The sequence below is a fragment of the Ochotona curzoniae genome, unplaced genomic scaffold, assembly GCF_017591425.1.
Source record: "Ochotona curzoniae isolate NIBS_2020 unplaced genomic scaffold, NIBS_Ocur_1.0 scaffold_4505, whole genome shotgun sequence".
NCBI classification, from domain to species: Eukaryota; Metazoa; Chordata; class Mammalia; order Lagomorpha; family Ochotonidae; genus Ochotona; species Ochotona curzoniae.
In genome coordinates, this window is record NW_024467118.1 from 1,562,641 (window position 1) to 1,622,496 (window position 59,856).

At 64.4% G+C, this 59,856-nt stretch overlaps 2 protein-coding genes across 3 annotated transcripts; both read right to left on the bottom strand.

Annotated features, from left to right (window-relative positions):
* Positions 1-14,397: 14,397 nt before the first annotated feature.
* HTRA3 (HtrA serine peptidase 3) lies at positions 14,398-34,971 on the bottom strand. 2 transcript variants are annotated; one of them, XM_040966038.1, is made up of 9 exons: positions 34,583-34,971; positions 29,641-29,745; positions 27,285-27,507; positions 25,331-25,525; positions 24,874-24,906; positions 23,725-23,839; positions 16,585-16,633; positions 15,041-15,136; positions 14,398-14,591 (listed from the first exon to the last, which is right to left on the bottom strand). In XM_040966038.1, exons 1-9 carry the CDS (start codon positions 34,969-34,971, stop codon positions 14,426-14,428), a joined length of 1,371 nt encoding a protein of 456 aa, XP_040821972.1. In that variant the 3' UTR covers positions 14,398-14,425. The 2 variants fall into 2 exon arrangements, with proteins under 2 accessions (XP_040821972.1, XP_040821971.1); XM_040966037.1 differs by having other exon boundaries at positions 29,641-29,740; positions 34,578-34,971.
* A 5,741-nt stretch (positions 34,972-40,712) lies between these two features.
* Positions 40,713-58,499, bottom strand: SH3TC1 (SH3 domain and tetratricopeptide repeats 1). The gene is made up of 18 exons (XM_040966159.1): positions 58,275-58,499; positions 55,362-55,479; positions 54,601-54,699; positions 54,008-54,135; positions 53,356-53,461; positions 52,859-53,011; positions 52,424-52,634; positions 51,985-52,058; positions 51,463-51,661; positions 51,157-51,284; positions 50,658-50,699; positions 48,003-49,685; positions 44,611-44,791; positions 44,177-44,327; positions 42,764-42,886; positions 42,387-42,537; positions 41,829-42,025; positions 40,713-40,945 (listed from the first exon to the last, which is right to left on the bottom strand). Exons 2-18 carry the CDS (start codon positions 55,429-55,431, stop codon positions 40,736-40,738), a joined length of 3,906 nt encoding a protein of 1,301 aa, XP_040822093.1. The 5' UTR covers positions 55,432-55,479; positions 58,275-58,499; the 3' UTR covers positions 40,713-40,735.
* Positions 58,500-59,856: the final 1,357 nt, after the last annotated feature.

The window sequence follows — 59,856 nt, forward strand, 5'->3', positions numbered from 1 at the left end:
GCAGCAGGACAGCACGGGGGCCCCAGATGAGTGGCAGGTGTCCCATCTAGAGCAGAGGGCCAAGGGTGGCCATTGGTCTGTGGTTACAAGGGGGGTTGGGGCCAGGTCAGCTTTGGAACGGTCATTTGAAAGGCAGAGCCTCCAGGGCTATCTGCGTCCACTCTTCACACCCGAGGCCTGCAGCAGCCTGGGCTGGGCCAGGTCAGAGCCGGCAGCCAGGAGCTCCAGCCGCATGTCTTGCGTGGCAAGGTGGCGGCCCCAGCACTTGGGATAGCTTCTGCCCATTTTCCAGGTGCCTGAGCAGGTAGTTGGGTTGGCAGTGGTGCAGCTGGGGTGTGAACCGGCCCTGGTGTACTGGCTGCCCCCCAGCCCGTGTCCGTTTGCTGCAGACAACAGCGGCAAGCTCTGCTTTCCCCGCAATGTTAACAGTGTGGAGTCCTCCAGTGCGGGGGCGGGCGGGGGGATGTGCAGACTTAATTTCTTGCACACAAATAAGACTGGTAGAAACTCTACATTCCTCCACGCCTCTTGGGGTGAGTGGGCCAAGCTGTGGCCAGGACGGCTGCGTCGCACCTTGGGGTGCCTGGGGTGCAGCCAACTCCCTGCTCACGTGCACCCCAGAGGCAGCAGGAGGGACCAGGTTCCAGGTTCCTGGCACAGCCCCTTGGGCACTCTATTCTGCCTGCTGGGAAGGCGATGTGCTCTCACTGGGGAGGAGGCTGGGGCTCTGTGGGGGTCAGCGGGCGAGTGCAGCCTCCCGTGAGGTTACACCTACAGCTGTGGGCCCAGCGCCTCAGGCTGCCCCATCTTGTTCTGGGCTCTGCACTTCCCACCAGAGTCCCCTGAGAGAGAAAGCACGCATCTTCCGGGGGCTGAGCCCTGGGGGTGGAAAAACAAAGCCCAGGACTGCTCCACCCCAAGATCTGTGTCAGTGGCCTCCGTCCAATCTGCAGAAATTCCTCCACTCCTAGCCTGTTTCCGTCTGCAGGGAGCCAAGCCTGCACAAGCAGTGTCATCTTAGGAGGATCTGGCTGTTCATCACGCCACTGAGGGGGCCCGGACCCCAGGGCGGGGCGAGGGCAGGGCCTGGGGACCCCAGGGCGGGGCAAGGGCAGGGCCAGGGGACACCAGCCGGGGACGCTGCCCTCCTGTCCACACCCATGGCCAGCTGTGCTGAGGACCAGTGGCCCTGAGGACTGCGGCCATCTAAGCAGGACAGCCTTTGCCTGAGGGGCGGGGACGGGCTGCCTCTGCCTCCATGGGATGCAGGAAGGCCCCAGGCCAAGCTTCATTCAGCAGCCGCTGTGGGATTCCTGCTTGCAGTCTGTGCTCTCTGGCCAAACTCACCACGTGGAGCCCTGTAGCCACCCAGCTGCCCGCCCAGTTGCACGCTGGCTGCTGAGGCACCAGCCCTGGACATCCTCCCTGGCAATGCCTCCCTGGGGGTGGTCAGGGTGCATGCTCCATTGTGAAGGACAGAGTGGCACAGAACTCCCGTCTGCTGGTTCACTCCCCAGATGGCCACAACAGACAGGGCTGGGAGGCTGAAGCAGGAGGCCCAGCACTTGGACCCTCCTCCACTGCTTCCCAGGCGTGCTAGCAGAGGATGGCTGGGAAGATGAGCAGCCAGGACTCCAATGAGCACCTGAAATGGGATGCAAGCAAGGAAAGCCCTGGCCCCACCTGCTGTCCCCCCGCACCTGCCCCCACCAGAACCTGGTGGCCCACCGGGCACGACGGGCGTGGGACCCCATCACTTTCTCTGCCCGCCTGTGACTCATTTGCCGGAAGTGATTGCTGTGACGAGGTGGCCTCCCGTGACCAGCAGAGTCTCTGTCCTCGGCAGCCTTGACCAGTTTGTGGTCAGTTTTCCCACTGGAAACTCTGAGCTCAGGGACCAGGCTTGAATCACCCATGTCTCCAGGTCCCCACAAGGGCCACACGTGGAGACAGAAGCTTTCGGCTAGCACCAAAGAGGTAGCTGGAGGGAGGGAGGAAGAGGGATTGGCAAGTGCATGGACCAGTGGGCAGGTGGGTGGCTAGATGGGTGAAAGATGGGTGGGTGGATGAACCCATGGATGGGCAGGTGGGTGGCTAGATGGGTCGGTGGATGAACCCATGGATGGGCAGGTGGGCGGGTGGATGGTTACCACTGTCGTTACAGGTGAGCAGAGGGACGGTGGGTGGCTCCCCTACAGCAGGAAAGACTCCGGCCTGGCCACTCCCCACAGCCTGTACCGGGAGGCCTCCCCACTCCCACAGGTGGGTTTGCCCTCCCCACTCGAGCCAGGCATCCCTGCTCCTCGTTGCCCCAGCGTGCAGCTCTCCCACCTCCCTGTCTGTAGCAGGTGGGCCCCCAGCTGCAGCGCTGCTGCCACACCCTTGGCCTCCGTGGGCCAGGCTGGGGATGCATGGGGAGTTCTGGGGAGTTCTGAGGAAGTCCAGTTCAGTCCAGGGTCCTCATGACACGGCGGAGAGCACGAAGCCACGGGTGGCTGCACTCGCTGCAGGGACAGCCACCGGAAAAGGGACTGTGGGCAACTTGGAGTACCTGTGCACCCACGCGCGTACACACACACACACGGCTCACCTGCTCCCCCTCCTCACCCAGGGGCCTCCTTCCCTGCAGGGAACCCTGGTTGGATCACACAAGCAGGTTAAGCCACCACCGGTGACGCTGGCACTCCATTTCAACACCGGTTCGTGTCCCGGATGCTCCACTTCCCATCCAGCTCCCTGCCTGTGGCCTGGGAAAGCAGTGGAGGACGGCCCAAAGCCTTGGGACCTGCACCCGCGTGGGAGACCCGGAAGAAGCTCCTGGCTCCTGGCTTCGGATTGGCTCGGCACTGGCCACTGTGGGCCTTTGGTGAGTGAACCAGCAGATGGAAGAGTGCCTCTGTGTGTGTGTGTTTAACTGCCTTTCTGAGAAAAATCAATAGACACAGCCTTGTCTTGTCACGTGCTCCCTGGGGCTGTGTGTCCCCGTGGCCTCTGTGTGCAACGTCACTGAGCCACGTCACAGTGAAGCACCGATGGTGACCCCGACCCCAGCTGCCCAAGCCAGCAGGTCCCCTGGGCAGGGGCCGCTGTGCCCGCGTCCTCCAGGGTCAGCTACTGGGAGCCACTTTCCCACTCTGTTCCCGAGGCCAGGCAGGGTCAGCCACTTGCTCTGTTAGGGACGAGGAGCCCAAAGAGCAGAAAAAGGTGGGGGCTACACCCACCCTGGCCCCCAGCCCTTCCCACCTCCACCTGCCAGTCCTCTCCTCCGCTGCTGCCCTCTCAGCCATGCCTGCCATCCTGGGCTTGGCCAGAGCAGGGCTGGCTGGCGCTGCAGGTGCCTGTGGTCGAGCCGCCTGCTAGGAGGCCAAGCCATGACCCTCAGGGTGTGCAGGAAGCCAGGCCTGCGTGCTGCCGCCTCTTGCCCTCATCCTCACATTTGCTACCCTCATGGGCAGCACCCAATGGATGCCAGTACTGGCCTCCTGGGACCCCAGACTCGGGGCTGCCCAGCCATCCCTGTCCAGCCTGCTTCTGTGAGTGTGTGGTTGGTGGCCCTTGCCCATGCTGGCCGTCCCCAGGGGATGGCCTCCCCACAGCTCTGTCGTGGACTTGGGAAGTGTGTGGGCTGTCCTGTGATGTCACAGCCATACAAGGCATGTGTACTGGGCCCCGCCAGCTGCCTCCCCAGGCTGCCCACGGCGTGCTCTGTAAAGAGCCACTTGTCTGGTTGGGCACTGGCTGACCCAGGAGATCTGGCAGGGCTTGGCACTGAGACGTGTCCACTCCTCCCCACAAGGACTATGAGAGGGGCTCGAGGACCATGTAGGTAGGACGAGGCTGGGTCGTCCTTGGGGCCTTGGCTGGCCCACACCCCAGATGTCTGCAGCAGCCAGGGCTGGGCCAGGCTGAAGCAGGGAGCCAGGCCGGGCCCAGGTTCAAGGCTGCCGTGTGTGTGGCCTTCAGGATGCACACCACTCATGGGATACGGGTGTCTTAGCTGGTGTCTCAGGCATGGGCCAGCCAGACTTCCTGGGTCAGCTCTTCATGGATGGGCTGGATTTCACGTGAACCGAGCAGGGGTGACAGTGGGCTGCTGCCAGCCGGCCAGCACCATGCTGCTCACCTCTCCTCACGCCATCACCGGGATTCCGGACTCGGTAGCTGTCTTTCCCGTGCACCTGTGTCCTCTGCACTGCCTCCCACAGCACCGCCCACAGGTGCAGCATCAGCCCCTGCCCATCTCGGCTCCTCTGCACTCCCAGTGTAGCACGTGACAGGTACCCGGCAAGCACCGGCTGCATTGCACAAGCTCTGGCTGACTCAGGCCCCAGGAGACGCCGACCGGAATTTCCAAATCTGTTCCCTTGGCATAAACTGCCCCAGCCGCTGAAGCAGCTGATTTCCAGCCACTGCTGTTCACCACGTGACAGCAGAAGCCGCGGCCCGAGAGTGGGGGTCGCACAGCCTCCCAACAGATGAAGGGGCCAGCATGCTCACAGCTCCACAGGCAGGCGGTGCTCCGTGCTGCCACGGGAGGAGAGGAGTGAGCAAACAGCCCAATTCAACAGGGCACAGGACACAGGGAGAGGCCGTGTCTGCAGGCAGAGGACAATAGGCCAACGGGAGGTGGGGGCGGGGGGAGCTGGCCTAACTGGGTCCCAGGGCTCAGCCATCCCTGCTGGTGGAGCCCCCCCCCCCCCAACCCTCTGTGACTGCAGGCCTGGCAGACAAGAAACCTCTTGCTCCTTGGTCTGGGGCCTGGGAGGCACTCAGACTGACATGCTGGCTGGGCACTGCGGTCCCCCAAAGGCAGGACCAGGAACCCCATCTGCACCTGGCCCATCCTGTGCTGCTGCCTCAGGCATGTAAGCAGGGAGCAGGATCAGAAGTGGAACAGCCTGGACATGAACTTGGGCCCACATGGGATGTCAACACTGCAGGTAGCTATTGAATCCCCCTGCCCACCCACACCTGCGCCCTGCGCAGCTGAGCAGGTGTCAGCTCCTGGCTTCCCCGTCCCCGCCCCAGAACCCTGAGCTCACCGTGCTTCCCCCCAGGCCCAGGTGCTGTATGGCGGTAACAGGAAGCAGGCGAGGGCAGGTGACAGCGTGCATCCACAGCCCTTTGTCACACATAAACCCCTCTGATGCTGAGCCACTACTGGGGATGTCCTGGACATCCTCCCTTTGGAAATCAGTGTTGTCTCTCCCTGCCACGAGGGGGTAGCTTCTCCATGACTCAGTTTCTCACAGTCCACGCACCGGCAGCTGCACAGCCTCAGGCCAGAACCCTCCTACAGAGGTGGCGGAGGAACCCTGACCTGGGCTTGCCCTTCCAGCCCTTCTCCAGCCCCTCTCTCCTCACTCCTTCCCTGCTCCCTTCTTCAGGCCTGTGCTGGGTCTAGCTGGCATGGCCATGGGGCCGGGAGCAGGTGTTGTCCGTGGCTGGTTTCCTTGAAGGCTCCGTGGAGGCCGGCCACGCCCCATGCATGGTCGGGTAGCTGCTGCTGCAGGGGACCGCAAGCCCACATGGCAGGCCCCACTCCTGGTGGCAGCTTGGGGCACAGCTGCGGGCTGTCCTGGCAGGTGGCTGGCTGGCTGGCTCGAGGAGCTCAGCTGGCCTGTTGGCTGCTGCCTCTGCCCTCTGAGCGTGACCTCACACAGGGCAAGCAGCTGGCTCTACCACCTGCCCACTGGCCTGTGGGGTAGCTGGCGCTGGCCCGGCGGGAGGGGACAGCCAGTGACAGCCCTGAGTTGGTCAGTGGGACGGGGCTGCAAGGCTCTTTCTCAGCTTGCAGCTCCCTCTCTTTAACACACACACACACAGCCTCCCCCAGACAACAACAGTAGGCCCCACTGCTGGCTGCGCCTGCAACAGCAACAGCTGGCAAGGATCACTCGGGCCTGAGATGGCCCAGGCCTCCCCAGCACACATTCCCGTGAGAAGGCAGAGCTTGTGGCTCCCCGAATCCCACGGGGCCGTGCTGGGAGCCAGAAGCTGCGCCCACTTGTGCAGTCCCTGCTGTCCCCAGCACCCCCAGAGCAGCCCTCCTGTTCAGCCCAGCCCCACCTCCCACCACCACTGCACCAGGACAAGTCCCTGTGCACATGGCCGTGGCTCCGTGGCCTCTGGGTAGACCCGTGTCTTGGGAGGAGGGAAGAAGGGGATGGGTGCGGATTGTGCTGAAGACCAGGGGAGCAGGACCAGGAGACCCCAGGGAGGCGTGCACAGGGCAGCAGAGCTGAGGGGAAGGGTCTAGACCGCTGCGGACAGAGCCTGTGGAGGAAGCGGAGAGCTCAAAGTCCCCTATATGTGTGTGTGTACAAGTGCATGTAACGTGTATGTAAGTACATGCGCATGCTGAGCGCATGTACGTGTGTGTGAGGGCAGTGTGTGTGTGAGGGCAGTGTGTGTGAGGGCAGTGTGTGTGTGAGGGCAGTGTGTGTGAGGGCAGTGTGTGTGTGTGAGGGCAGTGTGTGTGAGGGCAGTATGTGTGAGGGCAGTGTGTGTGTGAGGGCAGTGTGTGTGTGAGGGCAGTGTGTGTGTGTGAGGATAGTGTGTGTGTGAGGGCAGTGTGTGTGTGAGGGCAGTGTGTGTGTGTGAGGGCAGTGTGTGTGAGGGCAGTGTGTGTGTGAGGGCAGTGTGTGTGAGGGCAGTGTGTGTGTGAGGGCAGTGTGTGTGAGGGCAGTGTGTGTGTGAGGGCAGTGTGTGTGTGAGGGCAGTGTGTGTGTGAGGGCAGTGTGTGTGTGAGGGCAGTGTGTGTGTGAGGGCAGTGTGTGTGAGGGCAGTGTGTGTGTGAGGGCAGTGTGTGTGTGAGGGCAGTGTGTGTGAGGCAGTGTGTGTGAGGGCAGTGTGTGTGAGGGCAGTGTGTGTGAGGGCAGTGTGTGTGAGGGCAGTGTGTGTGAGGGCAGTGTGTGAGTGCAGTGTGTGTGAGGGCAGTGTGTGTGAGGGCAGTGTGTGTGTGAGGGCAGTGTGTGTGAGGGCAGTGTGTGAGTGCAGTGTGTGTGAGGGCAGTGTGTGAGTGTAGTGTGTGTGAGGGCAGTGTGTGTGAGGGCAGTGTGTGTGTGAGGGCAGTGTGTGTGAGGGCAGTGTGTGTGAGGGCAGTGTGTGTGAGGGTAGTGTGTGTGTGAGGGCAGTGTGTGTGTGAGGGCAGTGTGTGTGAGGGCAGTGTGTGAGTGTAGTGTGTGTGAGGGCAGTGTGTGTGTGAGGGCAGTGTGTGTGAGGGCAGTGTGTGAGTGCAGTGTGTGTGAGGGCAGTGTGTGTGAGGGCAGTGTGTGTGTGAGGGCAGTGTGTGTGTGAGGGCAGTGTGTGTGTGTGTGTACTCAAGGTCTGAGGTGGTGGCCCTGAGCTGAGACCCCACCCCTCCTGTCTGCTCCAGGTTTGAGGGGGGCAATCACTGATGATCCGGGCCTCGAGCTGCCAACCTGTGAAATGGGAAAGCAAACTCGCGGGCGGCTGAAGGCCAGGAGCGACTGGCGCCTGCAGCCACGCCCGAGAGCCGCTGCTGTTACCCCACCGGCTGTCAGGCTCCTGGCCGACTTCCCAGCGGGGCTGCCGGGTCTTCATTCCCGCTCTGGGCTGCTTCCCAGGAAACTAGGGGCCCACCCAGAGCTGGGGCAGCCTGGGCTGCAGGCGGCCGGCCCCTCCCTCGGCCAGTGACTCCCTCCTTGTTTTCACTGCCAAGTCCAGCCTGCAGCACTGGTCCTTCAGCCCCTGGTTCTGTTCAGGCCATTTCCAGGCGGGATGGACGGGGCGTGAGGAGCAGGTAGCGAAAAGTCCAGGGTGTCTGCTGGGAGCTCTGGGGAGGGCTGCTGTGCCCACCAGGGGCTGTGCCTGGTCAGCCTCATCCCCTCCATCTTGTCCATCCTATCGGTCACCCTGCCTGGGTGCCCCTGAGGGCACAGTGGTCTGTGAGTCTGGCTCCACCAAGTGCCCGCGGGGTGCCCGCGAGTGGCAGTTTCCCTTGGCTGCCTCTGGGGTGCACTGCAGGGTGGCGAAGGTCCTGGAGTATATGTGGGGGTTGGGCAGAGGCTGGGAGCCCAAGGGTGTGAAGGAGCTGCCCTGTGGGACATGCCTAGGTCAGCACCATGGCCCATTTCCAGCACCCGTGGCCGCAGCACACGGTACACAGCTTCACCTCTCTGCACGCCCATGGCCGCGGACGCCGAAGACACACGCCGCGCCTAGCCTTGACCACAAGACCAAAGCAAACACCACTCACAGAAGTACCACAGGCAGAGGCCGTGGGGGGACGAGGTGGGGAACGGCGCTTCATGAGGCAGGTCAGGGCTCGGCCACACCTCTGCTCCCAGCAGCTCCAGGGGCCAGCAGCGGGCAACTAGGCCTCGCCAACGGGGCCCCAACCCTGGGTGGCTCGACATGACCCAGGCACAGGTGGGCACCCTGGCTGGAGGGCAGCCTCCTGAGAGCCGGCTTCATGCTGCCCGGAGCCAAGGCTGCTCCGGTACCCTACTGAAACAGATGCTCCCATCCCTGCTCTGACGTCACAGGCTAGGAGCTTGGGCACACTGCCAGCTGGCCACCTGTACCCACCCAGGATCCTGCTGCAGCAGCCGAAATACTGTGTGTGCACCTGTGTGTGCAGGTGGCCTGTGAGTGTGAATATGGTGGGTGTCCTTATGGGAATGTGGGGACACGGCAAACGTGGACATATGGGTCCCTCAATGTGGATGTGACTACAAATGTGTATGCATTTGCATATGCATATGTGTTTGCACATGTATGTGTATGTGTGTGCATATGTAGGCATGTTTGCCTATGTATGTGACGAGTGTGCATGTTCGTATGAGCGTGTGTGTCCACCTACATGCCCGCAAGGCTCCCAACAGGTGATGTGTCAGTGTCACCGCTGCCCCCATCCCGGCCTGGGGCCTCAGTATCTGTCCCTCCACGTCCTCTTTGGCTGCGGGTCGCCAGGCCTCCTGTCTCGCTGACCTCATCTCTCCACAGCTGTCTTCGATGGTCCTGCTGGCCAGGCCTCTGCCCGCTTGTGTCTCAGCGGCCTGGCCAGACTAGAAGGCACAGGTGGGGGCTGTAGTCTCATGTGGGGAGGGGCTGGGCAGGGTCCTCCTTGCACCCACCCTCCCTGGCCTCCTGCAACACGGCAGAGCACCTCCCAGCGGCTGCCCGGCGCCCAGCTTCCCCCTCTGTCCCTCACCGGTGGCGCCAGCACCGGGCCAGCACAGACACTACCTCATCCCCCTGGGCCTGCCAGGCCTTGGCCACGGCCAGCATGTCAGGGAGGTGGCGGAGGAGGGACAGAGGCGCCTCAGCCCTGACCGGCCTATTGGTCAGCAGGTGCGTGTGGTTGGCTTGGCCAGCGTCTCTCAGATCCGTCCGCTCGGGAACATGTTGACCCTAAGACTCATCATGTGGACCTGGGATGTGGGGGCTCCTGCAACCATTTCCTGGGGAGAAGACTGAGTCCTTAGAGAGCCAGCATGCCCAGCCTCACGGCTCCGGGGGCTGACAGGGCTCCAGGCCACACCTGCTCAGCTCCGCCCTCCTAAGTCCCTCAGAGGAGCCTCAGGCAGGACCTGGGACCTCCGTGAAGGTCAAGGTGACCCCAGCCTGTGCTCTGTGTCCAGAGGTGGCTGCTTGAGTCCCAGACTGGGCCTGAGGATGGGGGAGGCAGCCTTGTGTTCTTACTGGACAGCGAGGACCAGCTCTGCAACCGGGGATGCTCGGCACAGGCAGCGAGGACCAGCTCCGAGCCCAGGCCTGCTGGGCCAGCACGGAGGGAAGTCACCTCCAGGCAGCCCAGGGGGTGCTGCCTTCACTCCTGCTGTCCAGCGTGGCCCAGCTTGGAGTAGCCTTGGTAAGCTCTCCCTGCCACTGGACCGCACGCCAGCCAGGGCCCTGGCACAGCCCCTCCCCCACAAAGCCTCCCAGAGGTCACGTGGCTGAACACCATGGACACCCCGGCTGACCCTTCCCCTCGGCCCCGGGGCAGCCGGGCACCTGTGCTTTTGCAGCCTTGGGCACAGAGGCACCGTGCCTCTTTGCACAGGCAGGAAGCCAGGCAACAATTGGAAGGGCTCTGCACACCAGGTCACTGCACGATGATATGCTAGGCCAGCACTGTGGTACAGCAGGTGAAGCCTCTGCCTGTGACACCAGCATCCCATGGGGTGCTGGTTTGAGTCCCGGCTGCTCCACTTTCAATCCAGCTCCCTGCTAACACACCCAGGGAAAACAGTGGAAGAAGAGTGAACCAAGGAACAGAAGCTCTCTCTGTAACTCTGACTTAAAATAAAGAATTCTCTTTTTTTAAGATCTGTTCATTTTAATTGGAAAGGCAGATATACACAGAGGAGGAGAGACAGAGAAGATCTTCCGTCCATCAGTTCACTCCCCACGCAGCTGCCACGGCTGGAGCTGAGTCAGTCCAAAGCCAGGAGTCAGGAGCCTCTTCAGGGTCTCCCACATGGGTGCAGGGTCCCAAGGCTTTGGACCATCCTCAACTGCTTTCCCAGGCCACAAGCAGGGAGCTGGACGGGAAGCAGGGCTGCTGGGATTAGAACCAGCGCACATATGGGTTCCTGACGCGTGCAAGGCAGGACTTTAGCTGCTAGGCTACGAGAAATCTTTCCTTTAAAAAAAGAAAATACATCGTTGCAGATGCAGAACACAGCTGCAAGTGGAAATGAACAAGCGAGGTGGGCCTGCCAGCATGGGGGGCCAGGCGCCAGCTCCGTACACCCAGCAGAGACCCCCACAGAGACCGGCCCAGCAGAGACCCCCACAGGTTGTCTCAGACAGTAATGGGCAAGTCGGGGTGCCCAGGGCACAGCGGGGGTAGGAGGTGGCAAGACACGTGCAGCTTCTCGCCTTGGCAGGCAGCAGCCCAGGGAGGGGTGTGCACACAAACCCAGCAGCCTGCTCCTCTCGGGGCCAGGGCCCGCCGCTGGGGCACTGCCACAAGTCCCTATCCTGGGTCTGGGAGAGCCCTCCTCCACTTTGGACACCTGCGGGTGGGGGTCGCCACCTTCCCCAGCGGAGGCCTTGAGAGTCAGTGTACGGCAGGTGTCACAGCGGGGTGGCAGCTCTCCGCGGTCCCATCCCGCAGCCTTCCCCAGGGCGTCTCTTTCCCCTTGGAGACCTTGTGGCCCGGGGTGAGGTGGTCCCTCAGACTCCAGTGAGGTCCCAGGAGAGGGGCTGGGTGTGCAGGGGGCACACGACCTGCTCTGTCGCAGGATTGTCAGGGCGGACCTACCCAGGGCTCAACGGGCTGCTTCTGGGGGGAAGCTGGGGTGTCCACCCACTCTGTCACCCCTCCTCTCTGCACCTGCACAGCTCCGGGAATGTGTGCAAACAGGTCCTGGAGTTCTTGGAGTTGACCTTGGCAGCTGGGTCTGGATGGCAGGGATAAGCCAGTGAACGCCCAGGCTCAGGCATCTCTGACACTGGTGCCCTGCACCCCTGCCCTGCTCCAGGCACCGGGCAGCCCTGGCTTCTATAAAGCCTGTGGCACACATGTGGCCAGAGCCCGTGACAGCTCTGGAGAGTCCCCTGTCATGAGCAGGCCAGGACTCCCCAAGGGTGGGAGATTGGAGAGAGTGGCCGAGTGTCCTGTGACAAATGGGTACGTGTGTGGCTCAGAGCAGCACTGTGTGGAAGTGGGTTAGTCCTCTGCCTGCAGCATCAGCACCCCATGTTCAAGTCCCGGCTGCTCCACTTCCTGCACCTGAGGAGCGGTGGTAGATGGCCCCTGTGTACAGGTCCGCACCTCGTGGGCACTCGGGCCTGGCCCGGCCCCTAGTCCGCACCTCGTGGGCGCTCTGGCCTGGCCCGGCCCCTAGTCCGCACCTCGTGGGCGCTCGGGCCTGGCCCGGCCCCTAGTCCGCACCTCATGGGTGCTCTGGCCTAGCCCGGCCCCTGTGACCATTTGGAGAATCAACTAGATGGACATGCTCTCTGTTCTCTTTCTGTAACTGCCTTTAACATAAATACATTAATCTTCAGTTGAAAGGAACAGCACACACCATGCAGTTCTCGCTTGGAACCCTGAAGTTTAAAATCAGTGTTCAGGCCAAGGTCAAGGGTCCTGGCAGAGCTCTCAGGGTGAGGGGGAACCCACCCCTGGGCTTTCTCAGTTTCCGGAGTCAGCTGCGCGCTCGCCACCCCCAACCCACAGTCAAGTGCCTCGACCTGGCCCTCCCGTGCATCTGAGGACATGCGTCACAGCCGAGGGCCTCGGGGACAGCCCAGGGCGCCCCTGTGGGACCCAGGGCGCCCCTGTGGGATCCAGGGAACCCCTGTGGGACCCAGGGCACCCCTGTGGGATCCAGGGCACCCCTGTGGGATCCAGGGAACCCCTGTGGGATCCAGGGCGCCCCTGTGGGATCCAGGGCGCCCCCGTGGGACCCAGGGCGCCCCTGTGGGATCCAGGGCGCCCCTGTGGGATCCAGGGCGCCCCTGTGGGATCCAGGGCTTGAGCACCTTTTTCGAGATCCCTGGGCCATCTTAGGCAGCTTCCGGCCCCCTCCCCAACCCTCAGGGCTGGCCCGGCACTGCACGGAGCCAGCAGGGCGAGGGGAGCCTCCCAGGCCCTGAATGAATGAGTACAGCTAGGGAGGGTCCCAGCTGGAGTGGGGACTGGGCACAGCCGGGGCGCACAGCCGGGGCGCACCCCCACCCCGTGCACTGTGGCCCTCTTTGGTCACCGTCTCCTGAACCCTGCATCGTGGTGGCTCCAGCTCAGACTGGGGCCTCTGCCCCCACCCCGCCCCAGCTAGAGGAGGGGATGTTTTTTCCCATTGCAGCTGTGACCACAGCTGTTGGGCCCCGCCCAAGCCCCCTGGGGACCAGCCATGGGCCTGGAGTGACCTCAGGGCCTGTCCTTCCCCCTCCTCCCCCTCAGCACCAGGACTGGCACACAGGGCCTCGCCCAGGCTGGCAGGGCCAGAAGGGTGGCCAGGCACAGCCATGTTTACTGCCCCTGGCACCTGCATGGCTTGGCACAGCAGCGAGCCCAGCTCTGGATGTGCCAGGCCTGGGTTGCACAGCAGCTCCCACGGGAGCTTGCTGGCCCTGTGCAGCTGGGAACGGTCAGGGACAGGGCAGCTGGAGGCCACGGACCTGAAGGCTGCTTCCAGGCAAGGGAACCCGGGCCAGAGGCAGCTAGCAGACATCTGAACCAAGACCATTGCCTAGGCCTGCTGAGTCCTGGGCTCAGGAAGCCCCCCAGCTCATGAACGGGCCACCCCAGGCCAGAGTGAGGAGAGGCGGCAAGAGTCCTGGGAGGGGGTGACCAGGAGCAGGCCTTCCCAGCAGGGGCTCTGGCTACCACCGAATCCTGGGTTTGTCTCTCAGACCAACCCAATGCGTCCCTTGTAGAGGCCGGCAAACTGAGGCCCAAGAAGGGGATGTGACTTTACCTCCTGCTGGACATCTTGGGGGCACTTCGGGATGCCCAACGTGCTCTGCAGGGTGGTGTCGGGGGCTGCTCCAGTGCCAGTGCAAATTGAACTTGACCCAGACAGAAGCAGACGGGCACAGCCTCACCTCTGAGCGAATGGACGAAGGAGGAGTATCTAGTTTGTGACGACGGCACAGGGCCAGCCTGAGCAGCGGGGCTGGGGCCTGCTGGCCAGAGGCTGGGCAGGGGCAAGGATGGGCATGGAGCAGTGTGGGGGCGATTCCTCCTTGATGGGGCCATGTAGGAGTCGCGATGGCGCAGTCCAGAGCATCTGGCACTGTGTGGGGGCCCAGGTGCTGGTAAACTTTAATTTCCGTACAGTAGAGACACGTAGCCCAAAGCGGCGCCAGGGGACACGTTCACTGCGAAGCTCACAGACACACCTCAGCCCCTAGGCCACACTTCCAGGCAGGGGCGGGGCAGCCCAAGCCACGAGGTGGTGGGAGGCAGAGCAGCTCAGAGCATCCACACAGCTGCCCAGCTCACCTGGGGAGGCGGCCGGTGGCCTTCGTGGGGTGGGGGGTGTCAGCCCTGCCTCTCCCTGCTGGCTTCCTGCAGTACGGGGTGGAGGTGGGGTGCGGGGGCAGGGAGTCCCTCATGGTCGGGGCAGGGCTTGGCTCAGCAGCCAGGGGACAGTCACTTAGCACCTGCTTGATCCACTCCAGGGACACCCGGGGGCAGGGCGGGCAGCCCCTGTCACATATGGTGGGCACAGCCTGGGGAGGGGCAGGGGGGCCATGTCGGGGCAGTGGGCAGCTGGGCGGGCTGGGTGAGGGGATGGCGGAGGTGGAGGTGGGACTCTTTGTGCACATTCCTGGGAACTGACCTCAGGAGCACCTGTCCGGGTGGGGGGAGGGGACACCCGGCTCCCTGTGGGATCCCGGAGACTGACAGCGGGGGCCCCACGCGGAGCTGGCGCTTGCTGCAGGCCCCGTTGGGCGCGGCTAGCAGTGCTTGGTCCTCGGTCTGCCCGCCTGGCGCGGCTCACACGACCACCTCGGGCATGATGCTGAAGAGCAGGTCGTCGTTGCCCCGCCGCACCTCCAGCAGAAGAGGCGATTCATTGAGGACGGCCTCCTGCAGCTCACTGGAGTCTGACAGAAGGCGCCCGTTGACCTTGACAATGACGTCACCCACCTGGATGCCTCCTCTGCCAAGGGATGGACAAGCAAGGTCACTGGGGTGAGCTGCACTGGGACGAGCAGGCTAGGACTCCGGGCTGCAGGTGTGCAGGGCCCGTGCTCATGGTTACTCCCCAGCTTGGCTGGGGCCTGGTGCGGGAGGACGGGCGTGTTCCAGAAGGCCACGTGGGTCCCCCTTCCTGCACAGGGGTGTGCGGCTGCAGCCAGCGGCCTCCTGAGCTTCTCCACTCTGCCCTGGCACTGTACCACCACCTGCAGTTCCCGAGCCTGGTGGCAAGCCGGGCACGGGTGGCAGAACTACCTGCCAAGAGCCTTGAGGGGCTGGATTCTGGGCACAGGCAAAGCGCAGAGAACACGGTGGCACCCCTGCCCCTCCCAGAAATGTCAGCCACAGGAGGCCCGCAGAGCCAGCCCAGCCCCAGCATGGCCCCGGCTCCCTGCCTCCCGCAGAGCCTACCTCTGGCTTGGAGAGTTGGGGACGACCTCCTGCACGTAGATGCCACTGCTGACGGCCGGGAAGTCGGGATTGGCGCCCTTCAGCTCCTCCACCAGGCTGGGGGCAGGAGGCAGCTGGTCAGGGGGCGGACTCCAGCCTGGCCCCTAGCACCAAGCAGCCCCCGCCCCCAGGGCCAGGGCACTCAGTGTGGGGCGGGGAGGGAGGTCAGGAGGTGGGGACGGCTGGAGGGTGGTTGGTGGGAAGGAGGAACGGCAGATGGCTGACGGCACGGAGGGGATGGGACGGACAATGGCCGAGTCATGGAATGAATGCCAGAGACTGGACAGATGGACTCACGGTGGATAGGTAGATGGATGGGTTAAGAACAAACACGTCCAACAATAAATTGACACATCAGTCTTGATTGGCAAGGTCTTCCCTTGGCTCCCAGTGCAGCTCCCTGCTCACACCTGCTTCTGCGCCCCACTCCTTCCCTCCCCTCCCGTCTCCTCCCTTCTCTCCCCTTCCCTCCCCTCCCGTCTCCTCCCTTCTCTCCCCTTCCCTCCCCTCCCTTTGCTCCTCTCCTCTCCCCTCCCCTCCCCTCCCACCTTCTCCCACCCACCCCTCTTCACCACACGCATTCAGGGCTTCCAGGTGTCGGCTGGCATCAGACCTGGCATTAGCAGCCAAGCCACAGGCTTAGCAGGCAGAACCCTGCCCCCAGCGAGCTCACAGCAGGTGGGGGCGGGGTGGGGTGGTCTCAGCAGTGCAGTGGTAGGGTGGCAGCCAGGGGTGGGCCCGCAGAGAGGACACCCAGAGGGCCCCCGTGTTCGGGCACACCCAGTGCCCCGGGACGCAGCCTTATTTGGAATCAGATCTCTGTTTGTGTAAAGATCTGGAGACTGGCTTTGGGGGGCCCAGTGTCCAGGGGCTGCTGCGATGATGGGACAGGACAGGGTGGGCCCGGAACAGGTGCACAAAGGGCAGGCATGCGGGGACAGAGGCAGAGGCTAGGGTGACATGGCCACAACCTCAGGGTCACCCAGAGCTGCCCAGGGTGACCCTGCTATGCCCTGCTGTCAGACTCTGGCCTGCGGAGCTGTGGGAAGTCTCAGTGGCTTGTCGTGGTCAGGGCAGCCTTCAGAGACTAATCCAGGAAGCTTCCTGGAAGAGGTGACACTGGGACAGGGTACCTGGTGAGCCAGAGAATCGTGCCAGGCACACAGAGAGAGGCCTAGGCCATGGTCAGTGGCTCCCAGCCTGAGAGCAGCCCTGAGGAGCCCAGCCTGGCAGGGCCAGGATGTTGGGGATGGCAGTGGTGGAGGGATTGGGCCAGCAGGGGCCAGTGGAGGCCAGCAGGGGCCAGCAGGGGCCAGCAGGACCAGCAGGGGTCAGCAGCATTAGCAGGGCCAATGGAGGCCAGCAGGGCCAGCGGGGGCCAGCAGAGGCCAGTGGGGGGCCAGCGAGGGCCAGCAGGGGCCAGCGGGGGCCAGGAGAAGCCAGCGGGGGTCAGCAGAGGCCAGCAGGGGCCAGCGGGGGCCAGCAGGGGCTGCCTCCACAGTCACCTGGGGGTGATGGTTCGCATCCGGAGGCCAATGAAGCGCTTCTTCCAGTCTGCAAGGGAAGCACAGCAGGGCACGCTCAGGGCCAGCACGGAAGCGGCCAGCCCTGAGAAGATGTGGACAGGACTGGGACCCCCGCCCCCGGCCGGGCAGGATCAGAAAGCAGCAGTAGCCCCCAGCTTCCCCGTGCACTGCTGGCTCCAAGCTGCCTCTTCCCAAGTCTCTGGAACCAGTCCCCAACCCCACAGCAGGCCAGCATCTGTTCCCCAAGCTGCACACCTCACCCGGAGGGGGGGAGACGGCCGATGCCCCAGAACCCACGCCCTGGTCCGCCTCCCCCGACCCGCGGCAGCACCGATCACAGCTGTTGGACGGGGAGTGTTGGAGGCCTGGCCCTGAGTCACAGGCAGAAACCAATCCAGGAAGCTTCCCGGAAGAGGCGGCACTGGGACAGCAAACCAAGGATGCTGCTGTGCACTTCAGTCTCGGGACAGACAGTCGCAGAAAGCTCGACATGAGAGTGCGGCTCGGCAGAACAGGGAACGGGACGTGGCGGCACGGCCCGGCGGGACAGGAAGGGGCTCTCTGGGCCCAGGCAAGATGCTGCCATCACCACCAGCAAGGAGACGGGACTCCACGGAGCCCCAGATGGCCCGGGGTGAAGGAGGAGGCCGGGCACGAGGAGCGGGTGGGACGAGCAGGCTCCCTTCTGAAGACCAGGACACTCAGGGTCACCAAACGGTCCCATGGCAGCTTCGCCCACAAATACCATCTGGGGTCCCCAGGGTCTTCCAGGGCACTCGCACCGATTGTCACAGCAAGGAATGCCACCAACGCCACAGAAAGCGCTCCAGAAGTGGGAAATCCTACAGCCACCTCCCACACCTCCTCTTGCTACCCGCAGCCCAGAACGCAGACCCGCAGGCCTCGCGCACACGGCGCAGGCGCACTGGGTGTTTCAGGGCACAGGTGCTCCGATGCCACCTGAGAGGCCCACATCCCAACGGGAGGGCCTGGACCGCCCCCAGCTGCCGAGCAGGCAGGGAGCCGCTGGTGGGAGGCCAGGCTGGCTCGGCTCCGGCTGCAGTCTGTCCCACCCTGGGGACTGCGCGTGTTTATGGAGTGAGCCAGTGGGTGGGAGCACCCTCATTTTCTGTGTCTCAAATAAAATAAACATTCAATTTTAAAAATAAACCCAATGAAATTTGCTACAGAGATCCAAGGAGGCATCCTTGCCTCGGAGGATGCCCAGAAAGCCGCAGACACAAGGGAACTTCCATGCCTGATGCAAAGCAGACACGGAAGGGAACTTCCACAGCCCGAAACACACGCACGCCGGCCCCGTGGCCCACCCCGCCACTGGCAGCGTGGCCGGGAGGCCCACCCCGCCACTGGCATGCACCACTCCAGAGAGTTCCAGCCGGTGGGAAAGGAAAGATGTCACGCTGGGAAGGAACGCACAGCCATCCACACTGGACCCAGCCAGGGACCCTGTCCACAGGCCACCAGAGGGGCCGGCAACACACCCACTGCACCGGCTAGAGAGATCACAAAACAGACCCTCGCATCACAGCCCACAAGGACCAGGGCACGTGGCTGACGGAGACGCTCGGCCCTGCATCTTGACACCAGTAAGGCATTGTAGCGAGAAGTTAAAGAAGAAAGACTCCTGCCTTGCAAGTCAGTAAGAGACATCACTAAATGGCCAACATGGCAAGGAGGAGAAGGGAGAGGAGGGGAGAGGAGGGGAGAGAGAGGAAGAAAGGGGAGAGGAGGGGAGAGGGGAGGAGGGGAGAGGGAAGGAGGGGAGAGGGGAGGAGGGGAGAGAGGAGGGGAGGCGGGCAGCAGTGTCAACAAGGCTTTCTTAGCTCTGGCACCAAACGCACAGCTCATAGAAGCGATGAGATTTCAGCAGCACTTCACGTGTCCCCACTGGGGGCAAGTGTCCAGCGTGATGGTTGTCACAGGATGACTGCACCCCAGGTGGGGGTGGTCCCTGGCTGGAGACCTGGTCCTGCCCCTGAGCCCAGCTCCCCCAGCTCCCGCACCCCCAGGAGGGAGTGTCTGGGTGCCCGTCACCCCCACAGAAGTCCACATCATGTTTCTAAAGAGAACACCAACCACCCGAGTTTTCCAAGTGGACAAAATATTTCGCACACACTTCATCAAAGTTTGATGGGCAGCAGGTGTGTCCCAGGCAGGGCTGGAGTGGGTGGGAGGCAAGACCCCTGGGTGTGGCAGATGCTGGGAAGTCTTCAGCTTAGGGAGGGCCCCTCTGGCTGTAGGAGGGTCTGTGGGGCGGGGTCAGGGAGCGAGTCCCCTGGTGGCCCTGGCCAGGGGCGAGATGGAGCTGCCATGGTGGTCAGCATTGGTGCATGCTAAAGGCAAGGTCAGGGGTCATCCCATGAGCAGGTACATGGGCTGAGAGCTGGCAAGCAGGGACCAGATCGGAGGTGTATGCCTGGGCTGTGCGATGAAGGGTGTGCCACTCTGCAGCTGGCATCCAGTCCCCGAGGCTGGAGCCCGGCCAAGCTGCTCCCTGATCACCATGGCTCTGCAGCTTCCCGTGCCTTCAAGAAGCAGCTGCAGGCAAAGCCACCTCCAGGGTAGAGAGCAGCTTGGGCTCCTCGAGGGCTGGGCTGTCTGTGGGAGCTGGTATGGAGGGGGTACAGGCAGTGTGGGCCCACTTCAGCCATCAGAACCTGCTCCGGCCTGCACCCAATAGATGATGGTCCCAGTGCCTGGCACCTAGCATGCAGAGCTCAACCAAGGCTGCAGGGGATGGGGGCAGGGAGGAGAGAGGTGGGCAGACCAGGGGTCTAACCCGCCAGCGCCGCAGGCAGACCCGGCCTGTAGTGTGGTAGCGCCAGGGGAGGGGTGATCACATGTGGGTCCTGGGGTCCGGGGACAGGAACAAGGCCTGAGGGGGTCACACCAAATGCCCCCGAACAAAACACCATTTTAAAAACTCGCTACACTCTGGGGTCCCACACACAGCACGCTTGGAGTCTGGTGTCCAACTTCGCCAACTTCGCCCCCAACCACATCACAGGTCATCGCCTTCAGCCCTCCTCAGCACAGACGCCACGCACCCATAGCTCACCCCGCTGCCCCCCGCTGCCCGGCCAGGCCACCGAGAGCACGTGGGAGCCAGGCGTGTCTCCACTCCCCCCGCCCCGCCTCAGCACTGGCCAGTCACGGGGTGCCGAGACCACCGTGACCCCCCCAAGACAGAGAATAAGCATTTGCTACCCCCCAGCCCTGCAGTTTCTTCCCGGCTGCCTGCAGATCGCAAGACACCCCCGACTGACCCCTGCTGGTCACGGGGTCTCGCACTGGCCAGGCCAGAGGAACAGCTGCCCTCGGCTCCTGGGGCCGCCCCACTGCACGTGCACCAGTCCTAAGGCTGGATGAGCCCCAAGCCCTCCCGGGGCCAGCTGCTCTGTCGGGATGCAGCCGCTGCAGGAGAGCACAAGAACCGAGGCTGGGAGCAGCCCAGACCAGGCCAGGTTACAGTCCCATGGCATATTTGTGGCTCAGGTCTGGCGGCATGTAGGGCCAGGCCAGTTCACAGCACCAACTGGCAGAAGTGAGCCCCAGGATGGGATGTGGGACAGTCAGGGTCGGGCCACAACACCAGCCGGTTCACATTAGGGTGGGGACTGGGGGCTGCCCACGCAGGGCTAGACTGCAGCACGAGCCAGCATGACCTGGGACTGGGAGCAGGCTGGGCCAAGCTAGGTTACAGACCTGCTGGCAAATGGCAAGGTGAGGCGGGCCATGCCAGACGAGGCTGCAGCACCCACTTGCACACCTAAGACCCCAGAGGGGGTTGCCAAGGCTCTCCTGCTGGGCCACTGTTCCCACTGCCTGAGAACTTGGGCTGGAAGCAGACTAGGCCAGGCAGGGCTCCAACACCTGTCAGCTTACACGTGAGCTGGGCCAGGGGAGAGCCAGGCTGGGCTAAGTGAGCTCATTCATGTAGCAACCAGAATAAGTGCAGGCTGGTTGGGCTGTGCCACAGCCTCAGCTGGCAGGTGCTGGGCTGGGGCAAGTCCTGTCATTAGACTGTAGAGCCACCTGAAAAGCACAAGGTTAGGACTGGGAGTGGGCCCTGTAGGGAGACTGTGACACCCTTCTGATGGGCTGCCTGTCCAGGCTGGGCTAGGCCACAGCACCACCAGCATGAGCTGGGACTTCTGACAGGTGAGCATAAGAACCAGGCCTGGCAGGCCTGGCTGCAGAGGTGGTAGTACCCGCAGGCATGAGTGTGAGCTGGATAGAAGGGTCGGCTAGGCTGAGCTAGGCTATAATGTCCGCTGATATGTACAAGAGCTAAATGGGACGTGGGACCAACTGGACAAGTCTGCTGACATACAGGCATGCACATGAAGGCTGGGACGGGCCAGGTGGGAGTTTTTGGGGTTACCCAGACTAGGCTGCAGTTCCTGCTGGCGTGTATGAGGTCCGAGCGTGAGGTGGGCAGGGTTAGACTGGGCCGCAGCATGCACTGGCGTGCATATGAGATGGGGCTGGAGACAGAACTGACTAGACAACTGCAACTGCTGGTGTGCGTGCAGGTTGAAGTGGGGGACAGGCTGAGCCAAGAGTGGGGCTCCCCCAGCTGGACTGAGTCTCAAAACGCCAACCAATCACAGGAGCTGTGCGCTGACCGTGGGATACATGGGTCACAACTGGGCCTGCTCGGGTGCTGGAGCCTGTGCGGTGGACGGCACGCCCAGAAGCACATCGGGACATGACAGCCAGTTCATCGAGGCCTGCAGAGGACGTCCAGGACCACGGAGGGCAGGACAAACTGCACAGCTCTCCCAGTGAAGTTTTGACAGCGAGTATCTGGGGGAGCAGAGACCCTAAGGTGGACTGTGTCAGCCAGTGGGCCTTGGGAGGACTTCCCCAAGCTTGGAACAACAAAATCAACACCTCAGAACTGCTGAACCTGCTTGGGCAGTGCCCTCGGAACAGGCTCCACACTGGGGACCCTGCAGTGACACTGAGTGGCCGGCCCACATCCCGGGTACCGATGCGGTTGGGCTGCTGGGAGCAGCTCTCTCTTGCTCTCTTTTCCCTTCCTCCAGTACAGGAAGAAAACAACAATTACAAAACACCAAAGTGGGGCCCAGCATGGGGCTGCAGCTCTCCTGGCCCAGGCCCATGGTGACCTTGACCCCGCGAGCTCCCCACAGCTATCTAACCATCACACAGACTGCTGGCTGTAAACAACTGTAGATTAGCGGGGTTTGGACCACTTGATAATTTTTATTAAAAAAAAAATCAGGAGCCAACTTCCACACTCGGTACATGATGGATCCTGTCCTGCTACGATGCACTGTGAGGCCACACAGCCCCGGGCGCAGGGGAGTCCCTGTGCAAGGCAGCGAGGTCCTGGCCACACCCCAGCGCCCGCACAGCTGTGCAGATTTCCAAGGGATGGCACAGGGTAGAGACGCTCAGAGACCCAGGGAGAGCCCAACCTGGACGCACGGTCAGCAGGGGAGGGACCGGCACCACGCTGGGCTCGAGGTGCAGCAGTTTTGAGCTTCCTAGCAGCCGAGAAGAAGAGGACTCAGGATGCTACTGCACACTCCCCCCGGGGCAACACAGGATGGAACCCTTTGGCTTCTGTGCCGACGGCAGGTCCTGCCTGGCTGCGGCTTGTCCCAATTCTGGGGACATGGAGAACAGATGGGGTTCCTCCAGAGCAGCTCTTCATACGACCGGTCCTCGGGGTACCCGTCCTGGCAGCACGGGGGTGGGGGGTGGCAGGCTTGGCTGGCGGGGTCATGAAGAAGGGGCAGGCACAGGGAGCGCCTGCTCTCAGTGTAGTGTTGGTGAGGGGGCTGGGAGGAGATGAGAGGCAAGAGAAGGTGTGAACAGCCCGGAGATGCGCGGAGGGCAGGCTCTGGGCAGGGGCGGCTGCGGGCCCCTCCGGGAGGTGGCTGCCTTGGGCACACCTCTCCCAGCCATACATGGCCATCAGTGGTTGGCAGGTAGGCCAGGCACCCAGCTTGGATGAGGTCAGGAGAGGGAAGCTGAGCTGGGGTCTTGCCACAAATCAGGGTGGCCTTGGGTTCTGCTTCCCCTGGAATGGACAACACCCCCCAGGAAGCCTGGATGGCCCAGTGGCAGAAAGAGGGGGTGCATGGGGGATGGAAGGATGGAGGGATAGAGGAAGAAAAAGGAAGTAGAAGAAAGGGTGGATGGATGGATGGATGGATGGGTGGGTGGATGGATGGGTGGATGGGTGGGTTGGTGGGTGGATGGATGGATGGGTGAGTGGATGGATGGGTGGATGGGTGGGTTGGTGGGTAGATGGATGGGTGGATGGATGGATGGGTAGGTGGATGGATGGGTGGGTGGTGGGATGGATGGGTGGATGGGTGGGTTGGTGGGATGGATGGATGGGTGGATGGGTGGATGGATGGATGGATGGATGGATGGATGGGTGGGTGGGTGGATGGGTGGGTGGATGGATGGATGAGTGGGTGGGTGGGTGGACGGATGGGTGGGTGGACGGGTGGGTGGATGGATGGATGGGTGGGTGGATGGATGGATGGGTGGATGGGTAGATGGATGGATGGGTGGATGGGTGGGTTGGTGGGATGGATGGATGGGTGGGTGGATGGATGGGTGGATGGGTGGGTGGATGGATGGGTGGATGGGTGGGTGGATGGATGGGTGGATGGGTGGGTGGATGGATGGGTGGGTGGATAGATGGATGGATGAGTGGGTGGGTGGATGGATGGGTGGGTGGATGGGTGGATGGGTGGATGGGTGGGTGGATGGGTGGATAGGTAAGGGATGAGGGATGTGGAGAGGATGGCTTTGGAAGGAAGAAAGAGTGTCAGATTGTGAGCACTGGGGAGCATGTCGGAAGCGCCCCAGTGTGATGGCCAAGACCACAGGAAGGAAGCAGTGGGAACGAGCCCGGCCAGGAGCTGAGGAGGCGTCGAGGCATGGAGAGCTGAGAGGCTGACAGTGGCTCTCCTGGGGTCCCAGGGCCCGATTCAGGGGAGCGTAAGTCTGGCACTGTACCTGCAGTTGAGCCTGGCCCGAGGCTGGGAGGCAAGACCCCGACCCTGGAGTGCCCCTCCCAGCTGCCTGCCCTCTGGGCCGGCCCCGTACCTTTGGCCTGCTTGTCTTGGAACTCGGCCAGGAAGCGCGTGATACGGTCCGAGGGGATGGCAAAGGAGATGCCAGCCGCCACCTTGAGCGTGTTGATGCCGATCACTTCCCCATCCTGGAGGGTGAACACAGCGCTGCGATGCGGGCAGGGCTGGGCCAGCACCATCTGCCACCCACCAGGCCAGCCTTGAGGCCAGGGAGCAAGTATTCTCTGGTTCCCACAGTGGCCAATGACCGATTCTTGGCCTCTGCGTTCTGCGGGCTCCCCTCCTGCCCACGCTGCAGCGCAGGGTCCCCCAGCTCACATGCCAACGGGCCGGCACACAGAGTACCATGTGCCCAGGCCCACAGGGACCCCAACTGAACCCACTCTACGCTGGCTCATCCCAGTCAGCCCACCTGGCTGGAGCAGAGTCCTGGATCCGGGCAACCTAGAGCCTGGTCCTGGGTGCTCGCGAGGATCCCGTGGACCAAGATCCGTCCCCGTGGCCTGGCTTCCAGCCTCAGCTCTACCCAGGCAAGCATCCCCCAGCCCCAGGGCCCACCTATGGCCACACAGAAGTGCCCAAGGGGCAGGAGGCAGCCCCAGCCCCGGCCCAGCCAGTCAGCTCCGCTAGCCCAGTTGCCTGAGCCCCTGGGGTCTCTGCATGTCTCCCCATGCACCACAGCCTCCTTCACCACAGTGTGCTAATGCCACCTCCTCCAGGAAGCCTCTCTGGAGTGCATGCTAGCTGCAAAGCCAGAGCAACACAGGGTGCTCCCAGCCCCCGGGGCTCATCCACACGTGGCCACCTCATCTCCACGACTGGTGACCTGCTCTCACACCCCAGGAACCAGGAGCTCTGAAGGGCAAAATCTTTCCCAAAATGAGACGGACCCAACTCTGGGGCTGTGAACAGGCCCAGGCAGGGGAGCAGAGTAACAGGACCCCTCACAGAGACCCTGACCCCAGGCTGTCTTCCCCCGGATAGTGGGCAAGGCCACCAGTGCTCTGAGTGGCCTGGGTGCTTCCTGGGTCCTGTCCTCCAATCTGGCCATGACCTGACCAAGCAGTGTGCCGCTCCCCACCCCTGCAGGGTTGTACCCTGCTCCCAGTGTGAGCAGAGCCCCAGGGGGTCCAAGGCTCGGTCCGGAGGGAGGGACACTTACCAGGTTCACCAGGGGTCCCCCGGAGTTCCCGTACTACGGGGGGGAGAGAGCAGGGTGTGAGCTGGGACCCTATTGTGCCGTCCCACCCACCCCTCACTCCACCCAGTGTTTGCAGAGGCACTGAAGGGCTTTGGTGCACAGTGCCCACCTCACAAATGGGAACACTGAGGTACACATGAAGATGACCGAGGGCCGGGTCAGAGCTGCCAGCACTCTGAGCAAGCCAGCGCCTGGACAATGCCACCAGCTGGTGCCTTGTAGCAGACTGGGACAAGGCCGGATGGGGTACTGGCCTGGGGCACCCGGGCAGGGGGACTACTAGGGGACTGGCTGCACAGAACATGGACCTGGCCACAGGCATTTCCCGCACCGTGGCTGGGCTGGGCAGCCGGCTCAGCCGCCCAGGACGAGGCTGAGCGGGCAGGGCGGCCGTGCGGCCCGGGGCACGGGGACTCACGTTAATGATGGCGTCTGTCTGGATGTAGTCCATGTCCGAGTCGCGCAGGCCCAGTTCGCGGCTGCCCCGCTGGGCGGAGCTCACGATGCCCGTGGTCACCGTGTTCTGCAGGGCAAAGGGGCTGCCGACAGCCACCACGAACTCGCCGGGCCGCAGGTCGGCCGACTGGCCCAGCAGCAGCACCGGCAGCTTTTCCTGGGGCGAACATGGGGTGGCGGGGGAGTGGAGAATGAGTTCAGCGTCTGCCACCTGCTTGGCCCCCACTGTGATGGGCAAGGAGGAGGGCCACACCCCTTTGTCTACTTCTGGAGCCCCTTCTATGCCCCTGTCTTCGGATATCACCTCACCCCATCACCCATTTGCGCCGACACATTGAAAGGTGGAACCCACCTTGGCGGGTGTGTGCTGGCCTGGGGGGCCTGGGTCTCTGTCCCCTTCGCTGTGGGAGAAGCCAGGCCACCAGCAATGTCTGGGACCCCCAAGAGGGGTGGGCTGTGTAGCAAGGTGGAGCCTCTCCCCTGTCCAGTCCAGGATACACACAGGCAGGTGTTCCCACAGCTGGACACGGTATCCAAGAGGTCACCAGTGCCCACTGGGGTAGCTGCTCCACTCCTCATCCGGAAGCGGAGACATGGCCCAAGCCCCCGACCCAGCTCTCCCTTCCCCAGCAGGTTCCTTGGAGGAGGTCTCCAACTGGTGGGCACTGGCTAAGCTGCTACCAGGGGTACCTGTGTCCCCAGCCGGAGTGTCCGGTCCCCACCATCCTCTCCAGCTCCCTGGGAGGCAGCAGGTGGCGGCTCACCTGGCTGAGTTCCTGCCACCCACATGGGGCACCCAGACTGAGTTTCCAGCTCCTAGCTGTGACCTGGCCTGGTCCTGGCCATTGTGGGCCCTTGGGGAGTGAAACCAGTGGAGGGGACCTCTCTCTGGGCTCTGCCTTTCCAATAAACGCAAATACTAAACCAGGAAAACCCAAAACAACCAGCCTCAAGCTGAAACTGCCCACAGCCACATGACACATCTGTCACGTTTGGTGCACCTGCTCCTGGAGCACCTGCCACCAGCCACACCTGCCCCTGGCACACTGCTGCCAGCACACCTGCCCCTGGCGCACTGCCGCCAGCCACACCTGCCCTTGGCACACTGCCGCCAGCACAGCACCTGCCACCAGCCACACCTGCCCCTGGCACACTGCCGCCAGCCACACCTGCCCCTGGCGCTCCTGCCCTGTTCTGGCCAAGCTACAGTCATGATGGAGACTGCAGGGCCTGCAGCCTGAGGTGCATGCCCCTCTTGCTACTCACACGACCCCCGCAGGTCCCCGGTTTCCATGCTGCACCCAGACCAGTGGTCTGTGGATGGGCACAGCAGGAAAGGTGCCGCCTGCTCTGTTTCCTCCCCTGTAATGGGCACGAGGGATGACGTGCCCACTAGCCAGGCTGCCCCCCTGCAGACAGGGTCTCTGCCAGGGGTGGTCCAGCCCTGTCCCAGGAGAAAGTCTGAACCCCTAAGCCGCAGGGAACCCTGCTGTGTGACCCCCTTCCAGCTGTCCTGAGCAGGGACTGACCCAAGGACATGCCTGAGCCCAGCAGGGCACTCAGCCCAGCAGGCAGTGCCCCCCATTCTGGGGCAGCTACCCACTACACCTGAACCTCAGATCTCTCACCTGAGACCACGAGAACAAGGCCCCACCACCTGGGGTGGCTGTGGCCAGTGCAGAGGAGTGTGCACGGCCGGAGAGGAGGAGGAGGCTCTGGTGGGGGTGATGGGGGATTCACCCAGCCTGGGCACAGCATCTCCAGGACAATGAGGGACCCCTCCTCCGCCCTGGTCCTGGTGCAGAGCAGGGGTTGCGGCCTCTGGCCTGTTGCCCTCAGGGCTCTGTCCCCTGCTGCGCCGTGGGAAGGCTGGCTGAGGCCTGGCATTGCGGCACGCGACACCGCCAGCCGCTCACCTTGGGGTGGATCTTGATGGTGGCGATGTCTGATTTTTTGTCCATGTCCTTGATGGTGGCCTCGTAGGAGTCCCCATTGTACAGCTGCACCTTGAGCTGCTGGCGGCCCGTGACAGCATTGCTGCTGGACACCACGTGGGCATTGGTGACAATCAGGCCGGCCTCGGACGTGATGAAGCCAGAGCCGCTGGACACGGGTCTGTTGCGGCCAAAGAGTGGGTGCCTGCGGGCAGCACAGCAGGTTTGAGTCCTGGCTCTGCCACCCGCTGCCTGGGTGTCAGCCAAGTCACTGAAACCACAGCCATTTCGCAGCCAGAGGGAGAGGGGCATGTTGGCACGCCTCCACCACGTCCCAGCACTCCTGGGACAAGTCCTGGCCCCACCTGCCCACCAGCGCCCTGGGCAGCTACCAGTGACGACCTGGGTGCCACAGTCACCTCTGACCTGAGCCTCTATCCACACCCCGGATGGACACCCCAACTGTCGCTGGGATTTGGGAAGTGCCTGGGGTGAGGGGATGAGGGGGTGGAGGCTGTTTCTCCACCTTTGGGTGTCTCTGTCTTTCAGATAATGAGGGAGACAGCTGACACAGCCCACCTGTGTCGCAGCAGGCCCGGCGCCCGCTATGGCCAACAACAGCACGGGAGGCCCACGGGCCGGGATCCTAATCTTCCATGAGCTCCCTGACCTGGCCTCGGACGAGCTGTTCAAGTCCTCGGGAAACAGGCTCTCAGTAAGGGAATGCCAACGCTGCTGCCAGGGCAGGGGGAGGCAGGGAGGCCGGATGCAGTTCCCGACCTTCTCCCGGGCAGGGGGCCAGCCCAGCCTGGCATTCACAGGACATTAAGAAGGAAATGCTGGTGACGGCAGCGCGGCCACCGAGTCCAGGATCGGGTTATTGGATGTTGAAGGCCTCGTCCTACCAGCAGGTGCTGCGGGTCGGAAGAGGCGCCCAGCTCGGGCCCGGGGGCTTCAGTGAGAAGACTTTCCATGTAGGACAGTTCAGAGGTGCTCCAGCTGGACTCAGGGACCTGGGCAGAAGCCCCAGGGGAGCAGGGGGGCGGCGGCAGGCTGAACACGCCCACAGCACCGAGGAACCCCCAGCAGCCAGGTAGGCGGTAGGGTCCCCTCCATGTGGGGCCTGCAGGTGCTAGACCATCCCAAGGTCTCTAGCCCTCAGCCTCTGCTGTGCAGGAGGGGAAACTGAGGCAGGAATGACTTGCCTAGGATGGGCAGGAGGCCCCGGGTGCCTGGCCCTCTCACGGCTGCAGCCTGGGCCAGAGGGCGCAGTGAGAGGCCCCTGGCTCAATGCGATGCACATCTCGTCTGCCTCGGCCCACACAACACCCACCTCCAAGGCTGAGCCCGTCATTAGCTGGCTCTGGGCCGGTGCCCAGGGCCCCCGGTCAGGCTGGCCACCTGCCACTTACCCTGTGAGCTGGTAATTTCCTCAATGACAGGTCTGGGGGTCTGGGCCCCGGGGGCAGGGTGGTGAGGGGTGAGTGTGGGGGGAGGGGTCATGCCCAGGCTAGCTCAGTGCCCTGTGGGTCTGGGGGTGCTTCTCCGGTCTCTGTGTTCCCATTCAGGACATTAGAAGCTCACAGCCAGCTCCTGGGTTCCAGGAGGAGGCAGGAAAGAAGCTAATGCAAAGGACTTGGCACACGGCAAGACCTGGGGACCCGGCAGGTGCACCCACACGAGCCCTGGCTCTCTCCTGTGGGAGACGGAGAGAACTGGGACACATAGGGCCAGGACCCACGGACCCAGCACCAGGCTGGCTGCAGGGGTGTGGCTCACCACCCCCTTACCCCCACCCTGAGGAGTCCCTGAGCCAGTGGCTGCCTGCTGATCCCTATCAGAGAGGGGCCCCGTCTCTGCCGGCAGCCTGTGCCTCCCTGGCTGCTGCAGGCTCCCGGCACACCCAGAGCCCAGGGCTGTGAGGGGCCTTGGCAGTAGGCACTGCCAAGGTCCCTTCCCCGAGGGTGAGAACTCATGTGGGTGGGAGGCATCAGGCCTCCCACGAGTGGCTAGTCTGAATGGGGCTAGACAAGCCTGTGACCCTGGCGAGGCAAGGGCAGAGGGCAGGGTGCCCGTGGGGGAGCAGGACAGGCTGGCATGGGAGACCACTGGCACAGCATAGTGTCCCCCAGGGAGACCTCCGCTCATCCCCTCGTGGCTGCACACCCCCCACCTTGCAGCTGTCCGCAGCCCTCAGCCAGGACTCCCAGGAGTCCCTCGGAACTCGGACCGCGTCGGTGCGAGTGAGGCCGGCCTGATCCCACAGCCCGCTGCCCTGTCCTCGGCCCCCGGGCTCAGCACGGGGGAGGGGGCCGTGGGCGCAGGGGGCTTCACTCACCTCAGGAAGAGCTCTATGTGCACCACGGCCGGGGCGATCTTCTCCACCACGTCAGCAATGAAGTTGAACTTGTACCGTGGGCTTGTCAGCTGGTGGAGACCTGCACTGGCAGAAGCAGCCGGTGTGTCCTCCACGCAGGGACCCTGGCCGCGTGCACGTCGGCCCCCCACCCCACCGGGACTCAGAGTGGGCAGGGCTGGAGCCGGTGGGAGGCGGCTCTGCACGTCGTGAGTGCCCGTTGTGGGTGCCCTTCCCAGGCTCACCCCTGTGGCCACCCACGCGTCCCGCCTGCCTGCCTGCCTGCCTGCCAGGCCTTGCACCCACTGGCGCTCCGCCGGCTAGCATTTCTGCTGCTGTCAGCTGCAGTGGCGCCCGCATGTGAGTGGCCCAAAGCCTCTAGCTTCCCCTGCAGGTCCCACAGGCACTGCTGCTGAGGGGCCTCCAGACATCGGGACCAGCCCCAGGCGCTGTGCATGGGCCCCGCGAGGAGAGGCCCCCATAGGTCAGACGGGCTCCTGCATACGCGGCCCCAGGGGACAACTGTCAGGGGGTCCCCACAGCCTGGACTGCCCCCGCCGCTCCTACTGCTCAAGACGACCTGCCGGCACAGTTTGGGGGGATTCTTGCGGTCTGCTGTGGGCCCGTGATACACCGGGAAACAGAATGAGCCTGTAGACCAGGAAGCAAGGCCTGAGGCCAGAGCCGGGCGGGGGGGGGGGGGGGGGGGCAGCTCCTGCATCCCAGCGGTGTCTCCAAAGACCCCCCCATGGCCCACCTCACACCCGGGGCCCTGACTCCTAGGCCGGGGGGCACACCTGCCTCCCCACACCCTACATCAGCCAGAACAGGGAAGGGCAGGGAAGGGCAGGGCAGCCAAAGATTGGGTTTCAGATGGGAGGACGGTGGGGCCATACACATGGGATACCTGCATGGGGCCCATTTCACAGCCCTGGACACTGAGACCCCCTGGGGGTCTGAGTAGGCCTCGGGGCCCTGCCTGGCCTGTCCCTTTAAGGCAGCCTGGGTGGGTGGTGTGGGTGGAGGGGGCAGGGGCCGGGTCCTCCCCCCGCCCCCCGCCGTGAGTCAGCGATGAGTCAGTGGGAAGGCACAGGGCTCTCTGCACACCAACACCCCAGCCGCCTTAGACTGCTTGTTTGGGGTTTGTGAGAAGCCCGCCCCCAGCCCGTCCCCCGGCCAAGTCGTGAAGTCAGCAGCCTGCCCCGGCTGCCCTGCAAGGGTTCACTGCGTGTTGTTGGTTTTGGTTTTTCAAAAAATAACCGTTCGACTCCAGGCCCTGGGAGCTTCCGGCAGGAGGAATGGACAGTGCAGCGGTCAAGGGCAGCTGTCCGATGGCACTCTTGGGGAGAGGGGCCGCGAAAGAAGCTACAAGAACAGAAGCTGGGCTCAGGGCTGCAGCTGGGCACCTCTGCCCGGGGGCAGCTGGCAGGAAGCTGATGAGGAAACGGAGGACGTTGTGGACAGGTGGCAGGCACAGACACCCACAGGGCTGCCTGGTACAGGCGCACAGGTTGCACAGTGCATTCTAGACAAAGGTGCCAGCGTGGCCAGCTTCCCCACAGGTGTGCAAAGGCACAGCTCGCCCTGTGTGTGTGAATGCCCTGGCATACACTGGATAGAACCAGTTCTGTCTTTCAAGGCCAAGGCCGCTGCCCCCTGCGATGAGCAGACCCGGCTGCTGCCCAGCAGCTGTGGGCTGGGCCAGAGGGGCCATCAACAGAGGGGCAGCCATGCCTGGAATGCCCGCAGCAACCCCTCTGGCCCTTTGAGGCCAGCACCCACAGGGGCCCCGTCTGGCCGCCTGCTGCCAGCGCTGGACCCAGGCCACCCTGGGGCTCCGAGCGTCTGACCTCAGTACATCCTGCCACGCGAGGCCCAGGCACGGGCCACAGCCAGGCCTGACCCACACCCTGCTCCCACACTATGCTGGCTCTCGGTCCGCGGGCCTGGCTGTGCAACCCTCCTGAGAGTCCTGGCCTGGGCTTGGGGCCAGCATGGTTCCTCCCCCTGTGCAATTCCACGCTGCCCTGGGCTGCGGCCAGCTCCTGGGAGGGTGAGGCATGGCCACCGGCAGGAAAGCCCCAGCCCTCCCTCTACGGGAAGCCCTCCCTGTCTGGCCAGGTCCCATCAGTTGAGCCTCTGGGCTTGGGACAAGGACCCAGCAGGCAGCATGAAGCCCCCGTGGGAGTGTCTGGCACACAGCACCGCCCGCTGGCGCCTTCTCTTCCTCAATTCCTCCTTCTCCGGCACAAAGTTCACTCATGTGGCCAACATGCATCTGCAGCTCTCGTGTCTGGTCACGCCACGCAGAGCAGGACATATAGAAGAGCAGGCCAGGCCTGCTCCATCTGCCATGCTCTGGCTGGGGCACCAGCACAGCTGTGCAGGTTGCGCACTGCATGCATGCAGCTGTGGCCTCTCCGGGCACTAGACAGGAATCATGGCTGCATTGCAGCCAGGGGCCTGTGGCCACAGGTTGTCTCCCTTCGCATACCCCACGCCCTGAGGCAGGATGGCCACTTCCCCACAGGGTTGGGGGCTGCCTGGTGCACGGCCACAGGACGGAGACTCGGGGCCAAGCTATTCCGCAGGAACACATGCAAACCGAAGTTTGGCCTGGGCTGGGAGCATGGCCCAAGGTGGCACCCCTACCCCAGTGCAACCCAGACAGGAGACAGGCAGTCAGGAGGGAGAGCTCAGGAAGGTCAGCCGGACCCCAAGCTCCCAGCTCCAGCTCTGCCGGGTCCCCCAGTTCCTCCTCAGCTGCCCTGCCCTGGCTCTCGGCTTAGGACTGCAATGGGGCTAGGCCGGGGACAGGGGCGTCCTCCTCTGGCCTGCTGGGTCCCCAGGGGATTAGCAATCAAAAGGTCTTAAATAAACACAACCAACAGACTTCAGCCGAACCTGCTGGGGTTGCACAACCAAGCTGGGAACGCGGCCTCCTCCTCCTCTCCCTCCTGCTGGCTGTCCTCGAGCCCTCCACAAGCCCATGCACCTGCTGATGAGGGCAAGAGGCTACAGGGTCTTGGGGCTCTGGCCGGAGCTGGGTGCAGACCCTGGCGAATCCCCACCCACCAGTCGGCCTAGCAGGGAAGTACCCGCCATTGGCCCGGCAGCCGGGCGCCCACGGGGCAGCTGGGTCTCGCCGGCAGCAGGGCGCACCTTGGGACATGGCGGAGGCACTGGGCACACGGCTGACATGGCTGACCGTTCCACCCTCCCCTGGTGGAGGCTTAACGATGACGGCTCCGCAGTTTGTGAAATAGGAAACGGAGCCACACTGAAGGCCCAGCTTTGTGGGGTGTGGGTTGAACTGCTGCCATCCGTGATAACACGCCTGGGAAAGCGGCAGAGAAGGAACCAAGCACTGGGACCCTGCACCCATGGGAGACCGGGAAGCAGCCCCTGGCTGTCAGAGACGCTTGGGGCCAGGACCAGCAGATGCAAGTTCTCTCCCTTTCTCTCCCACTCTAATTCTGCCTTCCAAATAAGGAAAATTAGTCCTCAAAGAAATAAAGCTAAATTTACTTCGGTGAAAATTTTATGAACTACCAACGCAGGTTTTCATAATCTGCATCTTCCAAATCCTTTAAAAAATATTTTTAACAGAATTCTTTCTTTTAGTTGGAAAGGCAGATTCGCAAAGTGGAGACAAAGGTCTCCTGCCAGTTGGTTCCAGTGGTTCACTCCACAAATGGGCGCAGCAGCCAGAGCGGAGCAATCTGAAGTCAGGAGCCAGGAGCTCCTTCCTGGTCTCCCGCCTGGGATCAGGGGACACAGCACCCGGGCCTCTGCTGCCTTCTCAAGCTGTTAGCAGGGAGCTGGATGGGAAGTAGAGCAGCCGGGACTTGAACCCACAACCACATGGGATGCTGGTGCCGCAGGAAGTGGCTTTATCCACTATACCACGGTGCCAGCGCTATTTCCCATGGACTTTTCAAAGGCTCGCTCAGTCCCTCCGAAGCCAGGGATTGCTGCTTGCTGACCAGTGTGGTGGCATCAGGAGTTGGGGCCTGGAGCAGGGGTGCCGGGAGCCAGGGCCCCTCCTTGTGAACGGCCTCACACCCCTGCCCTGCCCTCTAGCCCCTCTGCCTTCCACCAGACAGCGCCCGCGCCCACCAGGCTCCCGCACAGTCTGAGCTGGGCTAGAGAGCAGGGGGCCAGGAGGAAGCGGGCATCCCCCGGGCAGCAGCTGCCTACGCGGTGGACGGCGCCCGGGGAGGTGCACCTGAGCTGGAGCCACATCACACTCAGACAGTCCATGAAGGGTGCGGGGGCACCGCGCCAGGTCTGGCCACGCCCCGGTCCCCACTGATCCCTCGTTCCAGCTATTCCCAGCTACTCCCAGCCGGGCTTAACCGGGCGCATTTGCCCCAGCAATACTCTGTGCCCGGCAAATCTCCTTCCCCACAGAGCGAGACACCCCTCGGCAAGCTTCCCAGGTACCCGGGATCCCCCACCTGCAGCCCGGCGGCTGCCCCAGCTCCAAGCTGTGTCTCAGGGCACACTGGGCCCAAAGCGAAAGCAAAGTAGGAGTTCCAGCTGTGTCTTCTGAAGAGGGAGGGGCGGGAGCCTCCTGTCGCAGCTGCCGGCCTTCCCCGGCCCTACCTGCTCACCTGCCTCAGCACCTGCAGCCGCATCAAGGAGGGAACAGCGGGCTTTCCCGGGAGGGCGCACCGGCTGATACTTTTCAGCCACACCCCACAACAGGCACACGGGGGACCCCAGGCACGGAACAGCTGCGGTGAGGCCAGAAGCAGGGGCGGGGGCGGGGTGGGCAATCGGCTCCCGGGTCCGCTATGCCCCCATCACCACCTCGGGCCCTTCCCACAGGGCCGTCCAGTGGCGCCCAGCGCGGAGACCTCGCGTGCGGCCTGCGCCCCGCGGGCTTCAGGCTCCCCCTCCAGCCCCCGGCTTACCCGACGGACAGGCACCCTTCTGCAGCTGGTGCACCGGCGTCCCCGAGAGCTGCACCGCGCGGCGGCTGGCCGCCAGCAGCGCGCACACGTTGGCATAGGTGCGCCCGTCGGTGCCGCACACGGGCTGCGCCCAGCGGCAGCGGCACAGGCCGCGGCTGCACTCCAGGCTCTCCCCGCACGGCGCGTCGTGCGTGCGGCCGCAGGGCTCGCCCTCGCTCGCGGCGCACACCAGGCAGCAGTTGCAGTGGTCGGGCACGTAGCCGCCGGGGCAGCGCGGGCTCGGGCAGCGCGACACGTCGCAGCGCGCGGGGCACGGCGGGGCGGGCGCCGCCTCGGGCTCCCGGGCCAGCGCCAGCGCGGCCAGCGCCGCCACGAGCAGCGGCCGCGCCTGCATGGCGGGCGGCGCGGGACTCCGGGCGGGACGGCGGCTGCAGCGGGCCGGCGCAGGGGGCTGCGGGCGCGGGGGCGTCGCAGCAGCCGGCTCCCCGGGCCGAGGGTCTGCGGGCGCCGGGCCCGGGCGCGTTTAAAGGAGACCGCAGCCCGCCCTCGCGGCCGGGGGCGGGCGGCCCCTCCGCCGGCCCCGCCCCGGCCCTGCCGGCCCCCGCTGGGCGCTTCTCGGGCTCCGACCCACCCTCCGGCCGGCCTGGTCCAGGAACCACGGGGCGGGGGGTGGCCGAGTCCCACGGGCGCGTGGGTAGGAGCCCCCCCATACACACACATCCCAAATAAACAAGGCGGGACTCCTCCCCGGTCCTCCCCTTCTCTGCAGGGAGCTATCCGCGTGGGGAGTGACCTGTCCTCCTGGTGCCCTGGCATTGTCCCTGGGACACTTGTCCAGGAAACGGCCCTGGACGGGTCACTGCTCTCCCAGCCATGGAGGGGGTGGTGTCCCCAGACCTGGCTGTCCCCACACCCTGATGCTGCAGGTTGCTAGCAGCTCTGTGCCTTGGGTCATCCTCCGGGCAAGGGGAGTGAGCAGGGCAGCCTGGCCCCCCGGGGTGATTGCAGACCCTCAGCCCCACACACCTGGGAGGCTGTACAGCTCCTCCCAGGCCTGCCCCCATGCCTGTGTGTGCCGTGTGTGCTGTGTGTGGGGCTGCTGGGGCGAGCCATGGGGGCTGAGGTGGGTGGAAGAAGGTGGCTGGACGCTGGCCAGCAGCCTGCTCCTGCAAGCCGACCCTCCCCTGGACGTTGGCCAGCAGCCCGCTCCTGCAAGCCGACCCTCCCTTCGGCTGCCTGGCACACAGTGGGGAGTTCCCCTTGGGGTGGCCTCCTTAGCGTGTAAGATAAAAGCCCCCTGGGTGGCCAAGGGGCACCATGGTGGGGCCCGCATGGCAGGCTGTGAGATGCAGCCACCGGCAGCCCTGGTCCCTGCCACAGGTGCCTCGGCCTGTCCAGGGTCGCACTGGCAGGCTCAGCTGCACAGCGGTGCTGAAGGCGTCAGCTGTAGCTGGAATTGGTGGAAAAAAAGGTTTTATTTTCTTGGCCAAGTTCATAGACACCCCAGTTAGAGATGAAGAGGAGGGTCCCAGCGCTCGTGTGGGCCTGGGCAATGCTACGGCACCAGGCACCCTAGGGCCCAGAGGAGCGGTGACGGTGGAGGGGTGCTGGCACACATCCCTTCCCGCTTATAGATGGTGGCGTTTAGAGGGTCTCAGTGCTGGGGCTGGGGAGCTGGGCAGCAGGGGGCAGGGCTCCGGGGGTCTGCTCCAGGATTCCTGGGCCCGGGCATGGCCCCGCCGTCTGCTGGGGCCATGTCACCCTGTAGATATGCCATGTGCAGCTGGGAAGTTCATCTGTACAGGTCCGCGTGGCGAGGCCTTGGGCTCCCAGGCCTGAGGCTGCGCAGGTACCCCCACACACGACTCAGCTGGGTGGGCACCAGGATCCTGGGAGAGAGGACAGACCCGGGCCTGTCTGCAGGCCCAGTCCACAGCCTCCCCCAAGAGCACGTCGCCCCGACACTGCTGGGCAGGCCTTTCACAGGCGGTTGGCAGGGGAATCCAAGTGGGACACATCTGTAAGGTTTGCTCCACACCAGGACAGCCATCCCAGGGTGGAGAAGGTGCGGGGTGGGGGTCTCCATGTCCCTGAAGCTCCCAGAGGCGCCTGCAGTGTAACTAGCAGGGCAGGCAGGAGGGCCGATGGCGCCTCCTGCTGCTCCCGCCCCTCAAGGCACAGACAGAATGGCCCGGAAGGAGTGGACACACGTGTCCTGCCCTCCCCCTCCACGGGGAGTCAGCGCTGCCCTTGCACCTGACCCTGGTGAGAATGAGGTCATGGCTGACATCACTTCGGGGACTTCACTGGACATCCCGACCACACCTCGCTGTGATAAGCCTTACTGCGTGCGAGCATGGGTGACTCAGAGGGTGGCCCCTGCTGGGGCCCGGGCCTGGGGTGGGGGCCATGACACAGCACAGGCCCTCAGCAGCCCCCTTCCCAGGGGACCAAGGCCCAGCCCGGCCTCGGCCCTGACCCTCCCCAAATGCCCACTCTAAGCCCCGCCGGCTGACCCCTGCCTGACACGTAGGACAAGAGGTGCGTGGGGCGGGTGGCATTGGCAAAGCCTCGGGGTGCTGGGATGCCGGGGTACAGGGGCCTAGGAGCACCCTCTCCTAGCATCATTAGCTTCTGCACAGGGCAGGGGCGCGGAGTGCAGCCCCTGGCTTCCCAGGCAAAGCCCGGCCTCGGCAGGGCTGCATGCTGGGGACTGACTCCCTGGCCATGTCCACGCGAAGGCACCAGCTGGCCCCAGGGGTGTGCAGGCACAACAGACACTCCTGGGGAGGGACGGGGCCCCCGAAAACACAGGAGCCAGGTAGGTCCATTCCCATGTCACTGCTTCTGCCGCTCCCGGTGTCCCGGGACCCTCCTGGGCTGTTCCCACAGGTGCTGGCTGCGCTGCCAGGCTCCGGTGGCTCCGAGAGGCTGGCAGCAGGCCCAGAACAGCCCTGACCTTCTCCTGGTGGGCTCAGCCAGGCAGATGCTCTGCTGGCAGGGAGACGTGTCTCAGACAGGCAACAGTCACCCCCGCTCAGCATCCCCCCAGCCTCCTTTCACATCTCCAGGGACAGGGAGCTCACCACACATCCACAGTCCCTCCCAGAATCAGCATCTGCTCCCGGCTCTGGGGACGGAGGGGTCCCCCACGTGCACCGAGCGCACAGCCCTGGCCCCTCATCGGCAGGGGCTGCCTCTGAGCTTCCCCTCTGCTGGCCCCAGAGCCACAGGGGAGGGGACCTCGGGTCAGGGGGTTGAGTGCTCCCAGCAGGGCAGGAGACAGAGGGCAGGGCTGAATCCACAACCCCGAGGCCCCTCTGGCCCCAGGGAAGCTTGCCCATGGAAGCTGGGGTCTGCAGCTAGCTCCCTGTGCAGGTGGAGAGAGGTTTATCAACTTCCCCAGGGCCACACAGCAAGTGGCTGCAGGACTGATGGGCAGGCCCGACCAGGGCACTCGTGCCTTCTGCACAGAAGCTGGCCCAAGGCAGGGCCGGCCGGCAGGGCCTGGGTCAGCCTGGGTGGAGCTGAGGAGGGCAGGGCCGAGCCGGGCGGGTCCGTGTTGGCGGCAAGCAGCCCTTCTCAGAACTCAGCACCCTCACCCAGGCGGACAAGAGGAGCTGGGCGTGAGCGCCCAGGACGGGACATGCTGTCCAGCCCCACCCGGCTCAGCTGTCCACTTGACCTCTTGACCTCGTTGCATTTGAGGAGCGACGGCTGAGGGGCGGGTCGGAGGGCTCAGTTTCCAGCCACCCAGAGAGCCTGGGAAAGGCACGGCCTGCAGGTGGGAGGAACCCTGGCTGCTCTGCCAGGTCACAGGGGCCTAGGGGACGGACGAGGGCCGGGCAGGGGCACTGCCAAACAGAGGAGGCCATTCAGTGTGCTCCCCTGGGCTCTCTGAAAGCTGCAGGTGGGGAAGGCATGTGCCCGGCCACCTGCTGTGCAGCCAAGGCTGTGCCCAGGCCCACCGCTACCCCAGGAGGGGGAGTCACTGGCCCTGGGCTTCAACCCGGGTCTGACCCCTGCCACCCGTGTTGGCAGAGAGGCCACGGGGACATTCGGGGTCAGGTGCTGAGAGTGCACAGTCACAAGGGGCTGGAGGGACTTCCAAGGGCAGCCCAAGTCCTGCCCCATGAACCCCCAAGTCCTGCCCCGTGAACCCCCAAGTCCTGCCCTGTGAACCCCACGTCCTGCCCCGTGAACCCCCAAGTCCTGCCCTGTGAACCCCCAAGTCCTGCCCCGTGAACCCCCAAGTCCTGCCCCGTGAACCCCACGTCCTGCCCTGAGAACCCCCAAGTCCTGCCCCGTGAACCCCCAAGTCCTGCCCCGTGAACCCCCAAGTCCTGCCCTGTGAACCCCCACGTCCTGCCCCGTGAACCCCCAAGTCCTGCCCTGTGAACCCCCAAGTCCTGCCCCGTGAACCCCCAAGTCCTGCCCCGTGAACCCCCAAGTCCTGCCCTGTGAACCCCCACGTCCTGCCCCGTGAACCCCCAAGTCCTGCCCCATGAACCCCCAAGTCCTGCCCTGTGAACCCCCACGTCCTGCCCCGTGAACCCCCAAGTCCTGCCCCATGAACCCCCACGTCCTGCCCCGTGAACCCCCAAGTCCTGCCCGTGAAGCCCCAAGTCCTGCCCCGTGAACCCCCAAGTCCTGCCCCATGAACCCCCAAGTCCTGCCGGGTGAACCCCCACGTCCTGCCCCGTGAACCCCCAAGTCATGCCCCATGAACCCCCAAGTCCTGCCCTGTGAACCCCACGTCCTGCCCCGTGAACCCCACGTCCTGCCCCGTGAACCCCCAAGTGCTGCCCCGTGAACCCCCAAGTCCTGCCCCGTGAACCCCCAAGTCCTGCCCGTGAACCCCATGTCCTGCCCCGTGAACCGCCAAGTCCTGCCTGTGAACCCCCAAGTCCTGCCCGTGAACCCCAAGTCCTGCCCGTGAACCCCAAGTCCTGCCCCGTGAACCGCCAGGCCTCATGGAGCATCCGCCCAGGAACAAGCCCCACTCCCTCCCCACATGTACCTGCTCCTCTCCATTCAGTAGCTCCACCCTGTTGCCTCCTAACAAGGCTGCTGGTGCTCGGCGAGTGGCGCAGAGTGGGCAGTGTGGCCTGGCGGCCTCTCCAGCCCCAGGCCAGGGGTGGGGAAGTGGGGTCCTCCCAGGCCAAGCCAGGATGCGGTGCCCAGGGCACAGTGGAGGTGACAACTGCAGCGACACAGCCCTCGCACACAAGGGGGGTCTGTGGTCTCCAAGAGGCAATGGACAGGGCATCCTCCCTGGGGCTGGAGGGCAGCACAGCCCTGCCAACGCCGGGCGCCCGTACTCCTGCCGTGGGGATAAACCCGCCCGGGCACAGCAGCCACACCCACGTCCCTGCCTCCCCGGCCCGAGTCTCCTGCGTGTGCACATGCTTCGTGTGTGTGAATGCTTAGCGTGTGAGCTGTGCCGAGCATGGGCATGGCAGTGAGTGCACGTAGGGCAACTGTGTGTGTGTGTGTGTGTGTGTGTGTGTGTGTGTGTGTGTGTGTGTGTGTGACAGCATCGCACCGACGGGTCTTCTGGGATCCTCATTTTACAAACCATCATTTTGAGACTTTCCTTATTTTATCAAATAGCTTTCACAGAATTTATTTTTTCTGATTATAAATTCCAGGTCTCTGATCAAATTTGGAGCAGGTGCACACACTGAAAAGTACTGCGTCTGCTGACGCCCAGCACCACCCGGGGTGACCACCGCTTTCTCCCAGCGTGTCCTGGTCAGCATCCTCCCAGGAGGACAGGCTGGACCGAATGGCCAGTCAGACCAAGTTGTGGACCCCAAGCTGGGCCCACTCTGGGCAGCTCTCTGCTGCCCCCTGGTGGGCATGGTGCTGGCTGGCCCGTGGAGCCCAGCCTGTGACCAGGAGGGACCGAGAGGCCCTGGGGCCGTCCTGGCTGGCTGGCCGCTGCTGTGGCCGGGCCCTGGGCTCAACAGTCCCACTCACTGTGAGATGCAGGACTGGCCCCTAAGCTGGCTGGGGCTCCATTCTGTGCACACACACTGGGGCAGGGCCAGCCCAGGGAAGGACAGCTGGACGGAGTCCCTGCAACAAGGTTTGCTGCCAGGGTCCCCTCCTCGGTGCTGCTGCTCCCAGAGCAGCCTGGCGCAGCACAGCTGCCCTCAGAGCGGGCGCCGGCCCCCGCGGAGGCTGAGCTCGCAGGCGAAGGCCCGCGCCTTCTGGTAGAACAGGAGTGCCTTCTCGCCGTCGGCCAGCGCGCCTCGGTAGATGGCGGCCAGGCGCGTGTAGATCTTGAGCTGCGCGCTCTTGTTGCCCAGGTCCACGGCGGCCGCCAGTGCCAGCTGGTAGTACCCAGCTGCGTCGAATGGGTCCTGCGGGAGGCACAGCAGGGTGGACGGGGTTGGGGGATCCGGCTCGGCCAGGGTGACCAGCAGCCGATCCTCCCTGCTGACCAATGTTGGGGCCGGCCTGGCTCACAGCCACTCCCAGGGTCCCTGCTCCGCACAGGCAGGTCCCGGGCCACTCCCCTTCCCTTCCCGGCCCCCTCCGCAGTCGGGGCCAGGCCCCAGGGAGAACATCAGAGGACACACGGGTGCTCTGGCTGGTCCTGCCAGGCACTGCTCCCAGGGCACAGGCGGGGGCTGTGGCAGAAGGATGTGCAGGCAGAGGTGGCACCAGACTGGGGTAGGCTAGAAGGGCTTCCTGGAGGAGGGGGCAGGCCCACTGAACAGGGAGTGGCCTGGGTACATGTGTTAGGGCGTGCATGTGTAAGCGGCAGGCAGAGCCAGGGTTCTCACGCCCGGGGCCCTCTGCACTGCCTGCTCCCGGCTCTGTTTCGTCACAGAGGCCTGGGAAACAGTCCAGCACCCCTTCCCTTCACATGCCCAAGCCTCCCAGCCACCCTGTGTCCTGGGCAGCTGCTGTGTGCCACCGGGAGGCCCCAGAGAGCTCCAAGGCCCCGGCTTCACGGCTGGGTGCTGGGGCGGCAGACGAGGAGGGGGCTGCTGTACGGCTTGACCGGCAGTCCCAGCCCAGGGCCCCTGCCTGCTGGGTGAGCAGTGGAGGTGATGTGACCACAGACATGAAGAGGTCTGTCCCCTGAGCAGGGGACACAGCTCCCCACCGTCCCCAGCCCCCCCAGGTGCCCGCCTCCCCCGTCCCCAGCCCCCCCCAGGTGCCCACCTCCTCCGTCCCCAGCCCCCCCAGGTGCCCGCCTCCCCCGTCCCCAGCCCCCCCCCTGTCCCCAGCCCCCACCTTGAGGTCGTAGAGGATGATGTCCCCGAGGACCAGGTAGACCTTCACATAGTACAGCGTCTCCTCGTCAAACTCGAGCGGCGAGGTGCAGAGCGACAGGGCCTTGAGGTAGAAGTGCTCGGCCAGCTCGCCCCGGCCCAGGTGGTGGTGCAGGGCGGCCAGCCGGTGGTAGGCCACACGCTCATTCAGCCGGTCGCCTGTGGACAAGGGCCGGGGCAGACACGTGGGTCGGGTGGCACCTGCAGGCACCTGCCTGTGCCTCCTGGGTCCCCTGAGACCCTTGGCCCTGGTCGGCAGGCGGCTATTAGGACGCAGTGACACTGGGGACTCTGAAAGGTGCCCGGTGAGCCACCAGCCTAGAAAAGTACGGAGGGGCCATAGGCAGGCCAGAAGGCCCATGGGGTGGGGGGGTGGGGTTGGTCAGGCCACGGCAAGCAGGTGCAAGGGGTGGAGGCCAGCAGAGGCAGGGGGCTGTGACAGGCAGGTGCGTGGGGTGAGCCCAGTGGAGGGGTAGGGCCAGGCTGCCCTGGCTGGCAGATGCACAGGATGGGCACTCACCTAGGGCGACACTGAGGGCCACAGCCATGTGGGCGAACTCCAGACCCTCCTGGGGCGTCTCCAGTGCGGCCAGCAATGCTGCCAGCTTGTTGCACAGCCGCAGCTCTGCCTCTCGGTTCCCCGTGGTCACAGCCAGGGGCAGGGCCCGGTCCTGCCCACACGGTGGAGGGGTGGGTTCAGGCCTCCCGTAGTCCCTGCCACTCACAGTGCCCCCTCTGCCATCTCAGCCGGGACCCCATGTCTTACCGCGCCTCAGCATCCACCCCTGGAAGCCCTGGGGTCAGGAAGGCTGTGGGCTGATTCTGGGCCTCCAGGTCAAAACCAGATTGGGGCACCCCTGAGACCCCTCGGCTACCATCACCCCAGGTTCTGCTCACCCGATAGAAGGACACGGCCTTGTCTCGCTCCCAGGACCCATTGAAGAAGATGTCGCCAGCCGCCTCGAACAGCTCTAGGCCCAGCTTGGGGTCCCCAGTGTACAGGGCCGCGTTCTGGGCCACCTGTGGGAGGGGGAGCTCTCTGGAAACCCTCACCCACCCCAGTGGGAGCCACCAGCAGGAGAGGAGTGTGGGACACGGCTCAACCCCGAACTCTAGTGTGGTCACCCAGAGCAGCCTTCTGCAGCCATGAGCTGGCCATGGGCACCTGCCTCACCCTCCACAGAGGTCAGATGCCTGCACATAGTAGGTGCACAGCTCCCTCCCTCCCCTGCACATAGCAGGTGCACAGCCCCCTCCCTCCCCTGCACATAGCAGGTGCACAGCCTCCTCCCTCCCCTGCACATAGCAGGTGCACAGCCTCCTCCCTCCCCTGCACATAGTAGGTGCACAGCCCCATCCCTCCCCTGCACATAGTAGGTGCACAGCCCCCTCCCTCCCCTGCACATAGCAGGTGCACAGCCTCCTCCCTCCCCTGCACATAGCAGGTGCACAGCTCCCTCCCTCCCCTGCACATAGCAGGTGCACAGCTCCCTCCGTCCCCACAGGCACTGAGGGCTTAGTCACTGCCTACTTGTGGGCAGCTCCCAGGCTCCTGGCACCTGAGCCTATGCTTCTATCCACCTAGGTATACCCTCCTGCACTGGGTTGGTGCCCAGCCTGTCACTCGTCCCCTTACCCCTGCCACACAGCCCTCTTCCACGGCCCCCAGCCCCATGGAGCCCGCTCTCTGCCCTTCTCTCCAGTGCGAGCTCCTAATACTCCACTCTCAAACCTCAGCTTGGGGATGATCCCGCTGAGGCTCATGAGCCCCCAGGAGTTTCCCAAAGAAATGCCCTGAGCTGCTAAAGCTTCCTGTGCCAGCCAGGTAGGCACACTGCTGAGCACTTGCTGTGTGTGCACATGGCACTGGGGACCTCTGTCCCCAGCGAGCTTGGATCACTAGGAAAGGATATGCACTGGGGCACTGAGGGACCTGGGGGATGCAGGGGGAGGCCACAAGCACCTGGAATGTGGCAGGTGCTTGTCAAGGACTGTGGGATGGACACTGAGTGAGTGTGTGGGCAGGTGGGTATATGTGTATATGTATGTATGTATGGATGGATGGATGGGTGGGTGGATGGGTGGATGGATGGATGGGTGGGTGGATGAGTGGATGAGTGGATGGATGGGTAGGCAGATGGGTGGATGGATGGATGGATGAGTGGATGGATGGATGGGTGGGTGGGTGGATGGATGGGTGGATAGGCGGATGGGTGGGTGGATGGGTGGATGGGTGGAGGGTGAGCAGCGGGTGTGTGGACGTCAGCTGGGAGGCGCAGGGTGCATCCTCCCTGGCCCTGGGGCCCGCACCTGGATGTACAGGTCGACCAGCTCATTCTGCCGCAGGATGTAGTAGATCTTGCCCGCCTGCAGCCAGGCGTGAGCTTCCTTCTCCTTCTTCTGCAGGTCAATGAAGATGCCCAGGCTGCGCTTGGTGTAGTCCAGGGCTGACTTGTAGGCTCTGGGACAGGGGCACCTGTCAGGCCAGGGCTCCCAGGCTGTCTGGGGACGGGCGGGTTAGGCCAAGACCCTGTGGGCATGCCACAACCTGCCCTGCCCCAGAGGGCCCACCGCTCCTGCCATGGCTGATGGGGAGCCTGTCCCTGAGCCCTCACAGGGCAGACCAAGGCCACAGGGAGGTGCTGGCCAGGGCCAGCCGCCATGGAGCACATCTGGTAATCTGAGGAGAGGACTGCCCAGAGCCTGCTGCCCGCCCCTACTCTGCCGCCCAGTGCCAGCCTCACCGCTCGGTGCCCAGTGACAGGTAGAGCCGGCTGATGGTCTCCAGCAGCTGCCCCTCGAGCGCCTTGTCAGCCACCCTGCGGGCCAGCGAGAGCTGGAACTCGTGGTAGACAACACACTGGGCCTCGCGGGGTGCCACGCTGCTGTAGAAGTGGCACAGGTGCTGGACAGCTCGCAGCTGGCCTGCAGGGTAATACAGTGTGTAAGGGGAGCCGTCAGCCACATTCCCGCGCAGAGGGACAGCAGGTGCGGGGCTCAGCAGCCCACCAGCCAGTCTGACGGCCCCCAAAGGTTCTTCCCCACATTTTTGTGCCAGCCCTCCTGCCTCCGCCCCCTCCCATCCTTATCCTGAACTCCTGGAAACACGGGGACCCCTGAAGCAGAGGGACACCGAGGACCAAGCGCCGTGCTGCCAGGAGCACACATGTGTCCTGGGGCTGGGCTGCCACCCCCTGCAGCACCCTGGAAATGCTGCTCCTTCCATGAGGCCAGCCTCCACAGCCTCTCCTCACACCAGGGCCGAGCACGAGAGCCACAGGCAACACACTGAACAGCACCCCAGCCCACCCGACTTCTAAGATGCCCACAAAATGCCCCACCCTCCAGGTGAGGGAGGCAGGCACCTCGGGTACCAGAACATTCTCCAATTCAGCCATTGCCCACATTTTAAGGCACCTTCGGGAGAGTCCTCCACCCTCACCAGGACAGGACCACAGGTCAGCAACAGGAGGGGTGTGAGAGGCACACGCTGGGCAGGGACCACGGGCCAAAGAGCCAATCCAGAGAGAACTGGGAGATGCAAGCAGGAAGGGTGACAGCAGGAGCCATGGGTGCTGTTAAAGCCGCCAGAGAAGGAAACGACGGTCTTACATGCATTTTTAAAGGGTGCAGATTCTGGAGGCTAAGCCTGTCAAGTTCAACTCCAGAACCACCTGGAGAGTGCATAATCCGGGAGTGGGAGTGGGAGTGGCCTAGGAGGGAAAGAGTGGGCTCCTCCCTCTTGGGTTACCACTCCCACTGGAGAGCATGAAAACCAGGACTGGGGCTGGGGTGGCTAGCACAGCACCTGCCAGCACGTGTATGCGCTGGATAGTGGAGCTGGTTAGGTTGAACTAGGCTTCAATGCCCATTGACATGTATGAGAGCCGAACGGGATGTGGGACAGACTGGACTAGTCTGCTGCACATACTGGCAAACCAGGGTAGGGGGCAGGCCTGGTGGGGGTTATTGTGGGTCGCTCCGACTAGGCTGCAGCTCCCACTGGTTTATGCGAGGGCAGAGTATGTGCTGGGCAGAACTAGGCTGGACTGCAACATCCATTGGTCCCAGTGGAGGACAGGGCTGGAAATAGAACCGACCCAGCAATTGCAACTGCCAGCTGAGTGGGGCAATGGACTGTGCCGGGCCCTGTGCTTGTTAGTACATACAAGAATCTGGTCTGGGAACACCTCAGACAAAGTTTCTTTGGAGATCTCCCCAATTGAACTGCCGGACTCAGAACCCACGGTCTGCCATGGAGTGCAAGTGCCAGAGCCAAGCCCCTCAGAGGCTCAGACGGCGCAGTGGACAGTATGCTCAGGTGCACGTGGAGGATATGGCGGTCCATCGGAACCTGCAGAGGACACCTGGCACCACAACAGAGGACAGAACTAACCAATCAACTACCCCAGCCAGATGTTGGCAGTGAAAAACCGGCAAACGGAGACTCTAAGGTGGACTATGTCAATCAGTGGATTCTGCAGTGACCTCATCGTGCTCGGAGTGGCGAGATTGGCAGCAATTCAGAACCGTTGAACTATCAAAACCACTTGAGCAAGAATCTCGGAGCATGCCCCACATCAGGACCTGGGATGGGTGGGAGACTGGGTGGGGCTTCTCCCTTTATCTTCCCCTTTACCCCAAATACAGGAAAAAAACCAATGTGGAAATAATAGTCTTATCCACTTTCCTGTGGCCCTTGAACCTTTTTACCCTAATTAACTATGTGAAGACTGTCAAAAATAAAGAAAAAATGTATTAAAAAAAATTTTTGAAAGCGAGGACAAGAGGAGCTAGCTGTGGTGGGGGCGGGGCAGTGCGGCCCGGCAGGGGAGGGAGCGGTCCTGGCTGCTGACGCCCCTGGGAGAGCGGGGTCATGGTCATGGTCATTTAGAGAACGAGCCAGCAGACGGGAGGTGATGCTCTCGCTCTGTATCTCCCTCCTGTAACCCCGACTTTTAAGCACATACATTTTTGTTGTTGTCTAAAGAAGAGCTGGCTGAGCCCAAAGCAAAAGAACATCATGGGACGGGGACAGAAGCGCCGACCGACACACGGACACACTTCTGACCACACCGCCCGAGGAGAGCAAGAAGGGACGCGAACCGCTCCAACCAGAACAGGGAGCGGAAACGCCACCGCCGACCCCACGGGAAGGAAGGCTGTGGCCGGCGTGCACAGCCCAGAGGAAACGCCGCTTCCTGCCCAGACCCAGAGGCTGGCCCCACTCAAGACAGCCCGGGTGCTCAGCACAGGAGGGCAGGAGATCAAACCCCAGGGTCCACTCCTGCACCCGGCATGCGGGAGGCTTCCGGTGCTGCCAGTCAGCATGGCCACCGCCTTGCCAAGACCCGGTCAGCATGGCCACCGCCTTGCCAAGACCCCATCTACCAGAGCGACAGCTCTGGCCATCACCTGCCCCATCCTGGGAACATCTGCAGTCTCCTCCTAGGAGGGTCACCCACCCGCCTGTCCCAGGCATGTGTTTGCAAAGTGGGCCTTATCTGCCATGGCCAAGGTCATCATGCTGTGGAATGGGTGTACAGCCACGACCCAGGACACTCATCCCCTACTTTCCCCCAACCCCCTCCACAGCGCCCCCATGCCCCCCTCGCGCAAGGCCAGGCCACAGCCAGACCCACCCCCTTCCAAGCTCATCTCCCACAGGGACCCTGCACACGCACCCCTGGGCCCTGGCACAGACTGTGACTCAGTACCTCGTCCCCTGCCCCTTGCCTGCCTGGGTCCCCTCTACCTTCAGATCTGAGCCACGGGGCTGGCTGTGGCCTGTGGCCCCAGAGCTGACCCATAGCCTATCCCTAGCCCCGGCTGTGGCTCTGTGTGTGTGCAGGGCCCTGACTAGGACAAGCTGCTTTCTCACGAACTTCAACTTCCGTGGGGGTCCTGGGGACCCCCAGCGTAGCCCAGGAAGCCGGCATGTCTGGAGATGGTAGCCCTGGAACTCAAAGAGGCTTCCTTCTGCCCAGCCCGCCAAATACACTCAGGGGACCCATCTCCAGTCCCTCGGGTGGGGGGTGTCTGCAGACCACCCCGGGGCCTCTGAACAGACAGAAAGACCACCCTTTCCTGCAGGGAGGGTGTCCAGGACAGGGGCTGGGTTTTGGGGCACACTTACCCTCTAGGTGGTCTGTCTCCACGGCAACCAGAAAGGCCCACTGGTAGTAGCATTTGCCCTGCTGGGGGCAGGCCCGGCAGGTGCACAGGTGGCCCAGCTGCAGCAGCACCTGGGTGAAGTCCTGGCCGCCCTCACCGCTGGGCAGCCGCGAGAAGAGCCTCACGGCCTCCCGGAAGTAGTGTTGGGCCAGCCTGCCCGCGCCCACCTGCAGGCACAGGGCTCCCAAGTTGGCCAGGACCACAGCCTGGTTCCGCTTCTGGCCCAGCCCCCGCGCGGTACGCAGGGCGCGGTAGTAACCCTCGGCCGCCTGCCGAGTCCTGCCTGTCCTCTTGAGCGCTATGGCCGCCATGTTGGCGACGGCGCCCTCCTGCTCCACGCTGGCCACGGCTGCATCCTCCAGTGCCTCCAGGATGGCCAGGGCCCCCATGTTCCTCCCGTGGAGCAGGTGTAGCCAGGCCAGGGTCACCAGCAAATCCACGACGAGGCGGGTGCCGGCACTGGCCTCTGCCTCAGCCTCGGCCGCCTGCAGGGTGAGGGCAATGGCCGGGCCGTGCTGTCCGTGCTGGCTGTGCAGCCGGGCCAGGCTGGCACAGAGGCGGCCACGCAGGGCCCGGTCCATGTCCAGGGACAGGGCCTGCCGGAGGTAGTGGGCAGTCTGGGCAGGGAGGTGGCGGGCTGGGTCCCGGGGGGCGTGGTGTAGGACCAGGCGGGCGCTCCTGAGCAAGCTGGCCAGCGAGGCTGGGGTCTGCAGCGAGGCCTCCCTGGCGCAGCCCAGAGCCAGGTAGGGCAGGCACTTGTGGCCGTAGATGGCAGCCAGGAGCAGGTAGCAGTCCGAGGCCCACGGGGTGCCTGAGGCCCCGGGCAGCAGCAGCAGCTGCTCCAGGAAGGGCACGGCTTCCTCGGGCTGCTTCAAGAGGACGTAGTGCTTGGCCAGCAAGAAGCAGACGCGGGCTTCGGCCTGCGGGCTCCGGGCCTGAACCACCCGGCGCAGCGCGAACTTGAGGAGCTGGGCCTCGGCCTCCGTGCTGCACACATGGCCGGGCGTGGCCAGCAGCAGGGCAGCGGCTCTGGCCACAGTCTGGGCACAACGCGCCCTGTTCTGCTTCAGGTACACGGAGGCCAGGTGGGCGTGCACGGCCACCACCAGGAAGAGGTCTGTGAAGCTGCCCGCCAGTGCCCCCAGAGCTTCCTCCAAGTACACGCGGGCCTGGGAGAGCTTGAGGCGCCGGGCGCACAGCCGGCCCAGGAGGAAGCACAGCCTGGCCAGGGCCATGCTGAGGCCAGCCTCCTTGGCCACCGCACGTGCCTGTGCCAGGCGCCTGGCCAGTTCCTCCTCGTCAGGGATGCTGTGGAACACGCTGCCCAGCCAGGGCAGGGAGGCGGCATAGAGGCCGTGGAAGCAGGCCGCATACCCGGGTGCGTCCAGGAACCGCAGCAGTGCGTCCAGGCCGTGGGGGTCAGCCCAGTCGTCCTCAGGGGCCAGGCGGAAGGAGGGCTCCTCAGGGACTGGTGAGCTCGCGCCACTGCCAGGCACCAGGCGGAGGCCTGGGGACACCTGCTGCTCCTGCTCCTCCTGCTCCTCCTCCTCCGGGCAGCCGAGCTGGGTTTTACACCGTTCCAGAACATTCTTCACCCTCTGCAGCAGTTCACTCGGCGTGGGGTCTGGGCTGGGTGGAGGTGTTTCTGAAAGGCAGAGTGCCCAGAAGAGGCAAGAGTCTGGGTGTGTATCCCTGCCCCCGTGGGCCTCAACCTGTGGTCCCTGGGGTCCAGATGCACCCAGTTTCTGCACCCAGAAGTGACCACAGAGTCCTTGGAGCCCGCCGTGGCCTTGGCCAGGACGGCCGTGTGCACCTGCCCAGTCCCTTAGAGTTGGGTGGCTTTCCCTGCAGCAAGGCTGCCCAGCCCAGATCCACCTTGGCCACGAGATGAGCATCTGTAGCTACCACAGGGTTAAAAGGCCCGAGCTGGGGGAAGGGTCGGCTTTGGGGGGCTCAGGACCACAAGAGGGACCCGGTGAAACCACTGGGAAGACTCAGGAGGCCTAGCTAGCTCCCACCATCTCACACCAGCTGCCCTCCATCAGTCAGTAACACCCAAGGACCTGAGTTCCGTGTGGCTTCGTGGCAAGCATGTGGCCCAACTGTGCTGGGGCGGCCAGCCCTTTCTGCCCCACAGAACCCAAGCCCATGGCCTTGGCTCCCAGGGCCAGGACAGTGGGTGAAGCCATCCCAGAGGCTGACCGGTAATGCTCCCCGATGTCCCCTTCTGGGACCAGCCATGGCCGGACACGGTCCCGAGGGTGTGAGAGCTCCCCTCCCCTGCCTGTAGCTCCTGCTGTGAGGCCCCTTCCTGGGGAGCTCCCTGGGGTCCTGGCTCTGCACAGGCCTGTCACAGCTGTGGCTGCAGACTCCCAGGCCAGCCCTGCAGGTCTCCAACCCCACAGGCCCGAGCATGGCATGGCCTCGCAGGTCCTGGCGAGGACAGCCACTATAGCCAGGCTGAGCGCTGGGGGCTGGCTTGTTGGTTGGAAGGGGTGTGGACCTCCGTGGGTACACCTGCCTGAACTCCGTTGGGCCCGCCCATGCCCCGCGGGGCGCTGCGTCCAGACCCAGCACCTGCACAGCCCCCTCCCACGGGCCCCCAGGGACTGTCTACCTCGCGCTCCTGGCTGCTCCTGTACGGCATCATCTACCCGTTCTGCAAGAAGAAGGACAGCTCGGCCTGAGCACCGACAGCCTGCACCGGAGGCGCCGGGACCCCCTGGGCCTGGCCTCAAAGAACCTCCTGCTCCCAGGGTCTCCAGGCTGCAACAGAGCCCAGCTGTCTGCCCCCTACCCTGCAGCCCCCACCTCCCCTCCCCTGGGGAAGGGGGCAGAGCACCTGAGGGCCCAGTCTGCCTCCCTGGCCCGGCAGAGGCCTGGCTGCCATGGGACGGGTGCTCTGGCTTGCTTGGCACCTCACCCCCAGGCAGCAGGAAGTCTGGGGACCGCGGCCTGCTCTGTGGCCAGGTGGGCTGCAGGCGGCAGCAGTGCCAGGGCTCCTGGACATGCCAAGGGGGCGAGCAGGCAGAGCTGGGGATCACTGAGCGCCAGTCCCAGGGGGTGCCCGTGGGCTCAGACCCACCTCCGAGCCCCACAGCCGCCCAGACACCTACCCAGGCTGTAGGCGGCGCACATGCTCGGGCCAGCCAAGCCCCGCAGCAGCTGCCGGGCGTCCTCGTTGGAGAAGCGGGCTTCCTGGCTGAAGAAGGCGCTCTCCGCCTCACTGAGGAAGGGGCTGGCCCTGGGAGCAGAAGCCGGTCAGCGAGGGCCATGCCTTGCCACCCACCCCGCCCAGCCTGAGGCTGGGCATCCCGCCGCCTGCCCCAGGTCCTGCAGACCACACCCTCCTCTGGAGAGAAGGGGGCGCCAGGTCCCCACAGCTGCTTGGCTGTGAGTCAGGGGGGAGAGGAGTCACTCACTCAGCTGCTGTAGGTTGCTGCCCACGGACGAGGCTGCTCGGCAGGAAGCCCACCTGGCCGGAGGCCACATGCTGACCCAAACACCAGGGCAAGCCAGGCACCCGGGCACCCAGGATCTCAATGAGGTCGCCGGTGCAGAAGCTCAGCTCCTCGGGCCCCGTGGCCTGATAGTCAGCCAGTGCCGAGGCTGGGCCCGCCGCTGCGGGAAGGAGGCGAGCGGTCAGCATGGGAGCTACGGACAGCCCTTGCTCCCCTTACCCAGTTCCCAGGGACCAGAGGCCCTGCAAATGCCAGCTCACAGAGCCAGAGCCCTGCCACCAGGGTGGGTGGGTCCCTAAGGCAGTCCCGGGAGGTGACGCCCAGGCTCAGCCCGGCTCCTCTTGGGAGTGTGTGCTGAGGTCAGCCCTGGTGATCCCCTCCCAGAGTGGGCAGGCCTCGTGTGGCCTGGGGAGGGCTCGGGCAGGTGCACAGAACCGTCCAGGGTGCTGGTGCCTGTCCCTGGCCACCCAGGGAGACACTCACTCATGAACGGGCTGTCGGAGACCACGGCCTGCAGGGCGTCGTCCATGGCATCCCAGGAAGCCCGGAGCACCCACCTGCAACCGCGAGGGACAGTGGTCACCACGGGCATAGGGGCCCACCTGCAGCTCCCGTGCCCCCATGACAAACACACATACACACATCCGTGCAGGTGTGTGGCCTGTGACTGGGGGCCCCAGTGCCCGCCGGCCTAGGGACATCTCCACCCCTGTTAGCCGAGCCTGCAGCTCACCCTACGGCTCTGCTTCCAGCCGCTTGCCTGGGAACATTTCAGCATCCCGGAGGTACGGGGGTGCTGCCTCAAGCTGCGTAAGGGGCCACGGCTCATCCCGTCCCCTCCCCACCCCCTGTGCCAGGTGCAGGGCCAAGGGCCTGGCCACCCAAAGCCAGCGGGAAGCAGAGCTCCAAGGCTGGCACCTACTGATGGAATGGAGCCAGAGGCTCTGGCGCAGCTGCAGCCACCTCCTTCTTGGAGATTGTGATGGGGTCGGTGGACGGGAAGCCGGCTTCCAGGGTCCCCTCTCCCTGTGGGACCCCCAAGGCCCGCCCATGAGGCAGAGGGTCCTTCTCTGCGGCCAGGGGACCAGTCGTCGCTCTCACGTGGCCATCGGAACACAGGACAAAGAAGGACCCTGTGAGGGGACAGGGGCTCACTGGGGGAGCAGCTACTGCCTGCCCCCTCCCCAGTCCAGCTGCATGCCCCCAACAACAGCGGGGCTCAGCTTGGTCCTCCTCACTCTGGGAGCAGCTCAGCCTTAGGTACCCAACCAGGCTGCCCAGCGCCCGAGCGGCAGGGTCTCCTGGAGCCAGGCCACACCTCTACCACATGCCGAGTTCCCAGCAAGCCTGCACCCACCTTCCTGCAGCAGGAGGTTCTCATGGATCAGCCTCAGGGCATCCTTGTCCACGTGCACATGGATGGCCAGCTCCTCCGCGTCCTCCTCACCGGGCACCGGCAGCCAGAAGGCCGGCTCCACCAGCAGGGTCTCCAGGCAATGGTGTGTGAACCCTGCACGGCAAGGCCGTCACCAGCGCACCAGGCCGGGTGGAGGGCCCAGGGTGACTGGTAACTTCCGCCCTGCCCGGCCGAATGGCCAGGCTGAGAGCTGTCAAGCCCAGCTCCCCCACCTGCGGCTATCCCCCAAATGCCACCATGTCCACAGAGGACATGGCGGTCAAGGTTGGATTCCTGGGACCTCAGTCTGCAATCAGCCTCGGGGGTGGGAACCAGCTTCCTCTCCCCAAAAGTTCTTGGGGAGCAGAGCTGCTCAGAGCCACCTGTGCCCGGCCAGGCCACCCCGCCGCCCCGCTGCCCCCTGCTGCGGCCTGTGGGGGGGGGGTGCACGGCTTTACCGAGAGCGTGGTACGTGGAGAACTTGCAGATCTCTTCAAAAGTCTTAAATGTCACCACAATCCGTTCCTGGTCGCTGTGGACAGACAGCAGCCTGGCCGACAGCTCCTGCCAGGGAAAAACGAGAAAGTTATTCCCGTGGCATGGGGGTGTCATGCTGCCCACGGTCGCAGGCGGCCCAGGCAGGCGTGCCAGGAGCCCAGACCTGCCTCTCCTCGGCTCCCGGGCCAGACAGCTACTTCCCGGAGTGAGCATGGCCTCTGGGCCGTCCCAACGGCCATGCCAGCTTCTCCGGCACCGTCAGGTCCCTGGGCAGACGGGCACCTGGAACGCCAGCAGCCTCGGCTAGATGCACCTGCTGCTGCCCAGACCTGACCCCTCTCCCCACCATGCTGAGCAGGGGCGCCCCAGGCTTCCAGCCCCGGAGCGGCGACTCCCTTGCCCACTCAGGCTCACACAGCACTGAGTAGCTACTGCACGGCGGCCCTCTTAGCCACATATCCTCCACACAGTCCTCCGATGTGCGGCAGGGAAGCCAGCTTCGCAGAGGCCAAGGGGGCTCCTGGCCAGGGGACCCCAACTCAGTGACGGCCACACGCGGCAGCCCAGCCTCTGCACCACCCCGAGCCCCAGTGCCCACCTGCCCAGCCTCACCCCAAGTGCACGGGCCACCTCACGGCTATCACTCTCCAGCAGGCGCAGCCGGCGTCGCAGGACCTGCTGCAGGCCTGGGGCTGGCTGCCCGCTCCTCCTCCGCACGGCCAGCAGCTGCAGAGTGAGGTCTGGAAGGGTGGGAGGGCCGGGGAGGGCAAGGCTCACTCACTCTCGTGGCCCAGGCTGGGCATACTGGGGGCGCAGGGGAGCTGGGTTCAGGTCCCAACCCGGGGCAGCTATTTCTCCCCCACCCCGGTCTGGGCTTCCTATGCTGTGTCCAATAGCCCAGCTGCTGTGCCTAGCTGGCCCACAGCATTTGGAGGGTAGAGGACTCAGGAACCCAGGAAGAGCCAGCACCAAGTACCCACTCAGCAATCGGCCCTTTGCTACCGGGAGCCCCCAGCCCCCTCCCCAGGACCCTGACTTTAACCTACCAAGCTGACAGCAGGAGGGCCCTTAGCCGGGGGGCACTGCCAGGGCAGCCCAGGTGAAACGCAGAGTTCAGGGCCACCCCAATTCCAAACCTGTGGGCTCCAGGCCTGGGCCCTTCCCGTCCACTGTGGTGTTGAGGCCCTGGGGCCCCAGGCACTTACCTGTGGGGTATGCCCCCATCTGGCCAGGAGGGCTCTCAGCAGCCAGGTCGGCACAGCCCGGGGCAGGAGCTGGGTCTGGAACATAGCCGGTTGCCATGACTGCAGGCAGGCAGGCAGGCAGACAGACAGAGAGACACTGAAAGCGGCAGTATTGCATGCCCCCTGCTGTCTCCCCCAGGGAAGGAGGCAGGCACCTGTGGCACCAGAGTGAGCTGCTTGGTGGCGGGGGCTGGAGGGGCTGTAGGGGACCCCCCCCACCCATGGCAGGCTGTGCAGCGGCCAGTGGCTTCTGTGGGCCACCCCCTCCCTTCCAGGACCCAAACACACGGAGGAGGGCTCCAGGGAGGCACTGGGCCCAGCCATCCATCCACAGGCCAGGATGGTAAAGTCATGCAGCAGCCGGGTACTAACCAGGACAGAGTGGAGTCTCACGGTGGCCCCACCCCCCTGCTCTGCGTGTCCCAAGAGCCCCTCCTCTGCACCCAGGGAGTGAGCAACCCCCCCACACACAGCAGAGCCAGGATGCACAATGAGGGCTTCTAGAAAGCTCTGGGCTTCAGGGGACCCCCACCCCCCGGCACTCGGGCAGGGTGAGCCAGGCAGAGGCCTCCAGGGGCCCAGCTCGGCTCAGGGCAGGCGCTGGGGCAGGAAGCAGCCAAGCAGGGTGTGTGCAGCCCTGGCCAGCCCAGCAAGGCAGACAGAGCCTCGGGCAGGGAGGCCCAGACAGGAGAGGGATCTGGGTGGCCCAACCCTGTGCTCACCGCCTCTGCTCGTGGCCCTGGCGCCCGTCATGGCTGGCTCCTCGGTGGTCACCTCGGCCAGGCGCTTCATGACTCACGGTCGCCTCAAGGCTGAGCACACGGCATGGCTGGCTCCCTTCTGCTGAGAGAGGGGGGCATACAGAAAACAGAGCTGGCAGCTTCAGCGGGACCCATGGGGTGACGCTGCTTGAGCTAGGGCTGGGGGCAGAGGGTGGGCTTGAGAGCACCTGGTCCCCAGGTTCCAGTCTTGCCACCCCCAGCAGTGTCCCCGGCACCCCAGCTGGTATGTGCACTCTGGCCAACTTAGGGGTCCCTAGTGTTTGCTGCCCTCACGGTGACCACAGTGCCTTTGCACAGCTTAGTGCAGTTCCTTCCCCTAGGAACCCCCAGGCCGCTCTCCCTATGCGCCAGACCTGTGCTTCCATCCGTGGGCAAGAGGGGACAGAGACTGGCAGGGACCGGCCATACCCTGTTCCAGGGCTCAGCTAGTGGTACCCACCACTGGGCACAGAGGAACAGAGGCCCCAGTCCAGCCTTGGGAGTCCTGGGGCCTCGTGTTGAGCAGGGCTGGGGACAGACCAGCCACACCCCCTCTGCTTTTGTCTTGGGGCAACAAGGCAGGCTGGCAGTGGCGTGGTCACAGGCTCTGTCCGACAAGCAGGCACTGTGAAAGTGGGACTGCCCCCGGAGCCTTCGGCCCTGCCTCCCACCTGCACCTGTGTGCCCACTCCAAGCACCAACACGTAACACACTCTGGTCCCCAGCAGGGGGCGGGGAGCAGAGCTGGCACTGGGGTCATTCATTTTGCATCGGAGACCTGACCCCGGCCCTGGGCCCCACTCTGTGCGCTGGCTGGGAGTGGCGTGGGGAGGACTGCACGGCACGGGTTCTGGGAAGGCAAGAGAAGCCCACCCAACCCCAGGCTGCGGGAGCTCAATCAAGAGAGGCTCCCTGGAGGAGGCTCCCAGCCAAGAGCCTCGGTCTCGAGCAGCCAGGACCAGCCAGGCTCACAGAGGGATAGCCTGACCTGTGGAGAGTCCCCAGCAAACGCCTTGTCCAGCTGCCCCCGTGGGAACCTGCCAGGATCAGACGGTGGGCAGACCCTCACTGCCCCATGCCCAGCACTGTGGGCAGGGCCGGGATTGCAGTAGCCAGGCTGGAAAGGGGTGCCAGAGCACCGGCTGGCACAGCCCTCTGGGCCTCCCCAGGCGGGCGAGGGCTCAGCCCAGGCCCCACCCAGGACCCCAGCAAAGCCAGAAGTGGGACTGACAGCCCTCGGGGCCAGACCACGCCAACACCCTGAGTGTCACATTGTCACCGTGAGCCATCACACTGCACCTTGCTCTAGGCCTGGGGTGCTCTGCCCACCTCCACAGCCCAGTGGGTTCCAGGCATGTCCCAGCGACAGCTCCGACATTCTGGCCACCGCCTCCTGCCTCCTGCCCAGGCTGTGGACTTCGCATCCTGCCCTCCTCACTGCGCAGACACGTCTGCCCTGCCTGGCCGCGGCCCACGGCACTTACCGGCACAGCCTCAGCAGTGTGCTGACTCGCCCCCATGGCCTGCAAAGCTGCCAGCTCCTGGGGTTGCAGCTCCCGTGCCCGGGGCCCTCCCCTTCCCACCAGTTGGCCCTTCCAGAGCCAGGTCCATGTTGGAGGAGGGATCCCAGGTCCTGGGCTCAGGGGTGTCCCACCTGCTGGTGAAGACACAGCGACCCTCTGCCATAACCCTGCTGCAACCTGCAGCCAGGAGGAAGCACCCTCTTCCCTGGTCTCCTGGGAGCAGGAACCCACAGCCACTGGGAGCCGTGCAGCCCAGTCCCTCCCAGCTCCAGGGCAGAGCCGGTCAGCGGTAGGTGGTCAGCAGGGCTCACGGTCTCTAACCCAGACTGAGGCAAGGCAAGAGACAGCTCCATCCCGCCCTGGCTAGTTGGGACGGTCCGCTGGTGGCCCCTGGCCTTTCTGACCCGAGACTCCCAGAGGCTGTGGTCACCCTCGCGGCTCCCACAGGAAGGACCCCAGAGCGGGATTCCACGTCCCCATGTGGGGAGTGAACAGTGTCCACTTTGAGTTCACGAGCATGAAGGCTTCAGAGGGTCTTCCTTGAAAACAGGGTCCTTGGGGCCAGAACTCGGACCCCAAATGGACACCAGTTCAAGTCCCGGCTGCTCCACTTGTGACCAGGCTCCAAGCCATGGTGCCTGGGTCTCTGCACCCACACGGGAGACCTGGGTGGAGCTGCCAGCTTCCGCCCTGCCCAGCTCTGGCAGAGGCCTCACCCACTCCTGCCTTGCAAATAAGTATATCGGGGGGGGGGGGGAGCCACCCTGATTGCACTCCTGGCCCTAGCACTACGAGGACACATCTGTGGCTTTGGTGTCAGTTGTCCCTCCACCCACATGGGCCTCAGCAGCCTTGGGGGACCTGCCCCTCCTTCGCTCCTGGGCCTTAACTTTCTCTTCGCTGGTGGCTGTCCCCTGCTCCCCAGCACCTTGGCGAGCAGCAGCGAGGGCCTCCGCCCGTGGCGCCCACCAGGCTGGCCCATCTGGTCTGCTAACACCACCTGCTCCTGCCCACTCCTGCCCGCCCCGTTTGGTGGAGCGACTTCAGAGCTGCTGGGTCAACACCTCGGGAGGTAGCCTGCACTGTGGCCTAGCCTCTCTCTCGTCCAGTCCCCAGGACGCACCTGCCGGGATCCCCCAGCAAAGCGAGGTCACAGAGGCAAACTCGAAGTCATGGGTGCCAGTTATCCATGCCAGCAGTGCCCAAGCAAGGACCCCAGTGGGCCTTGGAATTGGCAGGTTCCCCTGGGACCGCTCCCCCCAAGTCTGGGCAAGTAGGGAAGTGGAAGGGGTCCAGATGCAACTGCAGTAGCAGCAGGGCTTGGCCCAGTCCCACCCCACCTGCACAGTACCTGCCCCCTGCCGCTCAGAGCCAGCTGCCCAGCTGTGGCCGCTCCTTGAGCTCACTTGGGCCACTCCAGCTGGCCCGCTCAGACGCGGGCTGCCCATAGCCCAGCTGACTGCAGGGTGCCTGCCACCGCCCCCTGCTCGCTGGCTCACTTCCTCCCGCGCCGGCACCGCCCGGCCGAGCAGACACGAAGCTCATTAGCTTCTTCCTGGGCAGGCTTGGGGGCCCTGGCTGGCTCTGCCCACTGCCAGCCCCCAGGCCCTGGCACGAGGGGACCGGGCACCCCAGCTCCCTCCCAGCAGGCAAGGGGAAGTCCCCCCACTGCGCTCCCGGCCGCCCTGTGGCCCTCAGCTATTCCTGTTCCTCTCCCACCACGGCACACACCCATGGGTGCAGAGACACAGGCACAGTGCATGACCACGCGCACACACGGGTGTACACGTGCACACGCGTGTGTCCACTCCCCCACAGGTGCCGCTCGCTCCCTGCCACTCCACTGCTGGCCAGGGGAAGTGAGGGGACCCCCCACTCCCGGCCCCCCAGCCTCACCTCCCTCAGTAGCTGGGCCTCGGCTCCGTGTGGCACCAGGAACCTCCCCGGCCAGGCCGCACAGGGAGGCCTGCCCCCTTCGCAGTCCCGCGAGAGCTCTAACCAGAAGCAGGAACTGAGTGGGTCGGCCCGGCCTGCTCTCCCGTCCACCCCGACTCAGGGCTGTGCGCCTGCCCTCCAGCTCAGCCACAGATCCTGCCCCCGGCGCCGGTCTCGGCTAAGGGGGCAGCTTAGCACATGGGATCCTCTGTAAGAATCCAGGGCTCAGTATGAGTTTTACAGTGATGTGTCATTCAACAGGCAAGTAAACCAAGGTTCCACGAGTTCAGCGAACACAGCCAAGGCCGGGGGAAGATGGGCACCCAGGTCTGGGGCCATGTCCCTTCCTCTGAGGCCACTGTCCACCACAGCGCAGACCGAGGGGACTCCCAGCAGGAGCCTCATCTATCCTCCCGGAGGCTCAAAGTCCACGGGGCCAGGAGCACAGGCTCCAGGGGGCATCTCTGCCCTGCCCGGTCCAGCGGCTCCCAGCAGCCATCTGCTTCCTGCCTAGGGGTCCCTGGCTGCCCCCTGGATGGCACGTCATGTGGGGCAGCCTGGGACTCACTGCTGCCTTCTGAGGTGACCCCAGTCTCATCCACTGCACCCCAAGTGGTGCTCATGGCTGCTGGGTGTGTGAGGCGGGCCTGGACAAGAGCTGACGGCTGCCCTAGCCTCCAGGGCCTCTGCTGCATCAGACACGAGGACAGGCACATCCCATGGCCCCCTACACGGCTGCCTGGGGCCCCTGCGCTGTCCCTCTGCACCCCTTTGCACCCCTTGCCACTGGGGTTGCCCCATCACGCTGGGGCCTCCTGCAGGCCGTATCCTGGGGGCAGGCCGGCCAGGAGACACGGGGGTGTCTCAGGGGTCAGCACAGCCTCCCGGCTCAGGGCTGGAGTGGGGCGCTGCGGAGAGATGTGGGGGTGGCCATCGCTGGCCTCGCTCCGCCCTGGGGGCGTGCCCATCGCCAGCCGGCCACATCCCCCACCACGTGG

Coding starts and splice junctions, on each gene's coding strand:
- HTRA3 (XM_040966038.1), bottom strand. CDS start 34,971: ATGCAGGCGCGGCCGCTGCTCGTGGCGGCGCTGGCCGCGCTGGCGCTG. Junction 27,508..29,640: donor CACATAGAGCTCTTCCTGAG/GTGAGTGAAGCC, acceptor TGCTGCCCGCAG/GCACCCACTCTTTGGCCGCA. Junction 25,526..27,284: donor CCATCAAGATCCACCCCAAG/GTGAGCGGCTGG, acceptor TGTTCGCCCCAG/GAAAAGCTGCCGGTGCTGCT.
- SH3TC1 (XM_040966159.1), bottom strand. CDS start 55,431: ATGAAGCGCCTGGCCGAGGTGACCACCGAGGAGCCAGCCATGACGGGC. Junction 52,059..52,423: donor CCTCTGGCTCCATTCCATCA/GTAGGTGCCAGC, acceptor TCGCGGTTGCAG/GTGGGTGCTCCGGGCTTCCT. Junction 44,328..44,610: donor CTGTCACTGGGCACCGAGCG/GTGAGGCTGGCA, acceptor CCCCTGTCCCAG/AGCCTACAAGTCAGCCCTGG.